The 72089-nt window shown below is 46.2% G+C and overlaps 2 long non-coding RNA genes across 2 annotated transcripts; one reads left to right on the top strand and one right to left on the bottom strand.

Moving 5' to 3' along the window:
* Positions 1-14001: 14001 nt before the first annotated feature.
* LOC137324549 (uncharacterized) lies at positions 14002-23781 on the bottom strand. Its single transcript, XR_010963660.1, has 6 exons — positions 23073-23781; positions 22458-22494; positions 20873-21041; positions 20356-20404; positions 15125-15328; positions 14002-14923 (listed from the first exon to the last, which is right to left on the bottom strand). It is a non-coding gene; the product is annotated as an uncharacterized lncRNA (long non-coding RNA).
* Positions 23471-54875, top strand: LOC137324550 (uncharacterized). The gene is made up of 5 exons (XR_010963661.1): positions 23471-23518; positions 46023-46191; positions 49618-49770; positions 53163-53353; positions 53458-54875. It is a non-coding gene; the product is annotated as an uncharacterized lncRNA (long non-coding RNA).
* Positions 54876-72089: the final 17214 nt, after the last annotated feature.

Here is a 72089-nt window from a genome sequence, read left to right as displayed (position 1 = left end):
TAACACTTTCCTGTCATTTATGGCATCTTTCAAACATGCCTGTCCATGTTAGGATGGACATATTCTATGTTTTCTGTCACTTCTGGTAGTGGCAGGGCTCATGGGACACTGGTCGAATGGCTCTCTTCTTAATATTCCGCTCCTATGTACTCGAGTTACGCTATGCAGCTGGCATAATTCCAAGGGAAAATTCTGGCTTGCAAGTTTAGCATTAATGTGAAGCAATTTTGGCTTTGTACTGACGCTGAACTTGGGAAATATAAATTGGCTGTGAAGGCCCGAACTGTTTCCAAGGCAAAGCAGAGTGATACTGCAGGGAGTGAGTTCTGGCGGATGAATTGGGGGCGGGTGGGAGGTTAAAATAACAGCTTTTCAGATCGCGACTGCAATCCAGCTCTAACGCGCCCACTTCCAGGTTTAATGTGGGCGCATTTGGATGCGGTGTGCAGCCGAAACTCGGAAGCCGCGTCCCCAATTAATGCCGATAGGCGGATCATTACAGGGGCAATTTACCGACTTGAGATAATTAAAGTAGGTTTTTTATTATTTAATGTTATTCACCTTTAAATTTAACAGCTCCAGGACGGTTTTCTTGGGGCTTGTGAATCTCGCCAGGTGAAAGGAGGCGAGAGGAGCTGCTTCATCGGGTAAGTGCCTTTAGTGCACTGCTTGCGGGAGAGGAGGAGCCAGAGTGTTTCCTCCAGGCCCAACAAGCTTACCTGCCACCATTGGACCCCCACGATCAGCCAACCCCCCCCCGATGGAAGACCCCCCCACCATTGGAGACCCCCCCCCCGATGGGAGACCCCCATCTGATAGAGACCTCCCTCCCTACCTCCGATTCCTCTCGACCTCCGACATTTCCCTACCTCTGTCTCCTCCTGACCTCCGACTCCTCCCTATCTCTGCCTCCTCCTGACCTCCGACTCCTCCCTACCTCTGCCTCCTCCTGACCTCCGACTCCTCCCGGCCTTTGTCTCCTCCTGACTTCCAACTCCTCCCGGCCTCTGACATCTCCCGACCTCCGACTTCTCCCAGCCTCCAATCTTCTGCCCTGCCAACCTCCGATCTTCTGCTGAGCTGATCACCTCCCGACCTCCAATCTTCTCCATGGCCTCCACCCTTTCCCCCCCAACCCCGATCTCCTCCCAGCATCAGACACTCCCCATCGGTGCCTATATGACCAGGCCCAACCAGCTTACCTGCCGCGATCGGACCCCCGCAATCGGCCGACCCCCCCGATGGGAGACCCCACCCGATGGAGACCTCCCTCCCTACCTCCGATTCCTCCCGACCTCTGACACCTCCCGACCTCTGACATCTCCCGACCTCTGCCTCCTCACGACTTCCGCCTCCTCCCAACCTCTGCCTCCTCCCGACTTCCGACTCCTCCCGGCCTCCAATCTTCTGCCCTGCCGACCTCCGATCTTCTGCTGAGCTGATCACCTCCCGATCTCCAATCTTCTCCACGTCCTCCACCCCTTCCCCACGCCACCCCCATCCCAATCTCCTCCCAGCATCAAACAGCCTCCCCCCAGTGTCCTCTATTTCTCCCCCCGATGTCCTCTACCCCTCCCCCCCCACCCCACCGATATTCTCCATAGCCCTTGATTTCTCTCTCCCCCCAATCCGATCCTCGGCTGCAAGGCCTAACCTGCATCTTTAGATCCTGACCCGGATCTGAAGATCCCGACCTGCATCTGAAGATCCCGACCTCGATCTGAAGACCCCGACCTCGATCTGAAGACCCCGACCTCGATCTGAAGATCCCGACCTCGATCTGAAGATCCCGACCTCGATCTGAAGATCCCGACCTGCATCTGAAGATCCCGACCTCGATCTGAAGACCCCGACCTCGATCTGAAGACCCCGACCTCGATCTGAAGATCCCGACCTCGATCTGAAGATCCCGACCTCGATCTGAAGATCCCGACCTCGATCTGAAGATCCCGACCTGCATCTGAAGATCCCGACCTCGATCTGAAGACCCCGACCTCGATCTGAAGACCCCGACCTCGATCTGAAGATCCCGACCTCGATCTGAAGATCCCGACCTCGATCTGAAGATCCCGACCTCGATCTGAAGATCCCGACCCCGATCTGAAGATCCCAACCTGCATCTGAAGATCCCGACCTCGATCTGAAGATCCCGACCTCGATCTGAAGATCCCGACCTCGATCTGAAGACCCCGACCCCGATCTGAAGATCCCGACCTCGATCTGAAGATCCCGACCTCGATCTGAAGATCCCGACCCCGATCTGAAGATCCCGACCTCGATCTGAAGACCCCGACCTCGATCTGAAGATCCCGACCTCGATCTGAAGATCCCGACCCCGATCTGAAGATCCCGACCTCGATCTGAAGATCCCGACCTCGATCTGAAGATCCCGACCCCGATCTGAAGATCCCGACCCCGATCTGAAGATCCCGACCTCGATCTGAAGATCCCGACCTCGATCTGAAGATCCCCACCCGGATCTGAAGATCCCGACCTCGATCTGAAGATCCCGACCTCGATCTGAAGATCCCGACCTCGATCTGAAGATCCCGACCCGGATCTGAAGATCCCGACCCCGATCTGAAGACCCCGACCTCGATCTGAAGACCCCGACCTCGATCTGAAGACCCCGACCTCGATCTGAAGATCCCGACCTCGATCTGAAGATCCCGACCCCGATCTGAAGATCCCGACCCCGATCTGAAGATCCCGACCCCGATCTGAAGATCCCGACCCCGATCTGAAGATCCCGACCTCGATCTGAAGATCCCGACCCTGATCTGAAGATCCCGACCCGGATCTGAAGATCCCGACCCGGATCTGAAGATCCCGACCCGGATCTGAAGATCCCGACCTCGATCTGAAGATCCCGACCCCGATCTGAAGATCCCGACCCCGATCTGAAGATCCCGACCTCGATCTGAAGATCCCGACCTCGATCTGAAGATCCCGACCCGGATCTGAAGATCCCGACCTCGATCTGAAGATCCCGACCTCGATCTGAAGATCCCGACCTCGATCTGAAGATCCCGACCCCGATCTGAAGATCCCGACCTCGATCTGAAGATCCCGACCCCGATCTGAAGATCCCGACCTCGATCTGAAGACCCCGACCTCGATCTGAAGATCCCGACCTCGATCTGAAGATCCCGACCCCGATCTGAAGATCCCGACCCCGATCTGAAGATCCCGACCCCGATCTGAAGATCCCGACCTCGATCTGAAGATCCCGACCTCGATCTGAAGATCCCGACCCCGATCTGAAGATCCCGACCTCGATCTGAAGATCCCGACCTCGATCTGAAGATCCCGACCCCGGTCTGAAGATCCCGACCTCGATCTGAAGATCCCGACCTCGATCTGAAGATCCCGACCCCGATCTGAAGATCCCGACCTGCATCTGAAGATCCCGACCCCGATCTGAAGATCCCGACCCCGATCTGAAGATCCCGACCCCGATCTGAAGATCCCGACCTCGATCTGAAGATCCCGACCTCGATCTGAAGATCCCGACCTCGATCTGAAGACCCCGACCTCGATCTCCTCCCCCCACCTCAACCCCGGAATTTCTCTCTCCCTCCTCTCCAATCCCCGACTGCTTTCCCTCCTGACAGGGAAAACCAGAAACAGAAATAATTGCCTTCTATTGAGGTACTATCGCAGATTCCGACGCGCTCACTTTACTCCTGGGTTTCCCACTCAAAGATTTACCCACCCGCTCTCTTCCCGGCTCCAAGTAAAAATCATGCCCATGTGTCAGGCTGGGCTCTGACACCTGACCTGGACTGCACTTACTCTATAGGGCAAGTTTTACAACATCCCGCACCACTGGCAGGACCGTGCATATAGCCATGGCATATCACAAAATTATCAGTGATTTTCTAATAAGCACTGGTTGAACGCAAGGCCCTGCCAACCATGTGGGGCCTTGCAAAATTTACCCTTATAACTGCAGTGTTGGTGTGAAGTGAAAACGCTTTACACTAACACTATAATAGTAAATATACTCCGTGGGGATTAAATTCGATAACCCCCAATTCTGGACGTGGGCCTCAATCGTGAGATTCATGCTGTCTGATCATTACTATGATCTGTACGTGCTGCCAGTGCTACTTGCGCTGTTGAGAGGCTGCCACAAGCAGGAGGCCCGAAATGGGATGTGGCCAGCACTACTTTTTTTTTATTCGTTCATCGGATGTGGGCGTCGCTGGCGAGGCTGGCATTTATTGCCCATCCCTAATTGCCCTTGAGAAGGTGGTGGTGAGCCGCCTTCTTGAACCGCTGCAGTCCGTGTGGTGAAGGTTCTCCCACAGTGCTGTTAGGAAGGGAGTTCCAGGATTTTGACCCAGCGACGATGAAGGAACGGCGATATATTTCCAAGTCGGGATGGTGTGTGACTTGGAGGGGAACTTGCAGGTGGTGTTGTTCCCATGTGCCTGCTGCCCTTGTCCTTCTAGGTGGTAGAGGTCGCGGGTTTGGGAGGTGCTGTCGAAGAAGCCTTGGCGAGTTGCTGCAGTGCATCCTGTGGATGGTACACACTGCAGCCACAGTGCGCCGGTGGTGAAGGGAGTGAATGTTTAGGGTGGTGGATGGGGTGCCAATCAAGCGGGCTGCTTTGTCCTGGATGGTGTTGAGCTTCTTGAGTGTTGTTGGAGCTGCACTCTTCCAGGCAAGTGGAGAGTATTCCATCACACTCCTGACTTGTGCCTTGTAGATGGTGGAAAGGCTTTGGGCAGTCAAGAGGTGAGTCACTACTTAAAGGCAGCCTGCACCTCTTAAAGGGGAGGTGCACTGTCAATGAGAGCAGTGCAGGATGGCTGGCAGAATGGCTGGACTGGCAAGAGAGAGCGCTCCGAGCTTCTTGGACGATGCACTGGAGACCCTGGTGGAGGGAGCAGATAAAAGGAGGGCCAATCTGTACCCACTGCGGAGGCAGTGGGAGGGAATGGCCCAGGAGGTGAATGCCAGGAGCATTGCACAGTGCACGTGGGTGCAGAGCAGGAAAAAGTTCAACGATTTGACACGAGTGGTCAAGGTGAGTGAATGCAAGTGTCAAGTGGCACATCCTACCAACTGCACCACTGCTTCATGAATGACACTCCCCCTCACCCACCCACCAACAAACCCTGCCCATCCATATGCAATGCTGCACTCAGCATGCTGCATCTCACCCACACATAGTAGCACACTTGCAGGCCACACAACCACCACTCACAGGTCACACACACTGGCAGTTATTCGACCATGACAGGCACATCACCCAAACACCTTGCAGGATACTCACTGACACACTTCCCTCTGTCTTGCAGGAGAAGGTGGTGGATATGAGCCGGCAGCAGGAGACATCTGAGGGAGGGCAGGCACGCCTACACGTCCTCACCCTCCTGGAGGAGACAGTGTTGCGCATCATTAGACAGGCCGTCGCTGCAGACTGGAGGTCCTGACAAAGGGAGTCTCTGCATACCTAATCCTCCTCCTCGATTCCTACATATCCCTCATCCCACAACCCTTTCTGACTCACATGCTGCAGATGCTGTCAGCACGCACGTCTTACTTGCTTCTCTCTCCGCTCCACAACTCAACCTGTTTCCCTCTGTCATTGCAGATACCCAAGAACTGGAGCTGGTACCGTCCGAAGAGGAGGAGGAGGAGGAGGAGGAGGAGGGCACCAAAATTGAACCACACCGTCACTCGGTCTGACACTCGCATCCACCAGCTCAGAAACTGACACCACGCCTCCTTTAGAGGCTAAGTTAGAGGAGGGATTTGCACCTGGTGAGACACAGAGCACAAGTGCGCAGGAGCCGGGGCGGGGGGAACGGATACCACAGATGCCAGCTCACCGGAGGGCAAGGTCGCTCACTGGTTCTGCTGCCAAAGGATCAGATGATGACGTTGATGGGCCAGGCTACAGGAGACTGGGCGTACACAGCCAAATGCTTGGTGCACTGGAAAGCCTGCCAGAAAGCCTGTGTACAATGTCAAGGGGCATGGAGGAGTCCATCTTAAACTTGGCACAGGGCTTTGCGCAGAGCTTGGAGTCCATCCTTACCCACATGGAACGGGTGATCAGCTCCATCAGCACACCTGAGGAACCCACCATGATGCAGCATCTGATGGCCGATGTCACAGCTTCCATTCCCGCACAAACTGATGTCATCAAAGATCTGCAAGCTTCAGTTGAAGCTCAGACTGCTGCAATGGCAGCTCAGACTGCTGCTATCATGGCTCTGGGGATCACTGGAACAGGGCTTTCAGGGCATCACAGCACTCCAGCAATCCGTTCTCCAGTTGATCACCAGGAGTGCTGAGGCGCCGCCCCGGGAGAGTGACAGTGGCGCAATGGCAGTCGAACCTGCTGTCCTCTGTCCAGAGACAGCATTTCTGCTCCCACCCCTGCCACTCCGCCAGTGCCCTTGCTGTTGCCTATCAGCCAGCCAGGCCAGACTGCTGCTGCCCAGGCTGAGATGGTGCAGTCTGAAGCCGAGCCCTCCCGGCCCAGAGCTGCTCGAGATCGTCCTCCAAGGCCATCTGCACATTCCTCAATTGAAGGTCAGCAGCCTTCCACCACCCATGCTCCAGCCATTGGGGATGAACCTCGTGGGAGCACTAGGAAAGGTAAAGGTACATGAACAACAGGCACTAAGGGAATGCACAAGGGTGAATAGTCTCATTTTGTTTGCAACATTTCATGTGTTAATTTATAAATGTGAATTTGAATTTCTATTTGGTGGTGGTTTTTATTTCTGCAATGAGCTGAGGGAAGAAGCAATCATATGGAGGGCGTTTTGATGGTCATGTGGGAGAGGACTGTTGGTGACCTGGGAGATGACATTCACCCTATTGATATCGCTCATGGATCAGGTGAGCACACAGAGCCCTGGCAGATAGGGCCAGTGTTCCTTGGTGCCCCCTTGCGCCTTCCTCGACTTCCCATTCCATATCCTCCCCCTCATCCTCAGCCTCTTCCTCCCCTTCCTCTGGCTCAGGCTCTTGCCAGATAATCGGTGGCAGGGGCAGTTCCCTCATAATGAGGATGTGCAGCATGCAACATTCCACGATGAATCTTGACACCCACTCAGCTGAGTACTGCAGGGCTCCAACAGAACAGTCCAGGCAGTGGAAGCATTGCTTTAGGACGCTTATGGTGTGCACAATGACGTTGCGTGTGGCAGCATGGCTCTCGTTGTAGGCCCGCTCTGCACGTGTGCGTGTATTCCTGAGCGGAGTCATGAGCCACCTCATGAAAGGATAGCCCTTGTCACCCAGTAGCCAGCCTTTCACTTGCTGAGCCGGTTCAAAGACAGCTGGCACGTTGGACTGCCGCATAGTGAAGGCGTCATGACTGCTGCCAGGGTACGGGCATCGACCTGCATGATCCACTGTGTGTGGTCACACACCAGCTGTACATTCAGGGAGTGGAACCCCTTTCGGTTTATGGCACTATGCGTGCAGTCAATGGCTCCCTGCACCAAGGGGAAGCCTGCAATGCGAGCAAACCCTCATGTTTGCTCATTCTGTTTGTCTCTATCAAGAGGGAATGTGATGAACCTGTTGCACACCTCGTGTAGTGCCTCCATGACCTCCCTTTTGCAGCAGTACACTGCCCACTGTGAAATGTTGCACAGATCACCAGCAGAGGCCTGAAAGGATCCAGAGCCGTAGAAGTTCCGCGCCATGGTTACTTTCACAGCCACAGGCGATGCTGTCCTTGCCCTGCTCTGAGGCTGTAGTTGTGGCTGCAGCAAGTGGCAGATCTCCACCTCGACCTCTTTGGTGAACCTCAGCCGTCGGATGCACTGATTCTCGCTCATCTGGAGGTAAGCGTGGTGTTCCCTGAATGCCCTCATGGGATATGGCCTCTTGCTCAGTGCCCTGTGCCTCCTCCTCCTCCTCCTCCCTCTCCTCACAGCTTGACCTGCTCTACGTGGCCTCTCTGCACGCTTCCAATCGTGTTCTATGCCCAGCAGGAGCCCTAGCAGACCACCCATGGTTGCCAGGAATCTTGTTCGAACACTGTTGTACATTACACCAGCCGTGAGGCAGTACCTACCAAACCACTCTCAAATATATTATAGCGCCACCAGAAGCAATAATCCAGCAAATAACCTGCAACACCTGCATGATCCCTTCAAATAGCGCTGGTGGGGGCCCTCCAGGCCATCTAAGACATGTTCAGGTGTTCATGGTTAACACAGACACCATTTTGGCACTTAACGCTCCACTCAATGCACAATCACTTTAAATCAGCCTTGAACACTGATCTAACGCATATTCTCCCTACATGCTGCCAGCATTCGTTAACTGCGCTTGCGCGAAACCCTTTACCAAGATGGCGTCCGGCACGCGTAACATTAGAAGTGTGCGCGCGCATTCCAGATGCCATTTTGGAACTTTGGGAAGCCACATAGCACCTGAACAATGGGCGCTACACGGCCCAATTTCTAGCCCCAAGATTCTAGTTTGGACAAATCATCGGTTCCCATTAATGGTGTAGTTCTCCTTTGTTTGGGGTGAGAGGTATTTATAAATACTCATCGTAAAAGAGGTGAAACCTGTTGACAGGTTCAGTTGTTACAGAATATAATTTGGCAATTATATTGTGGGAGTTGGAAGAGGTGACCAAAAACTTGTTGGAAGAGATGGGTTTCGAGAAGGCAGAAAGAGAGCAAGGAGATTTAAAGAGGGAGTTCCAGAGATGAAGACAATGAGCAAATAGGCTGTGAGTGATGAAGTTAATGGAGGATTGAGTTGACAGTGGTGCGGATGAGGATTTTAGCAGCAATGGATGTAAGGCAAGAGGTAAGCAATGTTGTGAAAGTAGAAGTGAGCAGTCATGCTGATGGGTAAATTGGGGGGTTTGAAGATGAACTCTGCAACAGAACACCAAGGTTGTGTTCAGTCAGATTTTTTCTGAGCAAGCAGCCAGGGAGGGTCAGCAACCATTTGGTGAGGGCCAAAAATAATGGCATTGATCTTTCCCATGTTCAATTGTAGAAAGTTTTGCTTCATCCACGATGACGTCAGACAGGTAGTCTGCCTTCAGAAGTGGTCAAGGGAAGTGGAGAGGTAGAGCTGGGTCAGCACACATATGGAAGCTGATCCCATGCTTATAGATGGGTGGCATGTAGATGAAGAAGAGAAGTGGGTCAAGGATAGATTGTTGGGGAGTTGTAGAAGTGACTGTGGGGGGGTGGGAGGAGAAGCCATTGCTAGAGATGCGCTGGTTGCATTGGTACAGGTAGGAGTGGAACCACATAAGAGCAGTCTCATGGAAGAGATCACAGAGAAAAATTTACTGAGGAAATGATGTCTTAATTTGTAGTCCCGTGTTAAATGAAAATTTATTTTCTTTCATAGGAGTTTGATTGTGTGTGGTTATCAGGGGGAGATTCACACTCAGACCACATAGGGCCTAAAGGACAATATGTCGACTGGGGAGTTTCCTTTGTTGCAAAAGATGTTTTTGTGCAGTGCCCTTCCCCTCCCCACATTGCATTATTGTGAGTTTAAGGTGGATCTCCAGGCTAATGCACAAATTGATGCTGTAAGATAATCACACCCTATAGATATCATCACATATGTTCAACATTGCAAACAGAGACTTTTACAAGACAAAACAGCCCTCTTAATAACTTTACACACTCAGGACAACATCCAGTGCAACAGTTCCAACATTCACATTGTGTATCGGTGGCTTGCCAGAAACAGACTATGAACAGTTAATGGAGATTTATGGCAGTGCTTTTTTCAACTGTGAAACTGTGTTCAATGGGAACTTAACTGAGACTGTCAGAACTCAAAACTATTACGCTCATTTGTTAGAGCAGAGACTTGCACTCTGTCTGGACTTGGTCCAAATATATGTCCAGAGGCAAAAGGCCACAGCAGTGTTCAAATGCCCTGTGCTGTTGAAGTTACTCAGCACGAAAACTTTCCTGACATAATCTTTAAACCTTACCCAGTGATATTGCTTAACTAAGGGGTGACTTCACTAGCTGTTTAATACATTTGATTATGCAGAAGGCTAGATGAACATTCTTGAGGTAATGTGCACTCCAAATGGAGGCCCAGCAGGTTATTGAAATCATCTCATTGATATCCAATTGCTCAACAATAATGTACAGTTCTCAGCTATCTGTATACTTGTTGGATTGTTCATCTGACACGAACTCTTGGTCTAACCTTAGAGAAAGGGGGAGGTCATATCATACTAAACTTTTTAATGCTCTTGAGAGTTGTGGATAACGATGATGAAATTCAGGGTTGACTTGTTAGAAAGGGCAGAGCACATAACTGACATGTTTGCAAAGTATACTTGTCTCCTTGGTTTCCCAGATGATGAGGGTTAACATTTTACCACCCTAGAGAAGCTGCAGTCTATTCTTTTAAAAAACTCGTTCCAGTGCAGACAGAATACATAAGAACATTAGTGTACTACCATGTCCAACTTTTCTTTCTGTGTATGTGTGTTTGGTGTACCCAAATGTTCATGCATTTGTGTGTGTAAATGAGTGTGGATATTTTCATTACAATTAGCAGTGACTGTGCTAGAATTGAAACATTTTTCCACTCAACAAATTACCTTCCCAGGTCAGATATAATGCAGGTCAAATACAATATTGTCCTGAGAATAGCCCTACATGCTCAGAATCAAGTGGATTTTCCATTTTCTAAATTGCCTATCATATGCACTGTTTCCCCTGAGTTTCCACGGATCTTCCACCGAAGTTACAGTGGGCAATTTGGAAAACCCTCATGGAAATTCAACCATCCTTTAAAACAATCAAAGCATTACAAAGAATTATGATTAACCTTAATATTTCCTTTTGTCCCCTATTTTCGTATATAATTTTTGTTCTTTAAACAGCCGATTGTCAAATTGGAAAACCATCACCAGTTCAGGCCTCTCTTTTACTTGAAAAAGATGGGCCCAGAGTTTCCACTGCCATCTGGTCAATTTAATGGCTCGTGGAAACACCACGGGGCCTACAAATTGATGATGGCATGTTTTAGGGCGGATAACCAGTTGCACAAGGCCAGTCCAAAATTGGACCCCAGGCCTCATTAACAATATCTGGGAGAGCCGCCAGCACCTGTCCACAGATGGCTCGCCCATTTTAAGATGATGAATTTCGGGCCGTTTGCCCCGATGGCAATGGCATGAAGGCAAGTCTCGTGAGAGAGGAGGATGGAGCAACATCAGGGTGGGGGGTAGGGGGGTGATCTTGGTACTATGGAGTCGGGGGAGAACTCTGGCTCCTCATGGCTCCACAGGAATGCTTTTTTTAAAATACTTTGTCTTAATAAACTTATATTTTGGTGTCGGCCGCTGCTTAGGCCATGGCAACTGCTAAAGAATCTGGAACGAAGAAGAACGGCTCCTGCTCCACTCTGCAATGTCCAATTTCCCCAAAGGGTGTCTAAAACGGGCGTTAAACCCTTCATTAATACATGCAAGGGGCCGAAAACCACAGTGCAGACCAAAGTACCAAATGTGATAAAAGTGATTCATTTAGTTCCCAACACAATATTTGCCTTCCATTCATTTCTCACCCAAGTGTCAACCCATGGTGCCTTTCTTAAAAAGGTTTACCAATTATATTACTCCTACGAGGTGCTCCCCCAGTGGCTTCAGCAAAGCTGGTGGAAGGCTGCTTCTGCTTAAGTTGGGAACCCGTGAGATGCTCGTGGCAGGTGACTACTGGATGCTCGAGCCTGTGAGGGCCCGGCTGTAAACTGCTGCACCTCAGCTGCTGCCGGGGCAGTCTGGCCCAGCTGACCTCCTGGCACCATAGTAAGTGACAAAGGGGCGGATGTGCTGACAGCCTGAGAGAGGGCAACATGTGCAGCTTTCATACTGCCACTATCACTCCAGTGAGGCTGGGGCTCATCACTTCTACAGGAGAGCAGATTGCAAAGGATGAGTGTCTCCTTGAAAGCCTTTATCTATTCAGTCCATCAATCTGTCCGAGGTGGGCATCTGTTTCTCCAATGTGGAGCCCAGAGCCTGCTTGGCATCTATTTGAGCTTCCACCAAAACTACAAAGGCTGATGACAGGCTCCTTTTGTCAGGGCCCGATTGCAGTGCCCCTAGAGGTGGCCACACTCTCTAAGGTAGACCGCACAGTGTTGATGTCATGCAAGATGACACCACACAGGCTGGAAGTGGAGTCCTCCATACTTTCAAACATGGTGCAGAAAGTCCTTGGCAGGTCATCTAATACCTTGTATAACTGCTTTTGGGAAACCAGCAGTTTTCTTTTCATAGCTGGGCCCCTGAAGTCCTCATTTCTGTCCTCCTCAGGCAGAGGAACTCACCCTCCGACGAGCTGTCCCCAGGATTGTGACTCCACTAGTACCTGGTGCTGCTCACTTGTGCTGGATGTTTCACCATGTGCTGACCCCTCTAGCTCACTGTCTAACCCACGCAGAGTGCCAATGTCTGTGCGGGTCCTTGACAGTGCATTTTCAGTAGGATTGTAATCCTCCAAGATGTCTCTTCAGCACAGTCCAGGTGTTGAGGACCCAGAGGAAAGGGAAAAGAGACAAGAGTTAGGATCGCACTGAGAGGCCGAACATTAACATCTGACTTTCTTCAGAATATAGCTTGAAGTTGTGAGGTTCGCTGAATATTTGTTGAGGTGAATGAAGGGTTACAAGTAATATGTAGACATCCTGCTCAGATAATCCGCCAGCCCTGCCTTCCCCGATGCTCATGGCTTTTCCCATGCCACTAATGTCCAGGGTTACCTTTTCCATTTGGGTGAGAGATAGTACCTCCGGTACTCCTCCCCCCATCTTGCTCCTTTCCCTCATATTATGTGCTGTCTTGTTCTTCAGAAAGAGAGGGCGAGAGTTAGTGAGTGACTGTTGAAAAGGTAAGTAGAGATCTGTAGGGATTGTGCATGTAGTTTCACTGTTCCAACAAAAGCTCAAAACGGGGAATGCTTTAAGAGGTGCATTCCTGCTTTAAATAGGCCTCGGGCAGCCTGCTGGAAATTGTGCAGAGAATGGGCGGGCTGCTCCATTTCCTGACATGATAAGGTGAATAGCCTGTCGATCATATTAAAATGAGGCCTGAGTGTTAAAATCGGCCACAGGCCTCATGTTGGCAAGGTCATGGGGACTTGCCGCTCGCCCCACCCCCCCACCCTGAGTTAAAATCGGGACTATGGCGACATCATAGATTCGATTTCCATCATTACGGCCACCAAGGCATTAATTTATAGTCATGTCAGTAGAAATGTGGCATCTGGGGTTGCTGAGTACTAGGTTGAAGGTGGAAGAAAATTTGAAGGGACCAAAGTCAACATTTCTAGGTGCTGTTAAAAGCTTACAACTGTGTTATTTCTGTTTCATTTTGCTGTTGTGAACTCCTTTTCCATCTGTCTTTGTAGCTTTTGCTGTGGGGGTGTCACATCCCCCCTCCCGTTTCAGACAAAGCACAACGGGGGTAATTTTAAGCCCCCACCCCCATGAAGGGCAGGAGAGTGTCGGTGCGGGGGGGGGTTTAGATCGGTAAATATTTGAAACCCGACCCCAACCCACCACAAACGCGCCTAGTTCCAGTTTAACCGCAGCGGCTTTGGGGGCGTCTGTGTAACCCGCTCTGGAGAGGCGGGTCCATAATTATAATATTTAAATGAGGCTCCATTCCTCAGATTTTGGCAGCGGAAAACCCAGCAGCTAAAGGGAGGCAAGAACTGCCGGATCCAGCAGGTAAGTGCTTTTTAGAATGCTTGGTCGGCCGACCCCCACCTGCAAACTGCCCGCACCCCCGCGATCTGCCAACACCCCCCGATCTGCCGACCCGCCGCAATTGGTTGATCCCCCCCTCCCACCCCATGATCAGCCAACCACCACCCCCCACCCCGGCGATCTGACGACCCCTCTACGATTTGTCAACCCCCCATGATCGGCTGATGCCCCCATGATCGGCTGACCCCCCCCCCCTACCGTGATCTGCCAACCCCCACCCCCCCACTATGCCCCGATCATTCTCTCCCTCCCTCCATCCTTGCTGCCGTTCTCCGAGCCCTCCTCCACCATGCCCCAATCTTTTCCGATTGCCAGGGACCATCACCAGCGTTCTGTGACTGCGGCCTTCTAACGCAGGCCTTCCCGCCTGGCAGCCGACTAGCCTTCAATCTGTCCGGATGCCAAGCAGGAAAATAAGTAAAAAGTATTAATGAGGTCCCGTCGTTAAATTTGACAGGACCACCACCCTCCCGGCATTTCCAGGCCTCAAAGACACGCTCCCACTCCCTCCCCGCCTCCCCGAAAATATCGGGGCCAATGAGTTTCCCATTGGGAATTTCCCTCTAGCTTTCTTGTTTCAGGAGAAGAGAAAGAGCAATGGAGGGAGGCCAGAGTAGTGACCCTGCCCCAGAGGTGCATGTCACCACCCACTGGTATCCCACACCAGAGTATATAGATAGACAGACGCGATCCTACCTGCCTCAATGGAAGCTTTGCTTTCCAAATGCAGCTGTCAGAAAGTTATGTTACATTCTGCAAGCAGAACTGCAGGCTGCCTCTACCATATAAGCCAGTCTGTAAGTAACTGTTACAGTCACAACTACATCTTATGCGATGGGGTCATTCCAGGCTGCCACTGGGGAGATTTTTAACACAAACCAAACAGCGGTGAATAGCTGCATTAAGTAATCGTGGATAGATTGAAGCTAACAATTTCACTAACCTCCCCATGAACAACCAGCAGCAACATGACCAGGTACTGACATTTTACTGAGTAGTGGCATTCCCCAAAGCCCAAAGAGTCATAGATTGCACTACATGGCCATACAGACTCTCTTGATCAACATTCAATGCACATATCAACAGGAAAGGATACCACTCTGTCAGTGTGCAGCTCCTTGCAACCAACAGTACATTGTCATGCATCTTAATCCTCACTTCCCTAAAGGAGGAAAAGAGGAAACGAGGTTAGAATAATCCATTTTAGGCAGATTACGCTTCTGTGAAGCACTTTGGGACATTTTTCTACCTTGAAGGCGCAATATAAATGTAAGTTGTTCGTGTAGGTCACTGGGAAGTAGAGTTCACATATCAATTAGAATGGAAAGACGGGTATGAGGATTCCGTGATATAGTTTGCTAACCTGTAATGCAGGTAGAGTATGATGAGAAGGAAGAAATGCTGAATGTCATGATGAACCTGTAATTGACACCTGCCCTCCTACTTCCCAATCTCTGATATCCACTATGGCCTCTCTCCTCAAAATTTAGTGAGCTTCTTCTTGTTGGGGTTTCAGTGGTCCACCATCTGTCAGGGTTCTTTCACTGCTGTCGTGAGCTGTCTTCTCCTTGAAAAAGAATGCAAAAAGCGAGAATTACTTTCGGTTACCATGGCATGCAGTAAAATCCAGCTGCCAACATTCAGCCTATAACGTGTGGGATGATATGCACCAAGCAATTGGATTCAATGTGATGCTTTTAATAAGATGATTGCATGTAAGAAGGAACATTTTCAAGATGAAGGCTGTGGGTTCAAAGGATACCATGCTGCCTTCTTGGCATTAATGATAAGCAACTCAAGCACTTTAACACAGTATGAAGGGAAACCACTGTAAGTGGCAGACATGCTTAATACTGGAAGGTGTGACTGGCTCCTTTGCCTGACCTGGTAAGGCCATTAAGCTTTCTTCTTGCTGGTGCTGACTGCTCAGGAGATTTCCTTCCACTACCCCTGAACAGCACCCCTTGGGGACGACTACACTCCCCTGCCTGATAACTTCCAGCAACACTTCCATTGCTCCATCAGTGAATCGTGGGGCTCTCAGACCTCGTACGAGACCTCAGAATAAAAGGTTGAGATCTGCCACAAACTGATTTCTTGTATACCTCCTATGCTGGCCTTGGAACAGTCCAGGAGTTCCACCCCCCTCTGCCCCAATGGGTGGCTTTCTCGATGCCGAGAGCCTGCCCAAATTATTAAAATTAGGCTGACCCTGGAAACTGCATTGGGGTCAGTGGATTGGACATTGGGCAGGTGGAATTCACACTCTGCCTTACCTCCACTCAGGATTTCACCCGAGCAGTGAATCTAAGATATTCAGTTTTTGATTGTAGCCAACAATGCCACTTGCACTCATTACAGAATAGGGAAGGGCTGCTATTTATATCTAAAGTTCCCGACTCAATCTGGTAGACGTGCTCACTGGCTCCCAATGCACAAGTCTCATGAAACATAAAAGCAGCTAACGATTATAGGTCTGCTATATTCCCTTTCACAGTGCCCAGGACATTTACATTGCCATTTGGAAATGGGTTGTGCTGGAGATGGGAAACATTCCTATTTCCAAATGACAGTACAAAAGGGTCATAAGGTTCCTTAGCCTTGCGACGGCTGCAGTTGTGCAAGTAACAAGTTCTTTTAGACGATAGATTGAAAGGCATAATAGGTCATGAATGTTATCAGAAGCTGTCAACTTGTGAGGAACAAACTGACATTTATTTTCCTCTAAACAATGATAAACGGAGATAGCACAGAAGTAAATCTCAAGCAATCTTGACCAAAGTTAAGTAGAGTTCAGTTACACTAAGTGTACAGGTCTGATTTGTTTAACAAAGAGAGTGGACCAAAATATAATGTACAATGGGACAGTCCATTTCTCTTTAGGTAGAAAAGAACATTGGTTTGCATGCAAGAGGTATTAAATAAAAACCTATCTGTAATTAGCTCTATATGTTCTGCACTCTGTTCTCCTCCACAATCCCGCCCATATCACGATGGAGAATGTCCAAAAATTCAGGCTCGGAGGCCTATCGCCACCTTACCAGCCCAACTGGGATTTCTATCCCCCGCCCCCGCCAGGATCACTGCTGGCCGCTCCATTACTGCTGGCCGCTCCATTTCTACCTGTTGCTTGCAAATGGTGACAGGGATTGGACCTAGGTCCCCAGCTGATTTCCTTCCTGTCCGTCTCACTTACCACTGATTCCTGGAAGATGGTGGTAGAACTCAGGAAGTGGCCCCGAGTTTCACCAATGGAGGGAGAGGGTCTTGCAGTAGCCTCCTCTCCCTCCAGTTGGCCCCAAGCACTTACCTGCTGAAGACCTTGGCCTCGACTCAGGTCTTCAGTGGGAGCCTTTATTCCGAACCTCAGGGTCCTTCTACCCCTTTAAGGCGCCTTGCTGCTTTTTTGGATGTTGCAGCACAACCTCACCGCAGCACCACTGGAGTTTCCTCAGTTTCATTAGCGGGCTCCCTCTTGACAATATATATATAGAATGAGCCCCGACCAGGAAAATGGGTCAAGGTGGGGCAGATGTGGAGGGGTGGGCAGAAATTCCGCTCCATCAGAACTCTGCCCTGAAGAGAATGATTTCCCCTCCCCCCCCGCCACCCCCGCCTACTATTGAACACGGTAACTCTGATCATTGGGTAAACTCTCCTCCAATGCCTCTCCTCCATTCCCCAGCTCCACGGGACTGTCTTTCCATTGTTCCATTTCTACCTATCTGAACACAGCTAGCTTATCTACAGCAATTAATTCTCTTCCCTCCCCAGCACATTCACCTCTGGAGTTCCCCAAGGACGTATCCTTAGTGACATCATCCACAGGAGTAGGGTCAGCCTTCATATATACACTGAAGATACACAGTTTTCCCCCTCCACCACTTTTCCTGACCACACCCCCCACCCCCCTCCCCGCTGCCTTTGTGCTGTCAGACTGCTTGTCCAACATCAAGTCCTGGATGAGTCACAACTTCCTCCAACTCAATGTTACGAAGCAAAACCATTGTCTTCAGCCTCCAACACAAACTCTGCTTCCTTGTCACTGGTTTTATCCCCCGACCCAGCCACTCTCTCAGGCTAACCAAGAGCGTTTGCAATCTCGTCATCCTGTTGAACCCTGAGCTGAAATTTAAACTGCACATCCTACCTATTACCAGGATTGCTTTCTTCCACCTTCACAACATTGCCCTCCTTCACCCCTACCTCAGCCCCTCCTCTGCTAACGCCCTTATATATGCCTTTGTCACATCCAGACTCAACTATTCTAATGCTCTCTTTTCTGGCCTCCCATCCTTCGCTGTCCATATATTCTAACTTGTCCAAAACTGCACTGACATATACCCTGTCTCACATTAAGTCTTGTTCATCATTGTAAGACTAGTGTCAGTGAGGAGCATGCATTACAAATTGCAGTAGTATAGTAGTTATCTAGGTTTATCTTTACCGCTTCAAAGAGTAGGTGGTGACCTTGTACCATATCTGAAGTATCTTATCTGCTAGCCAACATGTCATGACCACCTGGTACAGTTACGATATGTCCTAGATAATTATTTGGCTGCACAGTACTATATAGATTGATACCAGTACTATATAGATTGATACCAGTACTATGGCAGCTATCTCTAGCTCTACTTTAACCTATTTGTGTGATTCTATAATTTGGTTATATGGTTAAAATCGTGCAGGGTAATCGTTAAGCTTCACTGAGCAACATTGTTATTTAATAAATCTCCTGCAGCGATTATTTATTAGAGTAAATTCAGAGAGCTGTGTTTGAGGGGAGAGCAGATTGGAGAATCGGTGTTACAACCCTGTCTCCTCCCTGTGCTCTCTTTGAGTGTAGCTCCCTGCTGGGAGCTCAGAACTTATGAATTTATCCTATTGTTTAAATATACAATATAGAAAAGAAGTTTATATAATAGATTAAGTGAATGGACAAAGCTGTGGCAAATGGATTTCAATGTAGGCAAGTGTGAGGTCATCCACTTTGGAGCTAAAAAGGATAGATCAGAGTACTTTGTAAATGGTGAAAAGCTCGAAACAGTGGAGATCCAAAGAGTCTTAGGGGTCCATGTACATAGATTGTTATAATGTCGTGGACAGGTACAGAAAATAATCAAAAAGGCTAATGGAATGCTGGCCTTTACATCTAGAGGACTAGAATACAAGGGGGTAGAAGTTATGCTACAGCTATACAAAGCCCTGGTCACACTACACCTGGAGTACTGTGTTCAGTTCTGGGCACTGCATCTCAGGAAGGATATACTGGTCTTGGAGGGAGTACAGCATAGATTTACTAGAATGATACCTGGATTCCAAGGGTTAAATTACGAGGCGATATTACACAACTAGGGTTGTATTCCTTGAAATTTAGACGATTAAGAGGTGATTTGATCGAAGTTTTCAAGATATTAAGGGTAGATAGAGAGAGACTATTTCCGCTGGTTGGGGAGTCTAGGACTAGGGGACATATCCTAAAAATTAGAGCCAGGGCTTTCAGAAGTGACGTTAGGAAACACCTCTACACGCAAAGGATGGTAGAAGTTTGGAACTCTCTTGCGCAAATGGCAGTTGATGCTAGCTCAATTGTTAATTTTAAATCTGAGATTGATAGATTTTTGTTAGCCAAAGGTATTAAGGGATATGGAGTTAGGTCACAGATCAGCCATGATCTCACTGAATGGCAGAACAAGCTCGAGGGGCTAAATGGCCTACTCCTGTACCTATGTTCCTGTATATACATGCATGATCTCTCACTTCTGAACATAACCAGCTGCAGCTTCCCATACCATTGTTTCTAAACTAGAACACATGTACTGAAAGTTGTTCTGCTTTGGTACCTGTGCTCCCTCCTGCCACGCAAAAATACGTTAATTAACTTTTCTCCCCCAACCCAATAAATGGCTCAACTGATGTTTCAGTCTATTGGTGTAAAAGATTTACCATGTGAACTACCCACCAAAGTATCTTTAACATCTGAACTGTCATTTTCTACATGGTGATAAGTGAACATAACAATTACTGACAGTCTGAATGTAGTGGCCTACATCCTTCCTGTTATCATAAAACAGCACATTAGCATTTCAGAAATGTTTTGATTTTTGTGTGGGTTTGAAGTGCAATTTGTTGATATACTATATTAATAATGTTTATGAGGAGTAACTTTATCATTTCAGTACACTGCCAAGGAATGAAAGACATGTTAAAAATACATCCTACTTAACTGGACTACTTGACCAGTTGCTCAGCAATTAGGGCAATCTCTTAAAAAGATCCTGCTCTCAAATGCTGGAACATCAATAAGAATGCATATGTCAGACAAAAGGTGGTTTTACAATTTAAATCTGCAGCAGATAGCAAATATGTGGTTTTCTCATTGCCAGCTGGAGTTAGTAATATCAAGTTGAAGACTTGCCTTTGTCTTGCAGCAGTGGAGACCCATTTCCTTGGCTGCTGCTGGGTGTACCAGCTCCATTCCTGCATGACACCTCATGGAGAATGGTGGCGGGTGAACATATGAACAGGGGACGGCAGTGCTAAAGTATAAAAGCACCTTAAACTTTAAGGTTTTCAGCCTATCTTTGCCCTTACCTGGAGCCGGCACTAAAATGTTGGAAATACACAGCAAGTCCATCACTATCTGAAAACAGAAAACACACAGTAGCATATTTGGCATAAACCTTTTGTTTGTCTTTTCTTTTTGAGGATGCTGATGAATCTGCTGTGTATTTCCAGCATTTTTTGTTTTTATTTCAGATTTACATTTGCAGTTTTTTATTTTATCTGTACAGTTTAATTATAGTATGTGTAAAACTTTTTTAGGTTTATTATTTATTGTCATTAAAACAGTGATAGGTTTTATGAAAACTTTGTCCATTGCATATTTAATGCATTATTTAGCCAGGCAAATAGAAATGGAATTTAGCAATCATTACAATTACACAAGGTGCACATCATCCTGTATTTTATTTTTACTAAAATTCAATGTTACAACACTTACAGATATTGTGTACTATTTTACTGTATTCAAATGGATATGTTTTTTCCTTTTGTCTTTGTTCCAAAAAGCCCCAGGTCTTTACAAAACAGTCACAATTACAAAACTTACCATCACAGTAATTTGCTGTTTCTTTGTCCTATTTTTTTTAATTATTGATGTGTAGTTTAAACCACTGCTGCAGTTCAATGTTTCACAGTATTCAGTTTTCGCTGTGTTATTGACTCCTCAGTTAAACAGATCACTGAGTATGATGTTGCAGGCATGATTGGTCATCTATCTGTAATGTGTGCAAGAGGTTAGCCACTGTTTAGAATTGACAGTTTGCCACAAGATCTTAAGACAAACAGGGATGAAGTCATCTGCACTCCTGACACAGAATAATAAAAGGTGCTTTGGAAATTTTCCATGAGTAAATCTCCATGATTATTGTTGACTTTACAATGGCATCCAGCCAATCAGACTTTTAAAAAAATCCCTATATATGTATTGAACATTTGTCACTTACAAGGTAGATATGCAGGGATTCAATTTCTGTGATTTTATTAACTGCAAGTGTGTAAGTTAACTTACAGTTGTCTTTAGTTTATCCATCGCTATTGATATATTTTATATAATAATATATGATGGGGGAAACCTATCTTGGTTCAGTATTCCAAACACTATGTGCTTATTTCTTTTTCCTCCCCTGTGTCTCCATGGGTCAGGATCATCCTGCAGCTTGGAGGCAGGCGTCCGACCTGCTCCCAACTTTCACTAATGACACTCTTGATCAGGCTGCTAGGAGCTGCACAACAATGACTGGGCGACAAGTACTTTCCCTATGGAGAGATGTCTCGTCTCAGCTTGGTGCCCTCCCACAGTAATGCACCTGACATCAGGAACTTAATAAAATGGGGATTAAACTTTGAACAGAAAATGATAGCACAGGGTCTTAAGGAGTTTTATAAGGTTGATAATTCTGTCAAAAGGTTTGGCTCTTGGCCGTGCTATTTTAATAGGGCTGAGTTTTCTGCTTTTAAACCTTTATATTTTTTGGCACTAGATAATGGCTCAGGTATACAACTTGTGACCAAAAATCTTGTAGCTAGCGTATATCTAATGTTGACAGTTCTGGCAGCAATGTAACTCAGTTTCCCACCCCATTCCTCATGGAAACTGGTTTTCAAGCCATTCATTATCTCGGTAACGATTTAATTATCATTTTGTGTTTTATTAATTGTTTTGACATCTGTAGGACTAACGATGAAACAAAGCTTATAAATTAGAAATGGGCCAATTTTTTCACTAATGCTATAAAACACAACACAGATATTCTAAGAATAAGTCTTTCTTTGTTGACTTTGTTGAGGAATAGAGCTCCATATTGATCTGCTTGTTGACACTATCCTCACACTCCTTGTGATAGTTCTGACACACTTGGGAGGCCATCTTAACTTTTACTGTTAGCAGAAATCTCACTTCAAACTACAGGAACAACCTGATCCATAGACAATTTATGTGTTCCTGTTCAGCTTCCTGCAGCTGAATCAGTCAACTTGCCCTAAAAATCACACCCATGTCCATTTTTACTTCCAAATACCTTTAGATCACATTCAGTTGAGGTCATGTCATGATGACCCAGCTGAATTAAATCCACCAGCTTTGGTGAATGCTAACTCAACATTTGTATGCACCTCGAGTTTTCATAAATTACCTGCTGGTGGTGACTTTTGAAGGTTGAAATGTACAAGCTGCAAATAACAAACATGAAGGGGAAGAGATGTGAGTTTTCATATCAAAATCAGACTGGAGTAAATTGCTGTGCGATATTTAGATTTTTTCAGTCGCTGTGAACTTGCAACTCAAATATAATCAGCCTTTTTCAGTCACTTCAAAGAGTTCCAAAATTATCCCCGGCTTTATTGCAAAGTAATGTTTTCAATATTTTTGTGAGAAAAATTATTTTGTATTGGAGTGAATCTTTGCAATAGACAGCAAATTGAAAGCAATATCAAAAGAGAACCTGGTTTATTTTTCCCTTGTTAATTTCCATTTTTGAATAAAATGAGCTACAAAAATATTGTGAATACATAACTAGAGCTTTTAGACCAATATCATATGGCCGGCAGCTGTTCAGTAACAAGAACACAAGTTATAAATGTTTTGATATGTTGATAGTTATCCGGTCACATACCTGCGGGATATTTTTGGACTACACTGACACTGGGTAAAACCTAGGCTTTTAAGGGATGCAGCAATAACTGTATAACGTTTTCTGTAGTCAGAACAATTTGTCATTGCAATACATTAACTGTCTCCATGCACTTACCTCTGTAGTCTCGTACCTCAATATGCACAATTTGTTATCAATATTTGTAAGGGAAAAGGCGACTAAAACATTTCCCTTGGCAAGACTTCAATTAATGCATACTCTAAAACTGTGGATTTAAAAAAAACAACCTTGTAAGTTTTCTCTTGCCAATTTTCTTTCCTCCCCTCCCCTGGATTATGAAGGAACGATTAAAGAAAATAAGGATTTACACAGTTTTGAGATTGTACAAAAGAATGAGGCTCTGATAATAACTCCGAGGCAGGAAAAGAGCGGGGGATGGGGGGAGGATTCGCGAATGGGAAACCGGGTTTCCCGTGGGTCCTGCAGAATTTAACAGCAGGATCTGTTTTAAATTTTTTCAACAGGTTTCCCGCCCAACAGCCAGCCAGATTGACAGTCTGGCTGTCTGTCAAGCCGGAAAGCAGCCGGGGATTAGATCAGAGGTAAGTCCGGCATCGCGGGGGGGAGAGAGTGTGGGGGGGAGGGGTTCGGACATCAGCGGGGGTGGGGGTATTGGCTGATCGCTGGGGTCTGATCGCGGAGGGGCGGGGGGTGTCAGCCGATCGTGGAAGTCAGATTGCAGGGGTGGAAAGAGGTTTGTTTGGTGGGCCAGGAAGAAGCAGTGCTGTAAAGGCACTTATCTGATGGATCCGGACCTCCACGCCTCCTTTCATCTGCCTGGTTTCCCGAGGCCCGGGCAACCCAATCTGCATGCGTTAAAAATAAAACTTTACATAAAATGGAGGCACGCAGCCTCCTTGAAATATTTTGGTGACCAATCCGCCTCCTGAGAACGTGTTGGTCGCCCGCTCCCCCAACCCGCCTCTGTTAAAACCAGAAGTGGGCGGGTTGGGCTTGTGTTGCTGATTATTTTATTTTTAACCCCCCGCCCGCCTGCCCACCTGCCCTGGGGGTTTAAAAATCCCCCCTGAGTTACACCAGGAGACTGCATGAAGAGTCTTAAGTTCAACTTAATGGGGGTGTACAGAGGTGGAAGAGCATATAAGATGGCATATTTGGAGCCTAGGAGGAACAAGAGAAGAAAGGTCAGAAGTGCACTGATCAAGGTTGTGATGGAGAGAGTATATAAACAAAACGATCCTTGGCAAAGCAGTAGTAACTTAAATATAGGCAGGTTTTCTCTCGTTGCAATGTTCCGGCCCACTAATCAAGCTTTCAGAAGACATGCTGCTTCCATCTTCACGATCGTATATCAGTACCACTCATTGCTAAACAAGCTACTTAAATACTGTGAGCACCTGTTTACCAAACATTGATTGGTTGACACTTGACCTTGCAAAAATCAATTGGTAAGTAATAGAGCAAGAGAGAAAAAGAGAGAGAGAGAGAGAGTGAGGCATCGAAGGCTAAAGGGGAGAAGGGAATTATCTACCAGGAGGAACATTACAGCATTATGGCTGCTCTTTGCTGCTTTGAAGTAAAGGGATTTCTGAAAGATTCTTCTATGTGTGATGCCATCCTATTCTGGCAGATTTCTACTTCCTGTAGTCCTACCCTCTCCCTCAAAAGTACTGTTTAATATCTAGCATGGTAGTGATGGAAAGAGCAGCTGTTGAGATGTCATAATTGTAGCCATGACACTAATCCACTTTAGTTCAGTGCAGGCCGAAGGGCAGAGTGAGAAATATTTGTGACATATTGAGAGAGTGATCCGCAACCAAATGGAAAGGCAGATTTTGCCTAATAAATTTTTCAAATCACACAGTAGCAACAGAGGCCTTAAAAATAAACACACAACTGAGGTAGCATCAGTAACAACTATATAAGTGGACCAACAGCAGTACTAGTCTCACTGGCAGAAACATAAATAGGCAGGTGTATTAAAACCTCAATAAGCACATCGTGACAATCCAGATTCTTTATCACGATGTATAGCTGTATTTAAGTCAAATACATTTGTAGTTAGCTGTATATTCAGAATTATTGTCACTTACTGTTATTTTAAGGTAAACAATGTGCTTGGGAAACTAAGGAAATGCCTCATAAACAGACTCAATCCATCTATCAGGTAACTGTGTAATATTGCAGTAATACTTCAAGGTGAAATGATTTGTAATGACATGGTCTATGGTATCTCTATCTCTATGCTATTGAGATAGAGGATCAGCCATGATCATATTGAATGGCGGAGCAGGCTCGAAGGGCCGCATGGCCTACTCCTATTTTCTATGTTTCTATGACCTACAATTTAAATGGTTTCATTTTGCTAGTTAAGAATGTGCCCAAATAAAATGGTACATGCGTACTCTCTGTTGTTACTTGTTTTGTTAAAGTACACCATTCCCAGCTTAAAACTAACTTTTTCTAAGGCTGCATTAAGGCTGCAGTTTGTGGCAATCACTACTCTCTTTGTGCACCAGCTGTGATGTTTCTGATTAGCTAACCAATAACTTCAACATTTCATTCTAAGTGTTGCATTTATACGACACAGCTCTAAAAAAACTTCCTGAATTAGTGGGCATCTTACCTTGTGTCTGTGGGCGGTAGATCTTTTACATTGCAGTTCCAATTTCAGCAGCAGTGCAGTAATATAAATCAGTGCCACTTTTGGAAGAATGGAGAGCCATCTCATTCATAACTGTGGAGATTATATGTTTTCTATAAAAGGAACAAATATGAGGAAGTTTGGTGCATGATCTGAGATTGCTATTTAATTGGTATCTGCAACCAGTGATATGCACATTATCTGCTGCAATGCCCAAAAACTGTTAATTTGGAATACCTATAGTGTCATGGAGAATAATAGGTAAAATCCCACATGGTATAGAATCATAAAAAGGTTACAGCACGGAAGGAGGCCATTCGGCCCATCGAGTCCACACTGGCTCTATGCAAGAGCAATCCAGCTAGTCCCACTCCCCCACCCTATTCCCGTAGCCCTGCAAATTTTTTCCTTTCAAGTATTTATCCAATTCCCTTTTGAAGGCCATGATTGAATCTGCCTCTACCACCCCCTCGGGTATAACTCCCATACATCTACCAAGTCCATCTGCTTAACTCTAAAAGATCATTCTAGCTCCCATAAAGTCCCTACATCACCTTCTAAAAGGGTCCAAAACCTAACTGAGACCAGATTAAAACTCTCACCTACGATCAATGGAAGTTTGGGTAGTTCTCCAAGCTTGGTGGAGACCATCTCTAGAAACTGCCTGATCAGTTTTAAATACATAGGCCCCAAAATTGCTTGGGACATGATCCCGGCATAACCATTAGGATTGCACTTGCCAGTGCCCTCTATTGTTGCCTTGTCCAGAGTTAGTGGTGGTGGGGGGGTCAATGGGAGGCACCCCATTTAGAATGGGCAAGCAGGTGCAAGCACTACTTCGGGCACATCTCTGGTGCCTACCTGCTCATGTGGCTGGAAAATCTGGCTTCATCTGCCATTGCAGGGTGGATTGCCACCCCCAATTCCATCCATGTCCTCCCCTGTATAAGAGAGCCACGTCCCTGCCTGGACCCCATCACTAGGGCCCACCTTTGCTCATGAGAAGGCTCGTACACCTCCAGAGCTATGTTGGGTTCCGACTGAAACAGAGTATTGGGAACTCCAGCGTAGACTCTCCACCACTGACCCCACTGACAACATTTGCCATATAAATGGCTTGAGGGGCATTTCACCCCTTACAAGGCTTGACAGAAAGTGTTAGAAACAAGGGAATTTTCAGGTGCATAGATACTATCTAGAATAACTTGGTCAATGCCAAAGGAAACTGTCATTATAATTTAACTCCCATCTGGGTTTTTCACAGAGTGTTCCACTGTGAATGGAATTAACTTCTGTATCAATATTGCCATCCCCCCATTTTCCTTAAATTGACGAAAGCAGCATACATTGGTCCCACCCATGAATTCTTAAGCTTTGAGGATTCTCTCTCTTCCAAATGAATCAACAGTAAAACACCCAAGGGCCAATTTTAAGAATTAGCACTCCCAGTGAACGACGCTCTCCGCCAGAGTGCACTTCTGCAACATCAACCCTCTACTCTGGTCTTTAATGGGGTTGAATTGCTTCAGAATTTTAAAGCGCTTGACTGGATTTTGAATTCCTTTCATATTCCATGAGATGAATTTAATATGGGAATTATTGATTACAATGGACGAAATTTTAGACTTCGGCAGGGGGCTAAACCGAGTGGTAGCTGAACGGCTGTCCATTATATACACCGCCTTAAAATCAGGCAGGCTGTATAACGGGCAGTCGAACCGCTCACACACGTTTTACGCCCCCACCGAAGTTGAAAATTCTGCCCAATAACTCTGTCTTTTAAATCTGAAGTCTCTGCCTTCACTCAACCCTTTGGTTACAATCAACCCTGAGAGCTGTTCGTAGCCCTTTCCTGCACAGAGCAGAACATCTCTTCAAAAATAATATATATATGTCATACCTGTTTAAAGATTTAGAGATATTTGTTGTATTTACTGCCCCTCATGAAAATAAAACATTTAATAAACCTTTTATTGGTTGGGAAAGGCAAGAGCTAGATGGAAAGGTGCAGTATATTTACCATGATGGTATCATACCCAAGTGACAGGGTGATGTGATTCATTGTGATTTATATCATTACACTGTGTTTATAACCAAACACAAGTGGTTTATCACACATTTTTTCATAAAAGTGGTGCTCCTTTAAGATGACTGAAAGGAATGTAACAGGGCCCCAACTATCCAAAGCATTGCTTAATGGAACATTGATCACTAACCACATATCTCTATTGTTAGTACCAAAAATCATCTGCTCTAAGGTAAACATTGTAGCAAAAGATAATTATTCTGACACAGTTTACTGAATACATTGTGATGCATGAGAATGGCATTATGGTGCATTATTTTATTTTTGAATAGTCCTAACCTGTGTTCTCAAACTAAATGTAACCACTACGATTATTTCCCTCAGCTAACGTACCTTGAACATTTTATAATAACAAAAATGATTGTACTGCAAACAAAGGACTCATCAAATGTTCCAGGAACATAAGACTTGATTTTAACCCAGCCCATCCGACAGGAACAGGGTGGGCGAGTGGTTACAATGGCGGTTTCATGCTTCCCGCTGAGTTCCCAATGTGCTCTCACCTGCCACCATTTTAACTGCACAGTTTATGGATACTGGAAAGGTGCCTGCCAGCAGCGATTTTAACTGCCGATCGCATAAATCGTGCAGAGCGCAGGACCCACCGGTGAAACCTCGTGGCATGCAGGAGCGGGGACAGAAAAGGCGCAGAAATTAGCCAGAAGGTAGGTATTATTTTTATGCTTTCTTTGTGGGCTGGGAAGAGCAAGTGTGCTCCTCTGGGCCCCACAAGTAAACCTTGGGCCTCCCCTGCCTTGGGTTTTCCTTCCCTTTTCCCCAGCCGTGATCCCCTCTGAACCCCCATGACCACACCTTAGGACCGCGCAACGTTCCCCCAGATTCCTGGTAGTGATCTGCTGCCCTGAAATCCCGTTCTCGTCCACTGGTCAGGTAGTGATTCCCGCCGAGTTCGAGTGGGAGTCAGGCATCCAACATGGAAATGAGGCCTGGGAGTTAAAATCTCTCGGAGCCTCATAAGGAATCGTCATGCAAGCTTACCGCTCGACCCGGCTCCTGCACACGGCACTCACGCCCGACTTAAAATCGGGGCTTGTAGAACATTGCACAGTGATAAATTGGGTAAATTTTCTGCGATGGTGCTGGAATATTGTCCTGACTTTGCGCCCACCTGACTGAGACACCGATGACCTTGATAAGTTTCTGGGACCAGCCTTAATTTGGTAATCACAGTGCGCTCCTGTCATGTAATTCACCAGTCACAGGTAGCTGCATATCTGGTGTTGCAATAACTGCTTAAAGGGTAGCCATTTAAAAGGGAAAGGACTTTTTTAGGCAAACAAGTTTTGAAAGTTCTACATTCTCAACTGGTAATATAAAGCAGCATCAAGGAAGATCACCCAGGTTTATAGATGTAACAGTTGAGATTGTGCTGCCAGAACTTGAGGGGAAAGGAGGCTTGCCTTATTTGGCACTCCAGGGCATCCACTCCATGGCAGGCGCTGGCACAACATATTGATGCAGTCTTCACCATCTGAAGACAATCACCAGGAATTTCCTGACCTACTGCCATGCGTTTGTAGAACATCTGGAGAAATGCCCGTTTACTTCATCTCTCCAGGGTTTGCTGTGATCTTCCACCGAAGTTACAGCAGTAGATCAGGAGAACCTCAAGGAAATTCCAGGCAAGTAGCACTAAATTAGGAAGAAGTTTTCAGACGGGGAGAAATTAGCCAAGCTAAGGCAACCCACCAATATCTTTTGCCAAGTAGATAGACAACAGTTGCACATCACAGAGTATTTCCTAATACCCTGTTGCACACTAACTGCTGCACCATCCATAGCAATCAGAATACCGTATAGCTCTTTGAATGCTTATCATGCAACAATAACAACCTACATTTATATAGTACCTATAATGTAAAAATATTCTAAGGCACTTCATCTGGAAGAAAACACAGACTGAACAGCTGTGGGAGAGTTGGGAGGGGTAATCAAAAGTATAATCAAATAGACAGGTTTTAAGAAGCCATTGAGTGATAGCAAGGCAGAGAGGTTTAGGAGGGTGTTCCAGAGAATAGGGCCGAGACAGCTGAAGGCTCTGTTACCAATGGTGGGATGGAGGGAGGCGAGGTTGCACAGGAGGCCAGGGTTGAACTCCGAAGAGCACAGGATGTGACAATAAGGCTTCAGGAAATGAAGGGATTTGTAGATGAGAATGAGGATTTTGAACTCAATGCATTGGGGGACAGGGAACCAATGTCAGTTAGCAACGATCAGGCATTGAGCAAGTGGGACTTAATATGGGCAGCGAAGTCTTGGACGCGTTCGAGTTTGTAGAGACTGGAGCTTTGGAGACTAGCAAGGAGGGCGTTGGAGAATTTGAGCCTAGAAGTAACAAAATTGTCGATCAGAGTTGCTGTGGCAGTGGGAGTGAGGTAGGGGCAGAAGCAGGCAATATTGTGGAGGCGGAAGTTAGTTGTTTTGGTGATGGAGAAGATATGGGGTTTAAACTAAGATCTGGGTCAAACAGCGTACCAAGGTTATGCAACATTTTGTTCAGCCTGAGTGAGCAGTTAGGAAGTGAGATGGAGTCATGCGCTAATGCAGCAGGGAACAACTTCCAGCTGAAACTTATCATTGAAACTGTTGGTACACTGACACCTTAAAAATGGAGTGCTTTTGGCTTAATGGTAGCATTCCCACCTCCAAGTCATAAAGTACAGGGTTTTGAACCCTGCTCCAGGTAGTTCCAGTGACTGGAGACTGGAGTTTCAGCTCTGGATTCTGGGTTAATATCCAGTGGGATAATCATGCCCTGTGGGTGAGGTTGGCCTCCCCTCATTCTATGGGTTGTGGGAGGCAATATAAACCACCCACCATGTAGGATTAACCACCCTATCGACTGGTATTAAGATGGTTACAGCCATAGAAGCAGAGTTCACATCACAGCCTCTCAGATTGTTAATCAGCCTGTAAATCGTGCCACTACTTCAGACTATTCACCAGGGGAAGAGCGTGAAGATAAGAAAACAACAACAACCTTAAAAATGCTTCACAAAAAGCTTGTGACAAAACCTGTTTGCATCATGCGTGTTCGTGTATTCACACACAATGGACTGCAGCATATATATTCAGGAGTCAGTGTATGTGCTGCTACACTTTGTGACAGTGGATCCTATAAGGATGTCATTAGCCAGGGCTGTAGAGAATAACCTTTGTCTCCTTAGCAAGTTTGCCTTCTCCTTCAAATAACTCAGGTACAGAGGATTGTTGTCAAAAAAAAGGAGTCTTGGAAAGCAGAGATTCACCATTATGATCTCGTGATGCTGGTCACTGGCCACCTGCACACTGAAAGAATGGAAATGCTTGTGATTCATGAATGGCATGGCATTGTGATCAGTGGCCAGGATGGGTGCCACTAATAACACCCTAGGCTTTGGGGAATCCTGCAATGTGAATGAATTGCACTAACCTATCATTCTGCTACTGTTTTACCCTGGGGAAAGTGACAAAGGTGAGTGAACAAAGCATTTGTGAACTGTTTATTTGCTGATGTTGCAGATATTCCCTGAGGAAGGTTGGAAGAACTGAGAGGCATAGAAGTTGAGGATGGTTGCTGCCATCCCTTTGGTTGAAGTTGTCTTCAGATTAGATTGCAGCAGATGGCAGAGTTCTGCCACTGCATTCTTAGTGAATGAGGACAGTTCTCTCCTGACAGGTCTAGGTAGGTGGCCTGGGTTTGTAAACATAACTCAGTGAACAATGGCAAGTGTAGTTAGGTTACTTCCAGTGCAGCCAAATCTTCCAGCAGCCCTTTATTTTTCCTCTTCTTCAGCCTCTAAAAATCTCAGGATAGAGGAGCACAGAATGCTGTACCCATTTTCACAGTTTTGGTCACAGCAATCAAACGGGTCACCTTTACGAAACTAATTCTTGAAAGGCCAGAGTGATTGGAGGGAGCACAAGCACAGTGTGCAAGACTTGTGTAAAATTCAGGAAATTGTATGAATGGGCATTAACATCAAGTTGATTCTCCTAATTCAAATTTGCTGGGTCAAAATCCTGGAACTCCCTACCTATAGGAGTACCATCACCACACGGACTGCAGCAGTTCAAGAAGGCAGCTCACCACCACCTTCTCAAGGGCAATTAGGGATGGGCAATAAATGTTGGCCTTGCCAGCAACGCCCACATCCCATGAATGAATTTTTAAAAATTCAGCTATCGCACATTTTGTGAGAGTGCAGTTTAAGCTGGCCTAAAAGACTAACCAAAATATTGCCTGCCAATGGGAAGCTGGCAAAATGGGATATACTTATTTCCAGACCCTCCACCCATTTTCCCTAATCATTCTGGTGGGAATCAATCCCAATTTGTTTCTGTTGTGTTTGTTAATCCTATATGCATTGAGGACCAAACCTGTATTTGGACATGAGTATGTTAAAGGGTTTTGGCTGGTAACCAAGCAGTTACAATATTCAGTTACTCCTAGTAATAAGAGAAGCCATGTTGTGGGAGGCTACCTTACCATCCTAATAACAGAAAATGAACCTGTTGACACGAATGAATTAGGCTTGGGGGGATTTATTGCTTCGCCGCTCCCACAGCATGTTATGAGCACATATTGGGAAATTTTGTACCCACAGCCCATGACTTCCATCCATTAAAATTAACGGATGGAAAATCATGGCCTGGGGGTGCACAATTTCTTGATTGGCACTCCTGACATTTTTAGTGCTCTGAAGCTAAATGGTGGAAAATGGCAACAAAGGGAATGGCTTGATATAAGTCATGTTTTACTAAGGCTGAATGTTTCAGTAAAGTGATGTATAAAAACAGAAAGAAGCACTTCTCAGTTGCAAAATACCTATAATAGTCTAAGGGCTGTCAAAAGGCCTGAGTGGACAATTATTTGATGAATAAAATCAGAAAGCTTTTAAAAGTTTTTGGGAATACAGAAACCCAAAACAAAATTAATGACCTGAAATGTATTAATTTCATAATTGAACACAATAATAAGATTAAAATATTATTGGTAGACAAACACAGTGATATGCCAATCAGACAAAAGCTAGCAGTAACAGAAAAAGTGATTGCAAATCTTTTTAATCTTGTGAACAAAGGGGATAGCATTCTCTGACACTTTGAGTTCTGGTAAGTGATGCATATTGCTTTTTTAAAAGAGTTTATTCACAAATAACAAATAATATCCATTGTAATTTTCATAAATTGTTCTAAATTTGTCAATAATATTTAGTAATGTCTTGCAAATCTAATGTATGATGTTTATTATCATTAATGATTTCCTGTGTATGAAGTAAGTAAATTAATTATTGGATTTCTGTCTCCTGGGAAAGTCTTACTATAAAAATATATCCACAGTTCATGGACAGTCCAGTCAATCAATAAAACTTTTTTCATATCACAATTTTCACTACCCCCATAACATACCTAGGGATTACAGGAGAAAAGTATTGATCTAATACCTTCAGGCATTCAAACACTTGTGATCACTCCTAACTTCCACTATTATAGCTACCAAAATTGTTGTTCTGTGTCACGTGAAAATGGAACGATTTAGACCACTATGGGGTAGTTTTATGAAGTGACAATCCCATCCAGCTATTAAAATTAATGAGAAAAAAACATGTGAGGCACCCACCCAAAATTCCATGCCAGGAGCATGATTTTGCAAAGTTACAACAATTACAAGTTTCATTTATATAGGGCCCTTAACATAGTAAAACATCCCAAGGTGCTTCACAGAGGAGAAAAGGAGTGAGTGCGAAGCCTTTGTGGAATGGTTAAGAGTGCTGAAGAAAAGCTTGATTAAAGAGATGGCTTTTTAAAGTGGGGAGATAGGAAGGTGGGAGTTCTACAAAGTAGGATCAAGGCAGAGGAAGAGAGGCTACACAGGAGGCCAGAGTCAGAGGACCAAGAAACATGGAAAGGGACATAATGCTGAAGAAGTTTGCAGCAATAAGTTGGGCTGAGGCCATGGAAGGATTTGTAGATGAGAACGAGGACAGGGATTTTAAATTCATTCTACTGGGGGACAGGCAACCAATGTAGGTTCGTGAGGGATGGGGAATAATGGATTCATAAGTGAGCAGAATGGGACTGGTTGTGTGCAGCAGGGTATCAGACAATATGTAGTTTATGCAGGGTGGAAGTCAAGAGGGCAGCAAGGAAAGCACTAGAGAAGTCGAGTCTAGAGGTGAAAAAGGTAGGGATGGATGTGGGCAATGTCATGGAGGTGGAAGTAAGCAGTCTTGTAATGAGTAGGATGTGGGGTTTTAACAGAACACTGAGGTTACATGCAGTCTGGTTTAGCTTAAGTGAGCAATTAGGGAGGAGATAGAGTTATGAGACGGGTGCCCACAAATTTCAAGGAGGACAAGCTAATGTTTAAAAAATATAAGTGCAAATAGAACAAAGTTGACTGGGCTTAAAGGGCTAGATACGGCTCACAAGCCATAGCTGGGACATTATCATTAATAGTATCCAATACATATGGTCCTCTGTTGAATGCTGATAAATATGCTTTACTTAAAAGAAAAATGCTACATTTTAAACCAGCCCTTGATTTGAACATAAAGCATTACTGCTATTTGTTTGGCTTATATACGTCTCAAACTTTTCCTTTAAGGTGCTTTAAACAGTTTAGAATTGGGAGCTGACATGAAGTGACGATGTCTCTATGCTGAGAGTGTTAGTGATGCTCTCACTTGAGTAGTTTTTATCCAATCCGAGTTCAGTAGCTCTATGTGGCATGATTGAAATTAGATTGCTCTTCACTAAATAAAGCAACGAGTGCATTATATTAAAGTGCAGACTATTAATATCCAACCCAACTGGCTGTTGTGCATACCACATGTTTAAAGTATCCCATTACCCTTCACAGGTCACACAAATGTTTCACATGTTAGGCAGCCTTTGGTTGGTTCTGTCTTTCATGGTACAAGCTCTCCTGATATATTGAAGCTAACTATAATCCATACCAAACCTTCTCTAATTAAAAGTGGATATGAAAAGCATGTTCACTATAAATGAATTGCTATCTTATTTATAAAGGCCAGAATTGCTTTTATGAAAAGCTTTTAACTTCATATCTTTCTGTCAAATAAGTCTGTGAAATGCTTTCTGGAAGACAGCCACTTATGCTATCTGTTGGCAGTTAGTCTTAAAAATAGAGCCAATGTTAGTGTTCAAAATCATTTATTATTTATCCCAGTAGGTTTTTTAATAATCTTATCACATATAGAAAAGTTAATTTTTTAATTAAAAGATGGCATGCCTGAATTTCCAATTTGAGCTCCCAGCTGGCAAAGCTCCTCACTAGGAGCACAACACCAGAAAATCACCAATTTAGATTCAGCTCCAAATTGAATAGGTACAAACTTATGAAAGGACATGCTTGGAGGTCTGCATAGTACAGTTTTGCTTTTTAACCTCTTGTATCTAAGTTTGAATTCATCCCTGAGTGATGGAGCTGTAGGGGATCCAATGTGAAATGAGCTTGAACAATCTCAATCTAATTCCTAGTGGATACGGAACACCTGCATAGGTGTAACCACTGCCAGAGATGGTCGGGAAAGTCCTGATTAACACTGGCTGCTCGAATCAGGGACAGGACAAGGGGAGTATTGACAGATTCAGGATCGAGAGAGGAAGCTTTTACATTAATTTCTGAGTTAATACTAAAGTACTGTGCAGTTTGTCCTGCTCCTGCAATACTGCTGTATTAACTCAGGAACTTACTTAAGGCCTATCTGTACCAGTACTGCTATCTCTCCTGCTCCCAATCCTGGCAGCTCTCTCCCACTTCTGATTCTGTTCCCACTGTTACTGTAACCTGGGTTATCTGAAGCTCCTCCCCTTGTTCTGCTGCAGATTGCTGGTAGTCAACTGGCTATTGGTGGCTGGCTTCAGATTGGCAGCTGGTGACAGACTGACAGCACCAGCAGTATGATACAGCACGGAAGGAGGCCATTTGGCCCATCGTGCCTGTGTCGGTTCTTTGGTAGAGCTATCCAATTAGTCCCACTCTCCTGCTATTTTCCCATAGCCATGCAAATTTTTTCCCTTCAAGTATTTATCCAATTCCCTTTTGAAAGTTACTATTGAATCTGCTTCCACCACCCTTTCAGGCAGTGCATTCCAGATCATAATAACTCACTGCATTAAAAAATGCTTCCTCATGTCGCCTCTGGTTGTTTTGCCAATCGCCTTAAATTTGTGTCCTCTGGTTACCGACCCTTCTGCCACTGGAAACAGTTTCTTCTTATTTACTCTACCAAAACTGTTCATGATTTTGAAAACCTCTATCAAATCTCCCCTTAACCTTCTCTGCTCTAAATAGAACAACCCCAGCTTCTCCAGTTTATCCACATAAGTGAAGTCTCTCATACCAGGTACCATTCTAGTAAATCTCTTCTCCACCCTCTCCAAGGCCTTGACATACTTCCTAAAGTGTGGCATCCAGAATGAACACAATACTCCAGCTGAGGCCTAACCAGTGTTTTATAAATATTTAGCATAACTTCCCTGCTTTTGTACTCTATGCCTCTATTAATAAAGCCTAGGAAGCCATATGTCTTTTTTAACAGCCTTCTCAACTTGCCCTGCCACTTTCAAAGATTTGTGTGCATATACCCTCAGGTATCTCTGTTCCTGGACCCCCTTTAAAATTTCGTTTATATTGCCTCTCCTCATTCTTCCTACCAAAATGCATCACTTCACACTTCTCTGTGTTAAATTTCATCTGCCATGTGTCTGCCCATTTCACCAGTCAGTCTAAATCTTCCTGAAATCTGTTACTATCCTATACATTGTTTACCACATTTCCGAATTTAGTATTATCTGCAAACTTTGAAATTATACCCTCTATACCCAAGTCCAGGTCATTAATATATATCAAAAAGAGCAGTGGTCCTAATACCGAACCCTAGGTAACACCACTGTATACTTCCCTCCAGTCTGAAAAACTACCAATCCCTGGGGAACACCACTGTTTTTTTTTTATTCGTTCATGGGATGTGGGCGTCGGTGACAATGCCAGCATTTATTGCCCATCCCTAATTGCCCTTGAGAAGGTGGTGGTGAGCCGCCTTCTTGAACCACTGCAGTCCGTGTGTTGAAGGTTCTCCCACAGTGCTGTTAGGTAGGGAGTTCCAGGATTTTGACCTTGCGACGATGAATATATTTCCAAGTCAAGATGATGTGTGACTTGGAGGGGAACGTGCAGGTGGTGTTGTTCCCATGTGCCTGCTGCCCTTGTCCTTCTAGGTGGAAGAGGTCACGGGTTTGGGAGGTGCTGTCGAAGAAGCCTTGGCGAGTTGCTGCAGTGCATCTTGTAGATGGTACACACTGGTGTATGCTGACGTCCAGTCTGAAAAACAATCTTTGACAGCAAATCAAAGTATTGTTTTGGGATGCACTTCTTTACGATATTTTTTCTTCAAAGCTGGCTACATACTGCCTTTGCATTCACAAGCCTGTTGAAAGAACCCGCACAGAAAGCATCATGATTATCACGTAGGCAATAATGAAATTAATGAAAAGCTAAAGGTCGTATGCCCAGGGTAGGTGTGTGGGTTGGGTGGGTCGTATTCTTACTGTCATTTTGTTGGTGCTTGTGCTTTGAGGAGGAAAAAGAGGAGGATTCAGGAAGAATGCCAGGCTGCACAGACCCAGGCTCACTGGTACCATGCCTTCTCACCTACAGATTGATGGCGGGTAACTTCACTGTAATCTCCAGGCAATGCTTCAGAAGCATGTGCCTCCATCACAAAGCTGTAGCTAAGTTATGTCAGCTACCAGACAACTGTGCCATAGCTCATTTGAAGATCTTCAGCTGACTAAGATCTGAGCCCACTCCAGATGTATATCCTTTCCATTATGGTCCCTCTTTGGAACAATACAATATTGGAAAATGTGAGGTTATGCACTTTGGCAGGAAAAATCAGAGAGCAAGTTATTATCTTAATGGTGAGAAACTGGAAAGTACTGCAGTACAAAGGGATCTGGGGGTCCTAGTGCAAGAAAATCAAAAAGTTAGTATGCAGGTGCAGCAGGTTGGCTTTTATTGCTAGGGGGATAGAATATAAAAACAGGGAGGTATTGCTGCAGTTATATAAGGTATTGGTGAGACCGCACCTGGAATACTGCATACAGTTTTGGTGTCCATACGTAAGAAAAGACATACTTGCTCTCGAGGCAGTACAAAGAAGGTTCACTCGGTTAATCCCGGGGATGAGGGGGCGGACATATGAGGAGAGGTTGAGTAGATTGGGACTCTACTCATTGGAGTTCAGAAGAATGAGAGGCGATCTTATTGAAACATATAAGTTTGTGAAGGGGCTTGATCGGGTGGATGCGGTAAGGATGTTCCCAAGGATGAGTGAAACTAGAACTAGGGGGCATAATCTTAGAATAAGGGGCTGCTCTTTCAAAACTGAGATGAGGAGAAACTTCTTCACTCAGAGGGAAGTAGGTCTGTGGAATTTGCTGCCCCAGGAAGCTGTGGAAGCTACATCATTAAATAAATTTAAAACAGAAATAGACAGTTTCCTAGAAGTAAAGGGAATTAGGGGTTACAGGGAGCGGGCAAGAAATTGGACATGAATTTAGATTTGAGGTTAGGATCAGATCAGCCATGATCTTATTGAATGGCGCAGCAGGCTCGAGGGGCCGATTGGCCTACTCCTGCTCCTATTTCTTATGTTCTTATGTAAAGTCGCCTCAGTTGTTTGCTGACATTGAGCTCAGCAGATAATTATGGATGAGGAAGACCATTCAACCCATCTTAATTCATCCATCCAAAGAGATCTTTTGTTCCCTCTCCCCCATTGTAGCATTTAGTTGTTTCTTAAATAATTCCAGAGCTTTTGCTTGTTTACCTATCCTAGTGCTCCTACAAAGTGTATCCCCAGTGGCTATAGCTTGGGAGGTGGAAGGCTGCTGAGCTTCCATTGAGGACACTTCAGATGGCTGTGGTGGGCGATCGCAAGTAGCTATGGGCCTTGGGGGTCCGACTGCAGACTGCAGCATCTCAGCATGGGCCAAGGCAGTCTAGCCCAGCTGGCTGTGTGGCATTAAGAAGGGCACAGGTGCAGTGGGTGGCAGGGAGCATGTATGCTGTCATCCTGAGAGAGGACAGCAGGTATCTCTCCCATGGAGTCTAGGCCACTCTCCTGGGACTGCGCCTCAGCACTCCTATGGTTCTGCATGAGAACAGAGTGCAGGAGTGATGTGACGCTCTGGAAGCCCCTGTCAACAGTGGCCCCCAGAGCCAAGATGGCTGTTATCAGATGCTCCATCATGGCATAGCCAATTAATGACATGGGCAGCACCAATTCAATGCAGTCCCTGTGACCATGTGAACAGACTTATGCAGCACATGCCCTGCCCTCTGCACAACAATTTTCAGGCATGATTGAATTTCTAAGCCCACGTCTTACCTAAAAAATATTTGGCAAATGTTTTTGATGGTTTGCAAACCCACAGTGTGAAACTCCAATTTGCATTGAAATATATATCATTCTATCATTTTTGCATGACAACATTTGGAATAAATAACAGAGGGGGTCATTTTGACTTTGTGCGATAGTGCAACGTGAATGATAGAATCGGTAAGCCATTTTACATTATCGCACAAAGTCAAAATTACCCTCAGAGAGTTGTGCTTATTCTTTTCTCTTGCCAAAAATAAAAAAATGTTTTGCCAAATACTTTGTCACACAGGCAGTGTCGCTTTACAGTACTGGAGAATCATCTATAGCTGAAGACAGCTGTGAATTAAGTGACATTAATGAGCGTTTGACTCACCCTCGGGTGAGATGACTGTGAACGCCAGAACTTGAGCCTTTATATATATGGCGGGTGGCGCACTCCTGGCGTGGAATGTGTGCACACACAACGCCCATCATATTAGATGCATAGGCGCTCATTTTATGCCTGTAAAATGGGCATGTTGTCAGCGAATTTCTGGACCAACATGTCTCAAATATAAAAATTCTTGCTTTTTGATTTCCCATATATTTGATCCCATGCCTAGACAATAAAAGTTAACATTTTCACATGAAGTGCTTATTGTACAACATACTGTTACTTTCATTATCCCTACAAAATTATTTCTGAATTCAACAATTAGAATGGTAACTGGTGAGATTGCAGAACTTAGGAAGGAAATTATGGTCCAACTTTTGTTTTATCTAAGGTAGAGAGTGGTATTTAGTACTTATTTCTTGAAATCGCATGTGACTTTTTAATCTGACATACTGGGAAACCCCATGAAGGTATCTTACTCCCTAGATCACATTGTTCAATGGCTTTTGCACACAGAAAGTCATTCCACACAGCTGGAAGAATCATTCGGATTTGAGGATTCTTTGTGCTATAAAGAAACACATTAAATCATCACCTCAAGCGGATAGCTTACAGGCCCCAGAACCAGACTGACTTGTGTAACAAGATCAGTTTTCTTTCTTAGACAAGATTGGATGTTGTCTGATTTTATGTCCTATTAATCTCTCCACTTATACACAAACTCTGAGCTATTTCTTCATTCTATATGTAATATTAGCCCTTTGTTAAATAAAGTTTCTCCCAAACTCTCCCTTGATTATTTAAGTGATGATATTAAATTTATGTTCTCTTCTTACTCATTCACCAACCAGTGGAAATAGTTTTTCTCAATTTACCTTATCAAAAGCCTTCATAATTTTGAATACCTTTATCAGATCTCCTCTTAATCTTCTCTACTTTCCAGTTTTTCTGGCATCTCCTCATAGCTAAAGTCTCTCATCCCTGGTATTACCTTAATGAATCACTTCTACACCACTTCCATGACTTTGACATCTTTTCTAAAGTAAGGCACCCAAAACGAGTGGGGTTGATTTTATCTCCTGGGCGGGAGCACGGCCTGGCGAGTGGCCGGCTTATCCGGGAACTGCAGCAGGCAGGCTTGGCTGATTTTAACGGCCGGGCCCCATTAGCTTGCCGCTTGCCAACTTCTACCACCAAAAGGGCTGGTAATTCAGCAGGCCGCCTCCAGGGAACGGCGGGAATAGTCCTCGGCACAAGGTAAGAGACTGTGAGGATGCGGGGAAGGCCCTCTCAGGACCTTCTGGTCCTGGCTTTTATTCCCGGCAGGCTTGGCCTGACAGGCAAGCATTTACACCACTGCTCCCCCGCTTAGGCCTCAGGTAAGAAAAGCTGTTGGGCCCCGATGGCATCATCGGAGCCCGATCTGCATATTTAAAAAGGACCTCGCCGGCTTCGGGCAGGTGTCTTTACTGCATGCAATTTAAAATTGCATTCAGCCGGATTGGGATAGGAAAGAGCACGTAAATCCCCCTCTCCTTTTTAACTGGCCCCTGTCCGGTTACCACAGGGTGGGGGAGGGCAGTTAAAACTCCCCCCAATATTCTAACTGTGGCCTTACCAATGATTTGTATAGGTTTATTATTAGCTCTGTGCTTTTGTACTCAGTGCCCTTATTTATAAAACCTATGACGTGGAGAAGCCGGTGATGGACTAGGGTGGACAAATGTAAGGAGTCTTACAACACCAGGTTATAGTCCAACAGCTTTATTTGAAATCACAAGCTTTCGGAGGCTTCCTCCTTCGTCAGGTGACTCACCTGACGAAGGAGGAAGCCTCCGAAAGCTTGTGATTTCAAATAAAGCTGTTGGACTATAACCTGGTGTTGTAAGACTCCTTACATTTATAAAACCTAAGTTCCGATATGCATTTAACTTGTTCTCACATTTTTAAAGATTTATGTAATAGAATCTCTAAGTTTCTCAGCCATTCTACCCCTTTAAAAGGATTATCATCTAGTCCATGGAAAAGAAAAATTTGCTGCCAATTTGTTATCAGTCCGTTTTGCGCTATTGGCTTTGATCAATTTCACCCCCGCTGATCTAGAAAGCAGGCCTCAATACATTGTAGAAACTCTTCCCCTTCTTTGCCACTTAACTGATGGTAAAGATATGTATGTTTCCCAGTTCATGTCATGAATTCATTTTGCAATAAAGTGATCTCAGATCATATTCTGCCACCCCTCATGCTTTCACCTCCATTTTCTGTAGTGTGGTGTTCAACCAGGCAGACAGTTGGTAAAGGCAACATATAACTCAGCAATACAGGCTGGAAAATCCAAAGTTTGATCCTGGTCTGCGCTGATCTCAGCCAGGATAGCAGTAGGGGTGCTGCAATTGGCATTAGAACTACTGGACTGTAAGGGGAAAATGAGCCAGTATTCTTATTTCTGATCACTATTCAGTTATCTCCTCTGGAAACACACATGTGTGGACCAAAGAGGACAAGATTGGGCTCAGCTCTGATGTCTCCTGCAGTCAAATAGCTTGACAACATTCAATGTCCAGGTTCACATCTGCAGAATCACTGCTTGAGTGAAGTACTAGAGAACAACTGCCACCCATGGACCCCAGCAGGAGATGATGCCTTCAGGAGAGGAATAGGGCAGGGTGAAATTTGGAAAAAGTAAAACTAAGGAGATAGTGATGGCAGTATTTTTTAAACAGCCTGGTGAGATGGTAAAAATAATCCTGTCCCTATAAGAGCATTCTGTGGTACAGAAAATGTTTGCATACTGATTGAAAGGTCATAATCTTGGTTTTCTGAAGCATTGTTCTGAACAGTTTTGCATTTGAAGTTATGATGTCACCAGTGACCAATGAGAATCATGCATTTTGTTTGAATGACAACATTCCTCATTTGCAATAAAATCCCCGATGGCTGCTTTACATACCTGATCATACCATTGCCAAATAGGGTTTCTGCATTTTGTGTAAATTATAACCCTGCAATAATTTTCCTTTTAAAAATACATTTTAAGACCTGTCACTGTTGGTATGTTTGTTGACAAGTTAAGTTCTCTGAAGCCTGGCAAGTGAGAACAAATGGCACAATCATAACCTTTCTGCCCTTTACTTCGATCAATTATCTTCTGTAGCAGCATATTTGTAAGTCTTATAAATAGATGAACCATTAACAACAATCTCATTTAAAGGCATAATTGAAAATAAAACTGTCAACACACTCTAGGGCCTGTTACCTGTTTTACGAGTCTGTTGCATTTACACACTGCTGCATTTTTTTCTGTCTTGCACGTTATCACAACAAAGTTCTTCCCTTCTTTGCCCTTAGTTCTCCACAGCAGACATGGTAAATACAACATGCTGATATTTTGAAAGCTGACTGTTTATATTTGCAAAAAGATCTACTCAGTATGTGGCCCCCACATCGAGGCCTGGGGATACACTTTGAACTAGTGTCAGCCCTGGCTGGGGGCAAATTAATGCATGAACCTACAGGCTTGTTTTCTGGAATCTCAGGAATGAAAGATTAATCTCGCAGACAGTGCTGCATGCAACCCAGGAGAAAATAAGGAGGTATGGAGTAAAAATTAGCATGCATTGCACCCATTCTATGAGCGTAAAACGGGTGCAAAGCATACCAACTTAGCAGTGCGACAGCCTGCGCCCAATCTCACAGGCAGACGCCTAAAACAGGCGTTAGGCCTCTGGCAGATGTTAATGAGGGGCCTAACCCCTTCCCGAAATTGGGCTGCCCTGAATGCAGCTGGTGCTGGGCTAGCCGCGTTCAGGATATCCAGGTCTACATGCGGCCTAATGGGACCGCTGGAGGCTGCCACCAGAATGGTAAGTTTTAAAAAAATTCTTACCTGAACATGGAGCCAGGAAGAGCAGGAATGCTCCTGAAAATATGTTGGAATTGTTACCCAAATGGGCCATCAGGCTAATTTCTGTGCTGTTAAAAACATTAAACAGATGGATAGCCAGGTTTCCCACTTCCAGTCACTATCCAGTTGTTCCTGCTGGTTCGTGGACATTCAGTGAAGACAAGGTTTGGCTGTGTTGCCTACTGTTGAATAAAGTGCTCTCACTCACTGTCTACGCTGACAAAGGAAGAAGGGGGATTTGGATGAGACTTTTCGGGGTGACTGATGCTATGGAACCATACCCCATGACCTTTTCTCAATTAAATAAAAAAAATCTTCAATTAAAGCAGAAAGAGGAAAGAGAATGAAAGAGAAGAAAAATTCTTCGACTTTTTTTATTTAAATGTTAAACTTATGGAGGATCAGGGTGGATTTTTTCATAAGACAGAAATGTAATTCCATTACTACAGTAGATAAATACACCATGAATACAATTTTAATTATGTAAAGCAATTTTTTTTATTCATTCATGGGATGTGGGCGTCACTGGCAAGGCAAGCATTTATTGCCCGTCCCTAATTGCCCTTGAGAAGGTGGTGGTGAGCCGCCTTCTTGAACCGCTGCAGTCCGTGTGGTGAAGGTTCTCCCACAGTGCTGCTAGGTAGGGAGTTCCAGGATTTTAACCCAGTGACGATGAAGGAACGACAATATATTTCCAAGTCGGGATGGTGTGTGACTTGGAGGGGAACGTGCAGGTGGTGTTGTTCCCATGTGCCTGCTGCCCTTGTCCTTCTAGGTGGTAGAGATAGCGGGTTTGGGAGGTGCTGTCGAAGAAGCCTTGGCAAATTGCTGCAGTGCATCCTGTGGATGGTACACACTGCAGCCACAGTGCACCAGTGGTGGAAGTAGTAAATGTTTAGGGTGGTGGATGGGGTGCTAATCAAGCGGGCTGCTTTGTCCTGGATGGTGTCAAGCTTCTTGAGTGTTGTTGGAGCTGCACTCATCCAGGCAAGTGGAGAGTATTCCATCACACTCCTGACTTGTGCCTTGTAGATGGTGGAAAGGCTTTGGGGAGTCAGGAGGTGAGTCACTTGCTGCAGAATACCCAGCCTCTGACCTGCTCTTGTAGCCACAGTATTTATATGGCTGATCCAGTTAAGTTTCTGGTCAATGACCCCCAGGATGTTGATGATGGGGGATTCGGCGATGGCAATGCCATTGAATGTCAAGGGAAGGTGGTTAGATTCTCTCTTGTTGGAGATGGTCATTGCCTGGCACTTGTCTGGTGCGAATGTTATTTGCCACTTATCAGCTCATGCCTGGACGTTGTCCAGGTCTTGCTGCATGCGGGCACGGACTGTTTCATTATCTGAGGGGTTGCAAATGGAACTGAACGCTGTGCAATCATCAGCGAATATCCCCACTTCTGACCTTTTGATGGAGGGAAGGTCATTGATGAAGCAGCTGAAGATGGTTGGGCCTAGGATATTGCCCTGAGGAACTCCTGCAGCGATGTCCTGGGGCTGAGATGATTGGTCTACAACAACCACTACCACCTTCCTTTGTGCTAGGTATGACTCCCTCTTGTATTGAGTATGTTTTAACCAAATGAATTGTGGACATCATTATCTAAACCAGCCTCTTTGTCAAAACAATTATTTTAATAAACCATTTGGGAGTAGATTATGTCAGTGTGCAATGATAGTACTGCACTGCACTACATACCCTTCGCTTAGAGCGTGAAAACATAATTATCTAGCAATTTGACTGCATTACTCAAAAGCACTCCTGATTGCTAGTGTTGATTATGCTGATCTGACCCATTTACCATAATATGATTTTAAAGCACTTTTACAGATTGAAATAAATAATAGTCCTCACTGGCTCGGTATTTGTAAAACAAGGACCCAATTTTCTAAATAACCTACAATGGTCTCTCTTCCCCAAAAATTAATACTACCTTTGTGACCCTCATACCTAGCACCAATTATTCAGGTCCCTGACCACCACGGAGTCTCCAAAAGTAGTAGGCCGTAGACAGATTGCCAAAATGGGTAGACAGGTGGCAAATGCATTTTGATGTGGATACATGTGAGGTAATACATTTTGCGGGAAAAAACATGGAATGGGAGTATATACTCAAATGAAAAGACTTTGGCCCAGAAATTGCTCGTAAAATAACAGAGAGCCGAACAGCGCCTCACCGTTATTTCAAGGAAAATGGAAGAGCAAGTTTCGAGCGCACAAATGCGCAGTCAAACGTGCAAATCAGGTAATTGCTCTACCTAATTCCCTGCTTCTCTGAAAGCTTCGCGGTAAAGAGATCTAGCCAGCTGGAATGAATGCACCAGTGCAAACTTGCTCTCCTGCCCAGCTGGAAACTAACTAATCTCTCCAGAAAAATGTATGCTGAGATATGTCAGGTCTAAGATAATTTTTAACGTATGTTAAGTATTAATGACTGCCAAACAACCTCTCTTGCACTGAAAATTAACTTTTAAAATGTGGAGTCTCATTCCTCCCGATATTAATTGTTGCTGGACATTTTTTTAAAAATGTAAAAAATTTAAAATTTTCATTATTGATTTTTTCTTTCTGTCTCTTTTATCGCTGTCTTTTAAATTAACTCTCTCTTTATTTCACTTTCTCTAACTGATATTACATTGGAATTCATTGTTGTAGCTTTCACTTCCTGGTTGTGACTGCACGGCTTCAAGCTGATTGGTTGAGGGGAGAGCGAGATCCTTTTCCCGTTCACACCGCTGACAGAAGCCCTGGAAAGAACGCTGAACTTTTTTGCAGCTCATCACCGAAGCAAGTGGGCGCTCAGAAACTCGAGAATAGTTTGTGGGTGAGTTTATAACTAACGAGTGGCGGGCGAGGTTCGTTCACCGCTCAGTGCAATTTCCGCTGTTTCCAATGCAGGGCGTGGATGAACAGAGACTAGAGGGACCCGATATTTATGGGGGGGTGGGGAGAGAGCAGGGGGCGTGTGTTTGCGGCCGGAAAACCTGGAAATGCCGGCAACGCGGACATCCTGCCGAATTTAACAACAGGATCTCATTTTTTTTACTGCGTTGCTCGCCTGGCCGCCAGCCAGATTAATAGGCTGGCCGGCGGCCGGGTGGGAAAGCCAGCAGTACAAGGCTGCAGCCAGGGACCCCTGGGGACGGTCCCTGACAATCAGAAAAGATCGGGGCATGGTGGAGGGATGGGGGCTTGGAGAGTGGCAAGAAGGGAAAGATCAGGGCGTAGTAGTGGGGGTAGACAGATTGCGGGAGGGGTAAGCAGATTGCGGGGGTAGACACATCACAGGGGGGTAGACAAATCGCGGGGTAGGCAGATCACTGGGATAGGTAGATCGCGGGGCTAGGCAGATGACGGGGGGTAGACAGATTGTGGGGAGGGAGAGAGTGTGGCAGAAGGTTTGCTTGAAGGGCCAGGGGAAGCACAACTGCTCCTCTTGGCCCACAAGCAGTACTGGAAAAGCACTTACCTGCTGGATTTGAAATCGTCTGCCTCCCTTTAGCTGCTAGGAAACCTGGCCTCCAATCATTAAATTCAAAATGGCTGCCATAATCTGCGGAACGGAGCCTCATTTAAATATTACCACGGACCCGCCTCTCGGATTCAGGAAGTAGAAGCGGAAGATCAGGAAGTAGAATCAGTATGGGTGGAGATAAGAAATAACAAGCGGCAAAAAACACCTGTGGGAGTAGTTTATAGGCCCCCTAACTGTTGGACAGAATATTAATCAAAAAATAAGAGGAGCTTGTAACAAAGGTAATGCAATAATCGTAGGGGTCTTTAATCTTCATATAGACTGGGCAAATCAAATTGGCAAAAGTAGTTTGGAGGATGAGTTGACAGAATGCATTCAAGACAGTCTCCTAGAACAGTACGTTATGGACCCAACCAGGGAACAGGCTATTTTAGATCTTGTCTGTGTAATGAGACAGGGTTAATTAGTAATCTCATAGTAAGGGATCCTCTTGAGAAGAGTGATCATAATATGATAGAATTTCACATTGAGTCGAGAGTAACATACTTAAGTCTGAAGCTAGAGAATTAAACTTAAATAAAGCCAATTACATAGGTATGAGGGGCGAGTTGGCTATGGTAGATTGGAAAATTAGATTAAAAAGTATGACGGTAGATAAGTAATGGCGAACATTTGAAGAAATATTTCATAATTCTCAATGAATATACATTCCATTGAGAAATAAAAACTCCAGGGAAAAGTGATCCATCCATGGCTAATTATAGAAGTTAAGGATAGTAATAGATTAAAAGAAGAGGTTTACAATGTAGCCAAGGAGAATAGTAAACCTGAGGATTGGGAGATTTTTAGAAACCATTGATAAAGAGGGAGAAAATAGAATATGAGAGTAAATTAGCAAGAAATATAAAAACAGATTGTAAAAGTTTCCACAAGTATGTAAAAAGGAAGAGAAGCAAAAGTGAACATAGGCCCCTTAGAGGCTGAGACAGGGGAAATTATAATGGGGAATAAGAAAATGGCAGAGTCATTAAACAAATATTTTGGCCCAATATTAGTGGGGAGGCGGGATGGCAGCAGGGGGGAGGGGGCGATTGGGAGCGTGGGTAACCCGCCCAATAAAACCTGTCCATTCCCCACAGGATCGCGGGTAAATTGGAGCTACTAAACGTGACTTTCAGGTTTGCCATCTGAAAGCCGTGCAGCGGGCAGACTGTGCACACCCATCACAGGCTGTCAGCTGGAGGAGCTCTATTTAAAGGGGCAGTCCTCCAATGGCTGCTCTTGGAGCAAAAACCCAAACAGCATAATGGAGCAGCACAGGGGAAAGGCTGCTCCTACATTTAGTGATGTCTCACTCCAGGTGCTATTGGATGGGGTGAGGAGGAGGAGGGATGTCTTCTACCTGACGGACAGGAGGAAGTGGCCTGCCTCTGCCACCAAGAAGGCCTGGCTCGAGGTGGTAGAGGAGGTCACCAGCAGCAGCAACATCTCCCACAACTGGATCCAGTGCTGGAAGCGCTTCGGTGACCTAACTAGGTCAGCCAAAGTGAATCCACATACTCATTCTCCTACATTCCGTCTTCACATCACCGCCCCCACCTCTCAACTCATTCTGCATTGCTAACATTACTCTATCACATCACTCCTCACACCCACTCAAAGCTCATCCTCAACTTACCTGCATTTCCTCAGCACTTGTTCACCTCCCCATTACTTACCCCACCACTACCACTCAACCCAATCCTCATACAATGTCATGGCTCTGTCTCATACTCACCCTCTGATGCATCTCTTTCACGGTCAGCCGCAACCAAACTAATGCATTCATCGGTTGGCCATGTCACCATCACTCACTCACTTTATAGGAGAAGAAAGGCCAGAATGCATGGGAGAGGGCGAGGATTGGAGGGGGTCCACAACAGATAGTCGTCCTCAGACGCGGAAACATAAAAACATAGAAAATAGGAGCAGGAGTAGATCATTCGGCCCTTCGAGCCTGCTCCACCATTCAATATGATCATGGCTGATCCTCCATCTCAATACCATATTTCCGCTCTCTCCCCATACCCCTTCATGCCTTTTGTGTCTAGAAATCTATCTAGCTCCTTCTTAAATATATTTAGTGACTTGGCCTCCACAGCCTTCAATGGTAGAGGATTCCATGGGTTCACCACCCTCTGAGTGAAGAAATTTCTCCTCATCTCAGTCCTAAATGTCCTTCCCCGTATCCTGAAACTGTGACCCTTCATTCTGGACACCCCAACCAGGGGAAACATCCTCCCTGCATCCAGTCTGTCTAGCCCTGTCAGAATTTTATATATTTCAATGACATCCCCTCTCATTCTTCTAAACTCAAGTGAATACAGGCCGAGTCGACCCAATCTCTCCCCATGCGACAGTCCTGCCATCCCAGGAATCAGTCTGGTGAACCTTCGCTGCACTCCCTCTATCGCAAGTATATCCTTTCTTAGGCAAGGAGACCAAAACTGCACACAATGCTTCAGGTGTGGTCTCACCAAGGTCCTGCATAACTGCAGTAAGACATCCTTGCTCCTGTACTCAAATCCTCTTGCAACGGAGCAGGAGGCGCTGGAGCTGAGCCGTACCCTCGAGCGCCTGTCCGTCGGGGACGCCGAGACTGGCACTCGACAAACATCTGGTGACAGAACTTTAACATGCAGCACACACAATATGAATTGATGTTAACATGCCTTGCCATCTTCAGCACCTCAACATCTGTGATCATGCTTAATATTGCCTTCTGTTCTCTTACAGGGCCTTCAGCGACCGCTGTGATGGCTGAGGGTGATTCCTCAGAGGACCTACCAGCCTCTGAGGGTGCACCATCGCATCTGAGTGAGCCATCCACCAGCGCAGATACATACACCTCGGTGGGTCTCAGTCCGCAGTTAGTTGGGGTCGCACATGGTGAGTTACCACACATGTGAGCACGAGCAGACACTGGTGGCAGGGGCAGCTGTGGAGAGTCCGCGTCGGTGGGAGCCTCCTCTCCAGGCTCTGCTCAGCTGGACACAGATGCTGAACCCTGGGGACCATCCTTTAAAAGGAGAATGATCGAGGGGCAGCAGCACATTTGCGAGGTGCTGGAACAGGTGCCATGCGCACTCTCCACAATAGCGCAGAGGATGGAGGAGTCCAACTCCTGCATGAGTGGAATGGTGGCACAGGTACGGGAGGGAATCTCTGAAATACTGTCACAGGGACGTGAGGGCATCTCTGAGATAGTGTCCCGGGTAAGTGCGGGAATGTCTGTGATGGAGGGAAGGCTAGCCTCCATGGAACTTCAAGCACGGCTCACAGATGAGTCCATTCAGGTCCTGAAAACAGCCGTTCAGACTCAGGGTGAACAACATTCTGCCACCTTAAACAGGCAGGCAGATACACTAGCACTGGCCTTACAAGGCTTCACACATGTCCTCCAAACTTCGTCCAGCAGAGTGGTAGGAGTGGTGTGGGCCCGATTTGGGAGGGATGATGGTGAAAGGGGACATGGAAGCGGAAATGCCACTCAAAGTGTCCCCATGTCTCACCCGTTGCCCCCCTCTCAACCAGTATCCCCCAGTGCTGCCTCCTCTCCAGATGGCCGAGTCTGCCCCTGCACAGGTGCAGGTGGAGCAGTCTTTGGAGGGGCCATCACGGGCACCGAAACCCAGAGGGCATAGGCCCAAAGCATCTAATCGGTCAGGGCATGAACAAGAGCAACCTGCCACTACCTCTGCTGCAGCCACACTTACTGATTCTCCTGCATTCCGTGTCGCACATCTACCCCGCACCCCACCCCCCACATCATTCTGCACTGCCAAGACTACTCCATCACATCACTCCTCACACCCACTTAAGGCTAATCCTCAACTTACCTTCACTTCCTGAGCACTTCCTCTGGAACTCACTGCCTGAAAGGATGGTAGAGGCAGAAACCCTCTTCACAGTTAAAAAAGTACCTGGATATGCACCTGAGGTGCCATAACCTACAAGGCTATGGACCAAATGCTGGAAAGTGAGATTAAGCTGAGTGGCTCATTTTTGGCCAGCGCGGACATGTTTGGCCGAATGGCCCCTTCTGTGCGGTAAATATTCTATGATTCCATGATTCTATGATGGTAAAGTGATCAGCCAGCGAAGGCAATGAGTTCCAGACCCCCACCACCCTCTGGGTGAAAACATTTTTCCTCAGCTCCTCTCTAATCCTTCGACCAATCACTTTAAATCTATGTTATTGACCTCTCTGCTAAGGGAAATAGGTCCTTCCTAACCACTTTATCTAGGCCCCTCATAATTTTGTACACCTAAATTAAATCAGTCTCCTCTGTTGCAAAGAAAACAACCCCAGCCTATCCAATCTTTCCTCATAGCTAAAATTCTCCAGTCCTGGCAACATGCTCGTAAATCTCCTCCGTACCCTCGCTAGCAAAATTACATCCTTCCTGTTATGTGGTGACCAGAACTGTATGCAGTACTCAAGCTGTGGCCTAACCAGTAGTTTTATACAGTTCTAGCATGAGCTCCCTATTCTTATATTCTATGCCTCGGCTAATAAAGGAAAGTATCCCAGATGTCTTAACCACTTTATCTAGCTGTCCTGCTACCTTCAGGGATCTGTGGACATACACTCCAAGGTCCCTCACTTCCTCTACACCTCTCAATATCCTCCCATTTATTGTGTATTCCCTTGCCCTGTTTGCCCTCCCCAAGTGCATTATCTCACACTTCTCTGGATTGAATTCCATTTGCCACTTTTCTGCCCACCTGACCAGTCCACTGATATTTTCCTGCAGTCTACAGCTTTTCTCCTTACTATCAACCACACGGCCAATTTTTGTCTCATCTGCAAACTTCTCAATCATGCCCCCTACATTTAAGTCCAAATCATTAATATATACCACAAAAAGCAAGTGACCTATACTGAGCCCTGTGAAACCACACTGGAAATGGCCTTCCAGTCACAAAAACACCCATCGACCATTATCCTTTGCTTCCTGTCACTGAGCCAATTTTGGATCCAACTTATCACTTTCCCTTGGATCCCATGAGCTTGTATTTTTTTGACCAGTCTGCTATGTGGGACCTTGTCAAAAGCCTTGCTAAAATCCATGTAGACTACATCAAACGCACAACCCTCATCGACCCTCCTTGTTACCTCCTCAAAAAATTCAATCAAGTTAGTGAGACACGACCTTCCTTTAACAAACCCATGCTGACTGTCCTTGATTACTCTGTGCCTTTCTAAGTGACGGTTTATCCTGTCCCTCAGAATTGATTCCAATAATTTGCCCAGCACCGAGCTTGGACTGGCTGGCCTATAATTACTTGGTCTATCCCTCTCTCCCTTTTTAAACAACTGTACAACGTTAGCAGTCCTCCAATCCTCTGGCATCACGCCAGTATCCAGGGAAGATTGAAAAATGATGGTCAGAGCCTCCGCTATTTCCTCCCTTGCTTCTTTTAACATCTTGGGATACATTTCATCCAGGCCTGATGATTTATCTACTTTCAAAGATGCTAAACCCCTTAATACTTCCTCTCTCACTATTTTTATCCCATCCAATATTTCACACTCCTCCTCCTTAACTACAATGTCTGCATCATCCCTCTCTTTTGTGAAGACAGATGCAAAGTATTCATTAAGAACCAAAACAATGTCTTCTGCCTCCACACATAGGTTACCTTTTTGGTCTCTAATAGGTCCTACTCTTTCCTTAGTTATCCTCTTGCTCTTAATGTATTTTTGGGTTTTCCTTGATTTTACTTGCCAATATGTTTTCATGTCCTCTCTTTGCTTTCCTAATTTCCTTTTTAATTTCACCCCTGCACTTTCTATACTCCTATAGGCTTTCTGTAGCATTGAGCTCTCGGTGTCTGACATAAGCTTCCCTTTTTTGCCTTATCTTACCCTGTATGCTCCTTGACATCCAGGGGGCTCTAGATTTGGCAGTCCCACCCTTTTTCTTTGTGGGAACATGTTTACCCTCAACCCCTTAAATCTCCGCCTTGAATGCCTCCCCCTGCTCTGACATTGATTTACCTTCAAGTAGCTGTTTCCAGTCCATTTTTGCTAAATCACTTTTCAGCTTAGTAAAATTGGCCTTTCCCCAATTGAGAACTTTAACCCCTGTTCTATCTTTGTCCTTTTCCATAACTATGCTAAATCTAACTGCATATAATTTCTACCACCAAAATGCTCTCCCACCGCTACTCCTTCCACCTGCCTGGCTTCATTTCCTAAAACTAAATCCAGAACTGCCCCCTCTCTTGTTGGGCTTGCTCACTCACTCACCCGTTCATACTTTCTCCCCTTCTAGGAGATGAAAGCGCATAATGCACGCGAGAGGGCGAGGACTGGAGGAGGGCCACAACAAATAGTGGTCCTCACAGAGGCAGAGGAGGAGGCCTTGGAGATCAGCCGCACCTCAAGTGACTATCCATCGGGGACGCTGTAACTGGGACCCCACAAATGTCTGGTGACACAACTTTAACATTCATCATACACAAGGTGAATTGATGTTAACAATGATTGGCATATTGAACACCTCAGTATGCTCATCGCAACATGACACATCTGTGATGATGCTTAATATTGCTTTTGTTCTCTTACAGGCCGTTCAACGACCGCAGTGACGGGAGAGGACGATTCTTCAGAGGAGCTCCCGGCCTCTGAGGGCGCACCGTCACATCTTAGTGAGCCATCCACTAGCGCAGATACTCACACCTCGGTGGGTCCTAGTAGTCAGTTGGCACCTGGTTGGCACCTGGTGAGTTACCACACACAAGTGAACACGAGCAGACACTGGTGGCAGGGGCAGCTGTGGAGAGTCCGCGTCGGGGGGCGCACTCCTCTCCGGGCTCTGCTCAGCTGGACACAGATGCTGAACCCCAGGGGCCATCCTTTAAAAGGAGAATGATCGAGGGACAGCAGCTCATTTGTGAGGTACTGGAACAGGTGTCATGCATACTCTCCACAACAGCGCAGAGGATGGAGGAATCCAACTCCTGCATTAGTGGAATGGTGGCACAGGTACGTGAGGGAATCTCTGAGATAGTGTCACATGTAACTGCGGAAATGTCTGAGATAGTGTCGCAGGTTAATGCGGGAATGTCTGCGATGGAGAGAAGGCTAGCCTCCATTGAGCTTCAAGCATGGCTCACAAATGAGTCCATTCAGGCCCTGGCGATGGCCATTCAGACTCATAGTGAACAACATTCTGCAGCCTTAAACAGGCAGTCAGAAACTTTACAACTGGACTTACAAGGCATCATACATGTCCTCCAAACTGTTCTCCAGCAGGGTGGTAGGAGTGATGTGGGCCTGATCCAGGAGATGGATGATGGTGAAAGGAAACATGTAAGTGGGGACGCCACTCTAAGCGCTCCCACATCTCACCCGTTGCCCCCCCCCACTCAACCAGAACCCACAATTCTGCCTCCTCTCCAGGTGGCCAAGTCTGCCCCTGCACAGGTACAGGTGGAGCAGTCTTTGGCGGGGCCCTCATGGGCTCCAAAACCCAGAAGGCGTAAGCTAAAAGCATCTAAGCAATCCAGGCATGGCCAAGAGCAACCTGCCACTATGTCTGCTGCAGCCACAGGGGATGCACCACGTAGAAGCAGTAGGAAGAGAAAGGCTAAGGATTTGTGATCACGAAGGGTATGCACAAGGGTGACTGACAGACTGTCATGTTTTTAATTTATACTTGGTTTTTGATAGAGTCACATTAAATGTTATCATTCTCACCACTACTGCCACGTCTTGCCCATTCTTGACTGCCTTTTGTGATAACGCCCTATTATGTGCTTCATCATGAAAGGTTGACACTTGATGCCACCCAATAAGTGACTTTGCAGTGAGTGTATGTGTAGTTGCAGAACTGTTTTGTGCAGGGGGTTGGGAGGGGGTGGTGGTGCTGCTGGTGTTGGCGCTGCTCTTTCCAGGTGGTGTGAGGACTGGACTATTCTCACTATGTGAGAAGCGTTCACATATGAGTGACTGACTGGCCTCACGAGCAGCCAGGTGAACCACTGCTTTACCCATGGGTTTGTCCTCCTCCACCTCCTGCTGCTGCTCCTCCTCATTGCAGATGTGGATGCTGGATGAGGGCATGGGTCCTCATCAACCGGTACCCCTCTCTGTTGCGCCATGTTGTGCAGGACGCAACACACTACTATAATGCAACCCACTCTCACTGGTGCGCATTGAAGGGCTCCCCCAGAACGATTGAGGCACCGAAATCACATCTTCAGCAGTCCTATCGCACGTTCAATGATCGATCTGGTGGCAATGTGGCTGTCGTTGTATCGATGCAGTTACCCGTTGATGGGGTCAGTGCCCTTGTCAAAGGGTCTACAGACCGAGGCTGAACTGCCTGGACCTCTCTAAGGAGCAGTGCATACGGAGGCTGAGAGTGAGTCGCCAGGTAGTCGCAGACATCTGCAGCCTCCTTCATGCCAGGAAGCCAGCTGATGGGGCTCCTCAGGTGTGTCATCAGCCACTTGTGCAAGGGGTATCCCTTGTCCCCGAGGAACCAGCCCTTAAGGGTGTTTGGTGCATGGAAGAGGGCCGGGATGTTGGATTCCCTCAGCTGCCATGGAATCTCGTACGCACGTGAAGAAATCTTCTGCGGTGGTCACAAACGAGCTGAGTGTTCATCGAGTGATAACCCTTTCTGTTGATGAACAGTCCTGGCTCATGTGGAGGTGCTCGGATTGCTATATGGGTGCAATCGATTGCACACTGTACCCGTGGGAAGCCAGCCACAGAGTGGAATCCCACTGCCCTCTCTGTCTGGCTGAAGTCGTCCATGGAGAAGTTGACGTATTGCGAGACACTGCGAATCAAACCGTCGGTGACCTGTCTAATGCACTTGTGGGCAGGCAGCTGAGAGACCCCGGCGATGTCGCCAGTGGCACCCTCCAATGATCCGGAGGTGAAGAAGTTGAGGGTAGTGGTGACTATGACAGCGACGGGTAATGAGATGCTGTTCGGCCCAGCTGGGAGCAGCTCCGCATGAAGAAGGCTGCAGTTGTCTGCTCCTCAGAGAGGTCCAGGAAGCTCAGCCTCAGTCTGTAGACCCTCTCAGAAGGGTAGTGCCTCCTGCGACGTTGGTCCTTCTGTTGTTCCTCCCTCCGCTCTTGTGCAGGTGCCTGTGGCACAGCACTGTGATGTGGAGCTACAAGTGGTGGAAGTGCACGTCGTGCCTGGTGAGGATGGTGATGTCCTCGTCCTCGAATGTTCTGGTGAATGCAGCCATCGCGCCCCCACCATCCTGATGGTGTCAGTTTGAGGGGGTCCAAAAAGTTGGTAAATATGTGTAAATGGAACAATTCTGAGTCAAAACCAAGAATTTTCAGTCTAAGCACAAGGACCTCCCAGCCAAAAGTTTGTCTGAGAGAAATGAGTGCCCTGCTGCAATAACTGATCTTTTATCCCCATCTGCCGCACAGGGATTTAAATGTCCAAATGGCTACCGGCTGAAACCCAACTACTTTCCCATGCCATGCTTCACACAGCACGGGAAACACGTTGAGGCAGCATTGAAATCACTTGCCTTCATTATTAATTAGATTTATGTACATTTCCTGTACTTTAAGTACTTGGATTGCTGCTTTAAATATCGTCCCGTCGGCTTTAATTGCCGGCAGGACTTCCGTGTTCGGGAACGGCATGCGCACCCAAATGCCTCTGGGTCGTGTGCGTTCTTCGACGTGTTGGAGCTGGCATTTCTGCTCAAAAACCCAATTTTCTTTGTCCCCAACACACCGCACTTTTCTTTTAAAATTGTGCCCCAAGAATCTGCAAAGGGATTTAGACAGGTAACGTGAATGGGCAAGAAGGTGGCAGATGGAGTATAATGTGAGGAAATGTGAAGTTATTCAGTTTGGTAGGAAGAATAGAAAAACAGAATATTTTTTAGATGGTGAGAAACTATTAAATGTTGGTGTTCAGAGGGATTTGGGTGTCCTTCTACACGAAACACAAAAAGTTAACATGAACATACAGCAAGCAATAAGGAAGGCAAATGGTATGCTGGCCTTTATTGCAAGAGAGTTGGAGTACAAGAAAGTCTTGCTGCAATTGTACAGAGCTTTGGTGAGACCACACCTGGAGTACTGTGTACAGTTCTGGTCTCCTTACCTAAGGAAGGATATTCTTGCCTTAGAGGCATTGCAACGAAGGTTCACTAGATTGATTCCTGGGATGAGGGGGTTGTCCTATGAGGAGAGATTGAGTGGAATGGGCCTATACTCTCTGGAGTTTAGAAGAATGAGAGGTGATCTCATTGAAATTCTGAGAGGGCTTGGCTGAGAAAAGTGCTGAGAGGTTGTTTCCCCTGGCTGGAGAGTCTAGAACTTGGGGCCAAAGTCTCAGGATAAGGGGTCGGACATTTAGGACTGAGATGAGGAGACATTTCTTCACTCAGAGAGTTATGAATCTTTAGAATTCCCTACCCCAGAGAGCTGTGGATGCTGAGTCATTAAGTATATTCAAGTCTGAGATAGATAGATTTTTGGACTCTAAGGGAATCAAGGGATATGGGGATCGGGCGGGAAAGTGGAGTTAAGGTCAAAGATCAGCCATGATCTTATTGAATGGCAGAGCAGGCTCGAGGGGCCGTATGGCCTTCTCCTGCTCCTATTTCTTATGTTCTTACATTCTTATGAGAATTCTTGGACACCTGTTTAATCAATACTGTGTTACAAGATCTGGTCTGCCAATACATACAAACATGCACATAGTTAGTGATATTATTAATCATCACTAGCATTAAAACTGCTATTATACATATACAATGATAGGACAGTTTAAAATACTTGAAATAGCATTTATGCTGGCTAGAATCTAATATTTAGTAAATAATGGGGTGTTAGTCTGATCAATTGACAAGAAAAAATCATCATTTGCAAATGTGAGACATGGGCTATAAATCAGCTCTGGAAACATGATGATATGTGTGGGCTGTAAAACTATACACTTAAGAGAACAAGGGCTAGGAATTGGGCCGTGTAGCGCCCATTGTTTCGGTGCTACGCGGCCTCCCGAAGTGCCAAGATGGTGTCTTGGCTGCGCACGCATGCTTCCAGCGTGATGTGCGCCGGATGCCATCTTTGGTATAGATAGTAACACATGTGCAAATACCGAATGCCGGCACAATGTAAAGTAAGGAGAAAATGGATACAATCAGTGTGCAACGCTGATTTAAAGTGATAGACACCATTTTGGCACTTTACGCTCAACTCAACGCGCAGTCTTGACTATGACCATCTGAACATGTCTTATAGTGCCTGGAGGACCCCTACCAGTGCTATTTAAAGGGACCATGCAGGTTTTACAGGTTAGTGATTATTACAGCTGGATTATTGCTCTGGCTGCTTATGCCTTTGTAACTGTTTTTGGAGGTCTCCTGGGCTAGAATACTAGGACGTGGGGACATAGCCTAACACTTAGAGCCAGGATGTGCAGGAGTGAAGTTAGGAAACGCTTCTAAACGCAAGGGGTGGCATGCAGATTACAGGATGTGGGATTTAGTAGTGCGCAACCTTTATTCAATGTTTTAACATATCTCATCAGTGCGTAAACATAGGGGCGGGACCTGCATCTGTGTTTTACGTGTGCAATGTCTGATCTCCGTTCAGACTCTGTGCAGACAGCAGACTTTTGGAACGCTCTTCTGCAAGCGGCAGTTGATGCTAGCTCAATTGTGAATTCTAAATCTGAGATTGATAGATTTCTGTGAACCAAGAGTATTAAGGGATATGGGGCTAAGGTGGGTATATGGAGTTAGGTCACAGATCAACCATGATCTCACTGAATGGCAGAACAGGCTCGAGGGGCTGAATGCCACTGCCACTTGCTGTCTCCTGTTATGCGCCACCTTCTCCTGCAACAAAGCGGCACGTGTGCCTGGGTGATGTGCCTGTCATGGTTGAATAGCTGCCAGTGTCTGTGGCCTGTGAGTCGTGGGTGGGTTGCTTGCAACAGTGGTAATGTGTAGGGGTGAGAGGAGGCATCTGATTGGCAGAGTTGAGTACTGATGGGGGTGTAGTGTGTGGAGCAGTGGATGTGGCTAGTGGTGCTGTTGGTAGGAGATGCCACTTGACAGTTGACCTCACTCACCTTGACCATTCATGTAAAAGCATTGAATTTCTTCCTGCACTGCATCCATGTTCGTGGTGCTGTGCGCCTGGCATTGACTTCGTCCCCCGCTGCCACCCACTGCCTTTTGGGCTTATGTCTGGAGGGCCTCTTGCATTCCCCCCCTCCCCCCACGGATATAGGATGCTCTTCCTTCTGTCCACCTCTTGCACCAAGGCCTCCAGTGCATCAGCAGAGAACCTTGGTGTACACACTCTTGCAGGCCTGGTACAGACTCAGATCGGCACATTGGTGAGGACTGGCATGCAGATTGGAGGATATGGGATTTAGTAGTGCGCAACCTTTATTCAATGTTTTAACATAACTCATCAGTTTATAAACATAGGGGCGGGACCTGCATCTGTGTTTTACGTGTGCAATGTCTGATCTCCGTTCAGCCTCTGTGCAGACAGCAAACTTTTATTTTTAGCAAACAGCAGATACAGGCAACCTTTAAGAGATTTTAAGAGACATCCTCCCTTTAAGATATTGGGGCTCCCCCTGATGGTGGAAAGTGTGAATTGCATTGAATCCTAATGTCAACGCTGATTTCCAACGCTGCTTGAAGGTGAGTACTGAGGCCAGACGAAAATCTTGTCCTGCCTGCACAGGGGCCATCGGGCATGGGTTAATAGCAGAACGCGCTACCAGCACCCGAAAATAGGCCTTATCCAATTTTTTTATTCCCCCCCCAAGGTTCTACAATAAACATGGTGCATTGACATTGAGATTGTAAAAATCACCACACTTCAGTGGCCAAACAGTTCAAGGGTACCCAGTTTGATGGAGTAGTCTGTTGTATTATAAGGAAATGTTTCTAACATTTAAATCTAAGATCCAATTAAACTTTACAACTTTACAGATATTTTAGAGAAAGTTCCTAAGTATAAACAATGCAGTTCCCCATCGAGGTAAAAGCCTCCATCTCCAGATTTTAAGTATATTGTAAATCAGGAAATTCAGGAAGTCCAATGATGCAGTTGCTCAGTGTATAAATGACTCCTTTGTAATTGTCCATAGGTTTGTGGATTCGACTGTAACTTGTAATATATATATAATATGGTGCATTTCTTCAAATGTTTTTGGTTTCAAACAACCTAGTTCAGGCTGCTAGATAGGCCTTCAAGGCTTGGAGTCCACTCTTATTCCAACAGGAGGTATGTTTGGTGCCAGTTGATATCATCACATGTTTTTTCTAGTTATGGGAGGCTAGCAAATTCAGGCTATCGAATCATTGGGCCTGATTTTAGCACCCGCTCTCAGGTGCGTTCTCGGCGGGGGGGCGTCGAAAATCGCGAAATGGAGGACCCCGACCGGATCCCGCCTCGATCCCGCCCACTTCCGGGTTCCACGCTGACGCGCCGGCCTGCGCATGCAGACCCCGTAGGTGGGAATCCCGCACGCACTTAAAGCCAGCGGGGTTCCACTTGAGAGTATTTATGTAGCTATTTCAGGTCATTAACTGACCTGATTGAGGTTTTTTTTTAAGAAGTGTGGGATTTTACGTTGAACTGAGACTGTTTCCCATACTGGGGGAAACACTCTCACTCCCAACGGACGTGTTGCAGCCAGCAGCCTGTGGCAGCTGCCAAGGTGCATTCCACAGGTGGGTGGGGGGGGAGAGCCTTCACCAACGCAGGAGGGCACTCCGTAACATTGGGCAACGCCTGCCCTCCACCACCCTCCTCCTAGCAAGAAGATTCACCAGCGTGGAACCGCAACCCCTGTGCGAGGGCACACTTTTCTACCGTGCACAACCCCGCAGACCTACACCTGCCAGATGGGGGCTGCCTTGACATCCTCGGAGGACGAACAGCATGACCAGCCTCAGCAGCCTCGCAGTCCACGCCGTCCGCCTCAGAGACGTGGATCCCCACAACACGGTGCTGTGGCACATTCACCTGCACAGCAGGGTGGATGGCAACCGCAGAGAGAGATGCGTCGCAGGAGGCACTACCCTCCGCACAGGGTCTACAGACCGAGGCTCAGCTTCATGGACCTCTCTGAGCAGCAGTGCATACGTAGGCTCAGAGTCACTCGCCAGGTAGTCGCCGACATCTGCAGCCTCCTTAATGACGAGCTGCTCCCGGATGAACCAAGCAGCATCTTCTTACCCGTCGCCGTCAAAGTCACCACTGCCCTCAACTTCTTCGCCTCCGGATCCTTCCAGGGTGCCACCGGGGACATCACCGGGGTCTGTCAGTCGTCTGCACACAAGTGCATAAGGCAGGTCACCGATGGGTTGTTCCACAGGGCCTCGAACTACATCAACTTCGCCATGGATGAGCGCAGCCAGACGGAGAGGGCGGTTGGATTCCATGCTGTGGCTGGCTTCCCACGGGTGCAGGGTGTAATCGATTGCACCCACATAGCAATACGGGCACCTCCACATGAGCCAGGGCTGTTCATCAACAGGAAGGGGTATCACTCCATGAACGCGCAGCTCATCTGTGACCACCACCAGAGATTCCTACACGTGTGCGCCAGATACCCTGGCAGCTGCCACGATACCTTCGTCCTCAGGGAGTCCACCGTCCCGCCCCTCTTCCACGCACCCAACACCGGCAACGGCTGGCTCCTCGGCAACAAGGGATATCCCCTGCACACGTGGCTTATGACACCTCTGAGGAACCCCATTGAGCCGCAGCGTCGATATAATGACAGCCACATTGCTACCAGGTCTACAATTGAGCAGGTCATAGGGCTGCTCAAGATGCGCTTCAGGTGCCTTGATCGTTCCGGGGGAGCGCTCCAATACACGCCACTCAGAGTGGGACGAATTATAGTTGTCTGCTGTGCCCTGCACAACATGGCACAACAGAGAGGGGTGCCGTTGGAGGAGGCCCCATGCACACCCGCCACCCACATTGAGGACGACGATGAGGAGGAGGAGGAGGACGAGGAGGACGAGTAGGAGTACGAGCGAGAGGAGGAGGAACGACCCATGGGCCGAACACCGGCTCACCTGCGTGCTCGTCAGGCCAGGGAGGCACTCATATGCCAACGGTTCTCCTAACATCACACTGTGTGAGGCGTTCACATATCATAACGTGCACAGACGAGGGTCCATACAAGCCCCTTCCACATAAGAGTGGTGCCTGTACTCCTGCACCCACTGTATTATGACCAATGGGTGGTACCAGGTGTTCGTCGTCATGATGAGGCGCACGGAAGGGACCTATTGCACAAGACACAGAAGAATGGACAAGAGGTGGCAGCATTGGTGATAAAAAGTGTGTTTATTCTGTATGTCCATTCAAGGACTAGAAATAAAAAGATAACAAATCGTCAGACACCCTGGTGCAATCCCTGTGTGTTCACTAAACCTTGGATTTACATTTTCGGGAACCCCTACGTGGTGCTACCCCTGTGGCTCCAGCAGAGGTAGTGGCAGGTTGCTCCTGTTCGTGCCCTGACTGGGTGGATGCTTTGGGCCGATGCCCCCTGGGTTTCGGTGCCCCTGAGGGCACCTCCACAGACTGCTCCTCCTGCACCTGTGCAGGGGCAGACTCGGCCACCTGGAGAGGAGGCACCATTGCGGGTACTGGTTGAGAGAGGGGCAACGGGTGAGACGTGGGGGCACCTTGAGTAGCGTCCACACTTCCATGTCCCCGTTCACCATCTTCCCTCTCATGGCCTAGGCCCACATCACCCCTTCCACCCTGCTGGACGGCAGTTTGGATGACGTGTGTGAGACCTTGCAAGGCCACCACCAATGTATCTGTCAACCTGTTTATGGCGGCAGAATGTTGCTCACCCTGAATCCAAACAGCCGTTGTGAGGGCCTGCATGGACTCAATGTTGAGCTGTGCGTGACGCTCGAGGGAGGCTAGCCTGTCCTCCACCGCAGACATTCCCGCACCTACCCGCGACACTATCTCAGAGATGCCTTCACGTCCCTGCGACACTATCTCGGAGATACCCTCCTGTACCTGTGCCATCATTCCCCTCATGCAGGAGTTGTACTCCTCCATCCTCTGCGCGATTGTGGAGAGTGCGCGTGGCACCTCTCCCAGTACCTCGGCAATGTGCTGGTGCCCCTCGACGACTCTCCTTTTGACTGGTGGCCCCCTGGGTTCAGCATCTGGGTCCGGCTGAGCAGAGCCTGGAGATGAGTGCTCCCACCGACATGGACCCTCCGCGGCTGACCCTGCCATCAGGGTCTGCTCATGCTCACATGTGCGCGGTGACTCACCATGTGCAATCCCAACTAATTGAGGGGGGGACCCACCGAGGTGTGTGTATCTGCGCTGGTGGATGGTTGGCTCATGTGTGACGATGCACCCTCAGAGACCGGCATGTCCTCTGAGGAATCGCCCTCAACGGACACGGCGCTCGCAGACGGCCCTGCAAGAGAACAGAGGGCAATATCAGGGATGTGCACAAATGTGGCGCTGCGGCAGATGCCATGTGATGCTAAGATCATTCGCGATCATGAGTGCTGAGTTTCAGCTTTCCCTTACCGGATGTTTCTGCAGAGCCAGCCTCGCCATCCGCCACGGACAGGCAATGTAGTGTGTGGCTAATCTCCAACGCCTCCACCTCGGCGTCTGTCAGAGCCACCTCGTGTGGCGGGCCCCCTCCGGTGCGTGCCCTTTCACGAGTGTTCTTGCATCTCTTCTCCTGTGATGGCAAAACACAAAAGCGTAATTGAGTGATGATTGCATTGTGAGACGCTTCAAGCATTAGTGTGGGTGGGTTGAGCGTGTGGCAGATGGATGGGAGGATGCATGTGCCACATGGCCATCCCATTGTATGGGGATTGGGGTGTGTGGTAGTGGTCGAGTGGGGACAGGGACGGTGGGTACGTGCAGGCACGGTGAGGATGATAGTTGGGTGGCTGTGAGGATTGTTGCGGGAGCGCTGTGGTGTCAGTGCAGATGGGGTTGTGAGGTGTTTGAGGTGATGTGGAAGACGGAGTGTGGCAGAGTGCGTTAGTGTACTCACTTTCCCGGACCTGGTGAGGTCATTGAATCTCTTGCGGCACTGTATCCAAGTTCGGGTGGTGTTGCCCCTGCTGCTGACCTCCGACGCCACCTCCTCCCATGCCTTCTTGGGGGCGGAGCCAGGGCACCTTCTTCCGTCACTCGGGAACAGCGTCTCCCTCCTCATCCTGACCCCGTCCAGCAGCACCTGGAGGGCGTGGTCTGTGAAGCGAGGAGCAGCCTTACCCCTGGGTTGATCCATATTGTGATACCTCTTGGTTGTGGCTGGAGGGGCTTTGGTGGACTGCCCCTTTAAATAGAGCTCCACCAACGCTCATACGTCACTGCGCATGCGCAGCCCGCCGGCGCGCAGCTGAGAAGCGGAGAACCCGTAACTGCCGGCTAATTACATCAAACATCCTGCGATCGCGCGCGGGACGCACTCAATTCGCACGACGCGTTTTTCACGCGCCCGAAGGACCACCCGCCGAGAACCCGCACCCCTGGTAAAATCGGGCCCATTATGTGGGTTCATTTTTAATTTGGATCATTTGGGTTTGTTCACTTAAAAACAAAGTATCCTTCTCTGAACAAAGGTCTCCGATTCCCTTGTCAAAGGAACTGATGGGCTGATGCAGTACTCTTCCATGAATGATCAGTGGTATTATATAAGGGCAGCCCAGTGGTGATTCGCAGCCATTTTGCTTGATGGGAAGAGTTTGAACCTGCTGGTCTGGTGGTTGAAGGTGCCCCTTATTCCTTAGCAGAATTGATGGGTTGAGTATAAGGAGAGGATGTGCCTGATCCATGTAGTGCTGTATAATGGAGTAGGCAGTGCATCCATGTTCTCCAGTGGTTCAGAAAATTTATGAGCCAGTGAGCAAGATCGTCTTTACAATTAGTCAAATTTTAGGACTTTCAAAGCTGAATTCTGATAAAAGTATGAACTTACATTTAGTGGTTTATATCCGTAATCTATTTATTTTCAATTTATTAATATAAGATGCAAAGCTAGACTCTATGACTGTAAACTGATGGAACCTATTAGCAGAGTTCAGTGTAAGGGCACTAACATTCAAACCTTCAATAGAAGGGATTTGAAGAAAATCTTAACCATTACATATCAAGCTGTTTAATCACTGTCTTTTGCCTTTTTAAAACTTTCCAATTAGTCACAGCTCTTTGCAATACTAATGAGCTAAATATACCATCAACCATCAATGACAAGTGAATTCAACTGAGACTACCTTGAAGATTTAAATAAGAACATAAGAACATAAGAAATAGGAGCAGGAGTAGACCATACGGCCCCTCGAGCCTGCTCCGCCATTCAATAAGATCATGGCTGATCTTCGAACTCAACTCCACTTTCCCACCTGATCCCCATATCCCTTGATTCCCTTAGAATCCAAAAATCTATCGATTTCAGTCTAGAATATACTCAATGACTGAGCATCCACAGCCCTCTGGGGTTGAGAATTCCAAAGATTCACAACTCTCTGAGTGAAAAAATTCCTCCTCATCTCAATCCTAAATGTCCAACCCCTTATCCTGAGACTATGGTCACTAGTTCTAGACTCTCCAGCCAGGGGAAACAGCCTCTCAGCATCTACCCTGTCAAGCCCTCTCAGAATCATATATGTTTCAATGAGATCACCTCTCATTCCTCTAAACTCCAGAGAATATAGGACCATTCTACTCAATCTTTCCTCATAGGACAACCCTCTCATCCCAGGAATCAATCTAGTGAACCTTCGTTACACCGCCTCTAAGGCAAGTATATCTTTCCTTAGACAAGGAGACCAAAACTGCACACAGTACTCCAGATGTGGTCGCACCAAAGCCCTGTACAATTGCAGCAAGACTTCCTTACTCCACCCCCCTGCAATAAAAGCCAACAGATCATTTGTCTTCCTAATTGCTTGCTGCACCTTCATCTTAACTTTCTGTGTTTAATATACAAGGACACCAAATCCCTCTGAACACCAACACCCTCAACAAACTCTAATAGTTTTGTCAAACACAGTTTCCCTTTCATAAAACCGTGTTGACTCTGCCTAATCATATTTTGATTTTCCAAGTGCCCGGTTACTACGTCTTTAATAATAGATTCTTGCATTTTCCCTACTATTAATGTCAGGCTAACTGGCCTATCGTTCCTTGTTTCCTCTCTCCTTCCTTTCTTGAATAGTGGGGTTACATTTGATACCTTCCAATCCATGGGGACCGTTCTAGAATCTAGGGAATTCTGGAAGATCAAAATAAATGCATCCACTTTTAAAAGCCTGGGATGTAGGCCATCAGGTCCAGGGGATTTGTCGGCTTTTAGTCCCATTAATTTTTATAAAACTTTTTCTTTACTAATCTTAATTACTTTAAGTTCCTCCCTTTCATTAGGCCCTTGGTTCCCCACTATTTCTGGTATGTTTTTTGTGTCTTCTACTGTGAAGACAGATACAAAATATTTGTTTAATGTCTCTGCCATTTCCTTATTCCCCATAATAATTTCTCCTTCTCTGCCTCTGAGGGACCCATGTTTACTTTCGCTAATCTCTTCCTTTTTACATACTTGTAAAAGCTTTGACAATCTGATTCTATATTTCTTGCTAGTTTACTCTCATATTCAATTTTCTCCCTCTTTATCAATTTCTTGGTCATCCTTTGCTGATTTCTAAAAAACCTCCCAATCCTCAGGCTTACTGCTCTTTTTGGCAACATTGTAATCCTCTTTTAATCTAATACTATCCTTAACTTCTCCAGTTAGCCACGGTTGGATCATTTTTCCTGTGGAGTTTTTATTCCTCAAGGTATGTATATTCATTGGGAATTTTGAATTATTTCTTTAAATGTTCGCCATTGCATATCTACTGTCAAATCTTTTAATCTAATTTCCCAATCTACCTTTGCCAACTCACCCCTCATAACTACATAATTGGCCTTGTTTAAATTTAAGACCCTAGTTTCAGACTTAACTACATCATTCTCAAACTCAATATGAAATTCTATCATATTATGATCACTCATTCCCAGAGGATCCTTTATTATAAGATTACTAATTAATCCTATCTCATTACTCAATACTAGATCTAAAATAGTCTGTTCCCTAGTTGGTTCCTCGACATATTGTTCTAGAAAACTGTCTTGGATGCATTCCATGAACTCGTCCTCCAAACTACTTTTGCCAATTTGGTTTGCCCCCAGTCTATATGAAGATTAAAGTCCCCCATGAATTTTGCATTACCCTTGTTGCATGCTCCTCTAATTTCCTGATTCATACCCTGTCCAACACTATAAATACTGTTAGAGGGCCTGTAAGCTACTCCCACCAGTGTTTTCTGCCCCTTGTTATTTCTTAGCTCCACCCATACTGATTCTACATCCTGATTTTCTGAGCTAAGATCCTTTCTCACTACTGCCTTTATCTCATCCTTTATTATCAGGACTAACCCCCCCCCTCCTTTTCCATTTTGCCTCTCGTTTTATGATGGTATTCAGATCTGACAGTAAGTTCAGCCATAGGCACTTGGAGGGAGGTTGTAGAAACAATGCAGATGAGAAGCTGAATTGTTAAACCATAATTAAACTACCACTGAATAGCACCAATGAATTTGTTCGTTATTGTCTTTCCAGATTGAAGTTACACTAACAGTACATTTACACTGCTTATTTAGTGTTGATGCAAAGCAGAAACACTTTGTACCGATGCTAAACTTGCAGTGTGATACCAGAGTCAGGGCCCAACCTGGCTCCTGTGTGAAACAATGTGAGATTCTCTGGAGGGATAGTCTTGCATCACTTCAGTTTGACACCATGTTGAGTGTAAATACAGTGGGGCGTCAAACCTAGTTTACAAAATATTCTACTGATCCATTAGACCTCCTGGACACTTTTTAAATGTACTTTACGGGACTTTCCTCACTCTTAACATTTAAATTTCTAACTTTTGCATGTACCCAGGCTGCACACAGCTCTCTCCTAAATGGGACAGTTAAAGTTCCAATTAGGCAGGTTAGTGGATGAGCATCCAGCAGGCACTCTTCAGTTTGTTGGTGACTTCAGTTGCAGAGCAAGAACCATTTGAAGTGTCGTGCCCAACTATTGTCCTTTTGCTTCCATTGTGTCATTTTTAAAAATTCATTCATGGGATGTGAGCATCGCTGGCGAGGCCGGCATTTATTGCCCATCCCTAATGGCCCTTGAGAAGGTGGTGGTGAGCAGCCTTCTTGAACCGCTGCAGTCCATGTGGTGAAGGTTCTCCCACAGTGCTGTTAGGAAGGGAGTTCCAGGATTTTGACCCAGCGACAATGAAGGAACGGCGATATATTTCCAAGTCAGGATGGTGTGTGACTTGAAGGGGAACATGTAGGTGTTGTTCCCATGTGCCTGCTGCCCTTGTCCTTCTAGGTGGTAGAGGTCGCGGGTTTGGGAGGTGCAGTCGAAGAAGCCTTGGTGAGTTGCTGCAGTGCATCCTGTGGATGGTGCACACTGCAGCCATGGTGCGCCGGCGGTGGACGGAGGGAATAATCAAGCCTAAGCTGCATGACACATCTTTCTTGAAGGTGGAGGTGGCAGCTGAGGAATAGCAACCAGATGCAGAGGCATCCATACCAAGGCGCTCCTCTGCCGTTGGGGGATTTCTCAATGGGGTGAGCAGCAATGGATGTAGAGGATAGTCCTGTTCTCCTAAAAGCCATCTATTTGGTATGTCTTCTCCTTCAAATAATGCAGGCACCGTCGAATGCTGTACAATGAGGACATCATGGATGTTTCCCGGATAACGGTCACTGATACACATAATGAAATTTCTGTGGTCAAATACCAGCTGAACGCTAATTAAGAGCAAACCCCTTCTGTTTATGAAGACTGTAGGGTTGAGATGAAGAACCCCGAAGACCACATGGGTACCATGTAAGCCACTTTGTGTTGAGGGAATCCTGCCCTCTGATGAAACTTGTGCATCCAATCCAACTGATGGTTCCTTCCTATGGGAAAGGTTAATAAGGTGATATGTGTGGCAAACATAGTGGTGGTGATTTGCTTGATGCATGTTTGCTTTGCAAACAGCCTGATATGGCAGATGTTAACCAGGGTGGCTCAGAAGGATCCGGTAGTATGAAAACTTCATGGTACGATAACTTTACTTCTATGGAAACAGCCATCCCTGATCAAGTTGTGTGCGATAGATGACAGTTATGTGACAGCCTGTCTTGTGAAGCCGAGGCAGCCAACAGAGGTCTCCTGTGATGTATATGTGGAGGGGTCTATTAATGCGGGTCCAGAGCTGGTGATGGGCGCAAACAAAACATCTCAGTTGTCGCTATATGTTCTTTTGTTGGACCCTCATGAACTCCTCATCTTCAGCTCAATCATGTAGTGCGTTTGGAACCTCAAGGGAAAAGTCATCCTCACCACTTTGCACTGTGTGACATCAAAGGCAGCAGTAACCAAGCATAATGAAACAAAGAATTGAAGGAAAAAATTCCACACAATACAGAAATAAAGAACTGTCCAGTAAAATCAACAAATGCACGCAGCAAAATACAAACAAAAATGCAAAAATACAAAAGAAACTTCATCAAAAACCTGCCTTCTCCCTTGAAGATCTACTTCAGCGGGCCAGATCTAAGATTCTCCTGTGCCCAGTTTTTAGTAAAATTCAGCATTGGATATTTTTCAATGGTATTTAAATATTAAAATAAGGCCATACATGCCAGTAGCACAGCCTAATTATTTGCCACCTGAAAATTGAGCAGCTTGAGTATCAGTCGTGCACACAATTTTCCAATCCTTGCCTGCTTAATTCAAGCCCCATACTGCCAGTGGGGCCTCACAAAATCAGGACTGTAAGGCTGAAAATCCGGTCTCGTGAGTTGATGTGGCAGGCACACAGCGGGCACAGAGGGATTTTCCCTTGCGCTCGTTTTCTGCGTGCCTTGCGTTTTCTGCTAGGACTGTGCTAGGGCCAGAAGAGGCTTGGGCTATTCCATAGTGCAAGCCTCATTAATATACACATTTGGGGGTTTCTGTGGGCACGTCCTGAGAGCTCAGGAAATTTCAATATTTTGCACCATTGGCATAACATCGATCCATAAAAACTTGGAGCAGAGGGCAGGCCTGCTGGCATACAACTGCCAGAAGTAGTTAAAGCTGCAGCCCTTGACCTTGCACCCAAGTTTACTGAGCTTTTTGATTGTCCTCTGTTTTATCAGTTTGTTGTTTTCTTCCAAGAGTCATTGAATTTGGTTTATTTCTGTTTAATTTGGAGTGCAGCATCCATTTGCTGGTCTTTGTTTTTGAACTTCACTGCACTGCAAAACATACAGCCATCTTGTTTGGCCTAGGCCTAGGAATGTTGACCTGAACCATGGGCATATCTCTGGCAATTCTAGCTGTTCATGAGATGGATAATGAGGAAGAAATGCACCAGCAGGAGCACAAGAGGGTTCACCCGAATCGCAGGAGGGTGCAGCACACACAGGCCTATCCCAGGACATGTGTGCACAGGCCCAGGCACAGTTTCCTGGAAAAGTCAAAGTTGCTGTGTCTGAGGAGTTTGAAGTGCACCATGAAGACAGTTACCAGAACTGTGTCGTCTTTTACAAGAAGACTGCTCTGCCTTTGGTGGTAAAGGTTACTACTGTCTTAAATTTGTACACTATTCAAAGTGCCACCGGGGACATCTGTCAGATAAGCCAGTGTGTAGTGCATCCAACAGAGGCACTATTTAAAAGGGCAAGCAAACGTTTTCCAATGAAAAGCTGCTGCAGCAGTAGGGAGCCCAACACTTTTACAGGGTGGCAGAAATCCCACAGGTTCAAGGTCTCAATTATGCCACTCATGGACAAATGGGCTCTTTACACTAATGTAACAGCATTCATCAGTAAGAAGGGGTTTCACTCAATAAATGTCCAGCTTGTCTGTGACCACAGGCATTTCACCATGCAAATTAATGCCAGATACCCAGGAAGCACCATGGCTCCTTTGTCCTGTGCTGGTCCACAGAACCACCTTTGTTCCAGGAAGAATCAGCCCTTGATGGGATGGCTTCTGGGAGACCAGGGATAACTGATGGAGCCCTGGCTATTGATATTTATCTGAAAGCCATGAACAGCAGCAGAAAGAATGAGGTCCATTTGCCACCAGTACCCAAATCAATCAGGCAACGGGCTTCTGAAGCAAAGGTTTTGTTTCTTGGCTCAGTCAGGGGGAATCCTAGTATACAGCCCTGCCAAAGTCTCCAAGATGATTGCAGTCTGCTGCAGGCTTCATAATTTTACAGTTTGGGGAGGCATTATGAAGAGACTCAGGAAAAGGCCGCAGATGAACCAGACCAAAAGCAAAGTCAGTGGATTGGCCGCCACTCCTTGAACAGCAATGTGTTCATCACTTGAAAACAATTTTACAACACCAAGTTATAGTCCAACGATTTTATTTGAAATCTACAAGCTTTCGGAGGCTTCCTCCTTCCTCAGGTAAATGTCAGGAACTCCTCGAAGCCTAACTCCATTCATTTACCTTCCTTTTTTGGTGTTCACTGCTTTTTCTTCCTCACTATAACTTGCTTTGATTCATCAACCTGTTAAATGAGTAGCATTATTGAAATGCAAGTTGTTGTAAAATAAAGCATTAATCCATTATTAATGCACTTTCCCCAAATCCACAGTACAGCATGCAGCAGACCGCATTCATCTTGGAGACTTTGGCAGGGCTGTATAATAGGACGCCTCCTGACTGAGTCTGGTTACTCTGACTGGGTTTAAATTTGGTATGGTGTCAATTGTGGGGCAGATTTTCCTCCATTATCTTACAGGTGCGTGATCCTCCCCACTCGATTTTCCTCCAAGCGTTCCACCCAGGCAATTCCTTATGCTCCAGTATAACAACGGAGTCCGCTTAAACAAATAATCTATTTGGCACCAAAACTATTTGCTGATCCTAGGTAATTTCCCCATTTTTCCCGTTGTTGCTGCTCAAACCAGCTCCATTCCAACTCCAACTGATGCAGCAGTTGACAGCTTATATTACCTGTATTACAGCGATGTTCTACTTGTTCTTTGGACTTGCTATTGCCTCCTGAACATAGTGTCCTGTGGAAACCACCCTGTTAGAATATCACAGCTGAGACAAATTTCTGCTCCAATGTAGTCTCGACTGTTCAGTCAGCTGTGATATTCGATAGC

The sequence above is a fragment of the Heptranchias perlo genome, chromosome 8 (assembly GCF_035084215.1).
Source record: "Heptranchias perlo isolate sHepPer1 chromosome 8, sHepPer1.hap1, whole genome shotgun sequence".
In the NCBI taxonomy this organism is placed as follows: Eukaryota; Metazoa; Chordata; class Chondrichthyes; order Hexanchiformes; family Hexanchidae; genus Heptranchias; species Heptranchias perlo.
The sequence above is the reverse complement of the archived record's forward strand: the minus strand, read 5'-3'. Positions and strand labels throughout refer to the sequence as shown.